Source organism: Benincasa hispida, chromosome 3 (genome assembly GCF_027475165.1).
Source record: "Benincasa hispida cultivar pf3 chromosome 3, pf3_genome.v1.1, whole genome shotgun sequence".
NCBI classification, from domain to species: Eukaryota; Viridiplantae; Streptophyta; class Magnoliopsida; order Cucurbitales; family Cucurbitaceae; genus Benincasa; species Benincasa hispida.
Window position 1 is genome coordinate 19882923 of NC_143480.1, and position 72089 is coordinate 19955011.

The 72089-nt window shown below is 35.8% G+C and overlaps 3 protein-coding genes, 2 long non-coding RNA genes and 2 pseudogenes across 7 annotated transcripts; 3 read left to right on the forward strand and 4 right to left on the reverse strand.

Moving 5' to 3' along the window:
- Nucleotides 1–8872: 8872 nt before the first annotated feature.
- LOC150037110 (uncharacterized) lies at nucleotides 8873–10232 on the forward strand. The gene is made up of 3 exons (XR_016528075.1): nucleotides 8873–9118; nucleotides 9191–9289; nucleotides 9975–10232. It is a non-coding gene; the product is annotated as an uncharacterized LOC150037110 (long non-coding RNA).
- A 13559-nt stretch (nucleotides 10233–23791) lies between these two features.
- LOC120073917 (toMV resistance protein Tm-1(GCR237)) lies at nucleotides 23792–29110 on the forward strand. Of its 3 annotated transcripts, none has more exons than XM_039026833.2 (9): nucleotides 23792–24050; nucleotides 24389–25036; nucleotides 25499–25705; nucleotides 25966–26181; nucleotides 26272–26491; nucleotides 26668–26843; nucleotides 27317–27495; nucleotides 27596–27849; nucleotides 28723–29110. In XM_039026833.2, the coding sequence occupies exons 1-9, from the start codon at nucleotides 23913–23915 to the stop codon at nucleotides 28872–28874; spliced, it is 2190 nt and encodes a 729-aa protein (XP_038882761.1). In that variant the 5' UTR covers nucleotides 23792–23912; the 3' UTR covers nucleotides 28875–29110. The 3 variants fall into 3 exon arrangements, with proteins under 3 accessions (XP_038882761.1, XP_038882760.1, XP_038882762.1); XM_039026832.2 differs by having other exon boundaries at nucleotides 23793–24050; nucleotides 26596–26843; XM_039026834.2 differs by lacking the exon at nucleotides 23792–24050 and adding an exon at nucleotides 24084–24309 and having other exon boundaries at nucleotides 26596–26843.
- A 136-nt stretch (nucleotides 29111–29246) lies between these two features.
- Nucleotides 29247–30986, reverse strand: LOC120073470 (protein pleiotropic regulator PRL2 pseudogene; annotated as a pseudogene).
- A 3-nt stretch (nucleotides 30987–30989) lies between these two features.
- Nucleotides 30990–32948, reverse strand: LOC150037111 (uncharacterized). Its single transcript, XR_016528316.1, has 2 exons — nucleotides 32576–32948; nucleotides 30990–31572 (listed from the first exon to the last, which is right to left on the reverse strand). It is a non-coding gene; the product is annotated as an uncharacterized LOC150037111 (long non-coding RNA).
- A 2909-nt stretch (nucleotides 32949–35857) lies between these two features.
- Nucleotides 35858–36337, reverse strand: LOC150037112 (uncharacterized). The gene has a single exon (XM_090311880.1). The coding sequence runs from the start codon at nucleotides 36335–36337 to the stop codon at nucleotides 35858–35860; it is 480 nt and encodes a 159-aa protein (XP_090168006.1).
- Nucleotides 36338–53731: 17394 nt separating this feature from the next.
- LOC120074362 (protein pleiotropic regulatory locus 1 pseudogene) lies at nucleotides 53732–55385 on the forward strand (annotated as a pseudogene).
- A 102-nt stretch (nucleotides 55386–55487) lies between these two features.
- Nucleotides 55488–57258, reverse strand: LOC150037113 (abscisic acid 8'-hydroxylase 1-like). Its single transcript, XM_090311633.1, has 7 exons — nucleotides 57125–57258; nucleotides 56900–56986; nucleotides 56726–56804; nucleotides 56365–56471; nucleotides 56144–56262; nucleotides 55895–56026; nucleotides 55488–55760 (listed from the first exon to the last, which is right to left on the reverse strand). The coding sequence occupies exons 1-6, from the start codon at nucleotides 57233–57235 to the stop codon at nucleotides 55933–55935; spliced, it is 597 nt and encodes a 198-aa protein (XP_090167759.1). The 5' UTR covers nucleotides 57236–57258; the 3' UTR covers nucleotides 55488–55760; nucleotides 55895–55932.
- Between the last annotated feature and the right edge of the window lie 14831 nt (nucleotides 57259–72089).

A 72089-nucleotide genomic window follows, 5' to 3' on the forward strand; every position in this document is an offset into this window, starting at 1 on the left:
GAATTTCTTTGTACCTTGACAGGGGACAGACATTAAAATTTTGCGCTTCCGGGAGGCAGCCAGGTTTTAAAAAATTTTCCTTTCTTTTAGGTTATATTTTTATCTATTCATTTTATTTCTTTTTTCAGGGGTAGAGTTTTTCTTTAACTTTTATTTTTGAAAAAAAAAATCGGAACTTAAGGCACAGCGTCGCAACGCTGCAAGGCGGAACAACATTATAACATTGTTGAGCTTGTGCCGCTCCACCTTCTCCTTCATTTTTCTCTCAACTCCAAGCACCCCCACCCTTCTTTTCTCTCTATTTCTTCATCATTTTGCTCCCTAAACACGTTTCCCCTTCAATCTTGTCTAAACCCCCACGATGTTCTCTAGATCTATAGCCATTTTTGTGGGTTTTTCTCAAAACGTGAAAATCTAGCAAGATCTTGGTATTTTTGGATTTCTCCACTTTGAGGGAAAGTTTTTTTTTTCCCCCATTCTTTGCTTGTTATTGCATATTGTTGATGAATGGTAAGAGATTTCTTGATTTTACATAGATCCTTGCCTGATTTTGTATGTTGGAAGATTTGGATATTGTGGATATTGAATATGTATGTGAATTACTGGGATTTTTCTGCATGCGGGTTCAATTTTATTTGAGTGTTGAGAGTTGGGGTGGTTTATGAGTTGAAAATTGAGAAGGAGCGTTGTGAGAGTGTCTAAGATACCAAATTTTGTGTGTTTACCATTTTTGAAAATCTTTAGAATGGGTCCTAGGAGAGTAGGGAAAAGTGAGGCCGGTTCCAGTGGGGCCGAACAAAACCCCGAGCCAGTTTTTAGGCACCTCAAATCTAGTTCTCAGGAGGTCTTAGATAAGTACCATCATGTAGTGTCTTCTAAGAAGCTTGTCCTAGAGAGAACTTTAACCCTGGTGGCTAATTACTATCCACACATCACTGATGAGATTCAGGAGAGGGGATGGGAGTCTTTGGCATGTCGTCCTAGCAAGGTGGTTGTTCCCCTAGTTAGGGAATTCTATGCCAACATCGACAAGAGTAGAGACTTCTCGTTGGTTAGGGTATTAGGGTCCTCTTTTCATCGTCTCGCAACAACGAAGTCTACGGTTTACGTGACTTCAATGATGAGTACGGCGGATTCTGCACCCGTTAGTTTCTAGAGGAGGAGGTGAATCAGACCATGTGTGGTCCAGGAGTTCAGTGGGACAGGTCCAAGGGAGTAGCAGTGAGATTCAGGAGCACGGATATATCCGTCTCTGGCCAGATCTGGCACGCATTCATGTGTTCTAGATTGATACCAGTGTTGTGCCTCACCGACGTCATGAAAAACTAGGCCAAACTCCTTTACTGTCTTGTCCAGGGGATGTTCATTAATTTCAGATGAGTCATAAGGGCTTTGATCTGCCGTTGTGGATGTTATTCCACCACTGATAGTCTAGGGCACCCGAGCTTGATTATGGAGTTGTGTCAGAGGTCTGGGGTGGAGATTCTAGAGGACGAGGAGAGGATCGGGCATCGTGCTCCCATCTGTAGGTCTTCAGTTGCCGCTTTCCACAGAAAAAGAGTAGACCAGCTGGACGAGGACGACAGAGAGGATGAGCAAGCTCTCGCGACAGAGGAACTTCCCCGTGCTGGTCCCCAGGATCAGACCGATATTCCAATAGTAGGGGAGTCCTACGCGGAACAGACTTTAAGGATGTCCACTGAAGCGCTCAAGGTAGCCATTGAGTCGCTGAGAGTGAGTCAGGAGACTGCTCGTCAAGCGAGGCATATGGAAAGGACGGTGAACTTCATCACTAAGGAGAACCATCTCTACTACGCTAGCATCGGTTTCCAGAGTGGTCTTCAGAGGGATCCAGACTCTCCAGATTCCGACTGAGGCTAGTCTTTTCTTTCTACTATGTGCCCTTCGATTTATCTTTTCTTTTCTTTTTCCTTTGTTATTTTTCTTTCTTTTTAGTGGTCTAACTTTTTTTTTTGTTTTATAGGTTTTATTTTGTAGTTTTACTTTCTTTTGTAGGATTTTTCCTTCTGCCCTAAAGAAGAAGAAGATCGACTTAATGCAGCCCTCTTACCACCATCCCATGTGCAAAAACATCATCAGGGGAGGTTTTCTGCTCCCTTGACTATTTTATTTTATTGAGCTTTATTTGAAAATACATTGGGGATAATGTATTATTTTAAGTTGGGGGTGGGGTATGTGGTGTTTGTTGGGATCCTTGAGCGTTGTGCTCGGACAATGTTTGTATGCTTAATTTGCTTGTTTGCTCTTTTGTTTGGTTTGTTACGATGAAATAGTTGATGATGCACCTTTTTTGTGATTAGGTTTGTATAAAACTATGTTTAAAGAGCATGATCATGATTTTTAGCCCATTTTAAAAAAATTTCTTATCTCTCATGCATCTTTAAGTCCCTTGTCAACGAAATTAGGACTTGCATGCTTAGAATGGTATTATGAGGATTATATTTTTGTTGTCACCCCGAAAGGCCTAGGTGATACATGTTAAGCAACTGAAAGCTCAACCTAGTAATGCATGCTTAAGTTTTTGCCAAATTCTCGTTTTGTATTGTAAAAGCCAAGTATAGAGTATGTAAAAAACAAGTTTGTAAAAGGCAGAGTGTGTTGTAAAGTAAAGGCAAGTGTGTATGTTATTTTTGAAAAGGATTACTCCTCTTCCTTGGGATATGATTAACCTAGGGCGGTTATGACACCCGTAGTTTTCTTCTAAGCTAAAGTACCCCGAGGAATGAGTAAGCTTCGACACCTTGTTAGGAAACATTAATCGTAGTTGGATGACTCGGATAACACCCGTGTGGGCAAGCCAAAACGAAGGTGATGTGTCTAGATAAGGCTTCCTCTTTTGTGTAAAAAAATAAAAAAATAATAAAAAGTATTTTTTAAAAAAAATAAAAAAAAGGGTAAAATAAAAGTTTGGTTTCCTTAAGTGTGTCATTACAAAGTTGAGTGTAGGAAGCTTGAATTTTGAACCTTCGAGCCATTGTAAGGGGAAAACGAATTGAAGGACTTATAAAACCGTTCTGGGTTTTGCGAGCTTAATTAGTAGAGCTTTTAACTCACACATGCATTAAAAGTTTAGAGTCATTTTTAAAACGTACTTCATTGATTGATTGTAATCTGATTATATTTTTTATTGCAAAACTCATCCTTATAGACTGTTGAGACTAGAGTAACGACTTTTGTAATGGAGCAAGAATAATTTTCTGTGTGAATGTGTGATTCTACCTTGCTCGAGGAAAATCAAGGATTAGATATATGTTGCAATCTTTAGTGCCTCACCCCAGAGGGATTATGGTAGAGAAGAATGACTAATTATACTTCTTATTATATCCTTAAGTGTTCTATTTTGCCTTTCTGCTACACCATTTATGTTGGGTTTGCCCGGAATAGTGTATTGCAGGACGATTCCACATCCTAGGTATTTGGAAAAGGGACTTAGACGTTGTTCACCTGATCCATCATAGCTACGTAGTAATCACCACCACGATCAGATTTGACAGCCTTAATTTTCTTTCCAAGTTGAAGTTCAACTTCATCTTTGAAAGACTTGAAAACATCCAAAGATTGAGACTTCTCATGAATTAAATATAGGTACCCATATCTTGAATAGTCATCTATGAATGTAATAAAATATTGTTATCCATTCTAAGAGGTCATAAGGAATGGACCACAAATGTCCGTATGTCTTAGTTCTAAGACATTTGAGCATCTGTTGGTGCCTAGTTTTCTTATGTTTATCTGTTTTCCCTTAATACATTCCACACAAATGTTGAAGTTACTTAAATCAAGGGAATCAAGAATTCCATTTGACACAAGTCTCTGAATTCTTTGTTCTAAACGCTTGTGCCATAACATAGCAAAATTGTCATTTAATTTATGCTTTGTACCACGTGAATTAGATAACATGATTTTATAAATGAAGCAAAAGAATCAAGCATATATAAATTATCAATTAAAGAACGGTACAAATAAGTTTGGAATCTTGAAAAAGACCAACTTTAGTATTTCCAAAAGAACAAGAAAAACTAAATTTGTCCAAACTGGAAATAGAAACTAAATTTCATCTAAATGACAGTACAACAAAAGTCTCATTCAGATCCAAATAACATCCATTTTTTAAAAGTAATCTAAAATTCTCTATAGATTCAACTGGAACTGCTTTGTCATCGCCCACATAGATGAATCTTTCAGCATCATTTGGCGGCCAGCTCCACAAGCAACCCTGCATTGATATACTTATGTGAGTAGCAGCACCAAAATCTACCCACCAAGTATTTATAGGTGCAGAAACTAAATTAACTTAAGAACAAATCAAAGTAAGAAGTTTACCCTTCTTTACATGCTATTTGGCGTACATGGGACAATCTTTCTTGAAGTAACCTTTCATTTTGCAGAAAAAACAAGAATTTTTAGTAGCTTGTTTCTTGTTTTTATTCTGCTGAGATGTCCCTTCTGCAGCATCCACAAATTTTTTTTTCTTCTTATCACGAGAGTCTGTTGCTAAATGAGCACTTCTGTCATTTCTCTTTTAATCTTGTCTTCTTCTTGCACAAATTGTGAGATAAGCTCATTAATACTCCATTTATCCTTCTGAGTATTATAACTTATCTTAAACTTAGTGAATTGTGCAGGAAGAGAGATAAGTACCAGATGCACGAGTAAATTTTCATTTATCTCAATATCAAGTGCCTTTAATTTACCTGGGAGATTGGACATTTCCATAATACTCCCTTACGTTTCCATTGCCCTTATACCTCATAGAAGTTAAAGAAGTGAAAAGACTACTTGCTTCTTCTTTTTCATTTTTAGCAAAATATTTCTCAATTTGAGCAAGGAACTTCTTGGCATTTTCACATTTTGTGATAAAGCCCCCAAAAGACTTCAGAATGGAGTGCCTAATGATCATCAGACACATGTGATTTGACCGTTCCCAATTCTCTATATTAGTCGTATTTGGTTGTTCCTCGGTAGAAGTAGGTTTATCAGTCCTTAATGCAAGGTCCAAATCCATATGATGACATGCAGAAATGCATGTCATCTTAGGCCTTTTATTTAGAATTATAAGGGCTGTTAAGCATAATATGCGGCAATTATGTTAGGAATTCATAAGAAAATGAGTTTGCGTCGTTCAGCATTCAGAATCTCGGCTAACCTACTATTATGTGTTATTATGCGTTCAATTATTTATTTTTGTAGCTAATGTAGGAAGTGGACGCAGATGTGGAAGCCGAGCTATCGCATAGACGATCGCATGCACTCGATGCATGAATATTGTGCCTATTAATCGCATGTGGTGATCGCATACAACAGTCATATGGGTGTTGCGGTCGTTGGGTGAATGCGTCCATCGCATGGGAATTGCAGTCGTCGAGCAGATACAGTCATCGTGTAAAAGTTGCGGTAACCAAGCGATTGCGGTCATTTCAAGATTGTGGCTACACGATAAACCATAATAGTGGAATGAACGCAAGGTTGGTGGAATGGACGCATCAACGCATCTCTCGGGAAAATCAAAAGATGATGTTGACATTTCACCTACCACGCCGTTAGTAGCCGAAATTCAGAAAAGGACCAACGCGTCGTTAATGTCAAAATCAAAGCAGGTCCATAAATGTTGTCGGCGATTCAAGCTCTATAAATAGAAGCCACTGAGTAGAATTTCAATTCGTCCAAGTTTTGGCCTTCGGACAGATCCTTGTGATCCAGACGAACGCGTTAGAAGAAAGCTTGAGAGTTCTTCACCTCCTTCATCCATTCCAAGTGACGACTAGAGCCTTCGTCGAAGTTAGATCTTAAGAGAGTCAGCTCCACCGCCCATCCATGGCACCACCGACAGCCTTGACACACATTTGCTAGAAGCAAGACATTGCTTCCAGCTGGTCATTTCATTTTCTCTTCTTTTCTTATATTGTATTGTATTTCATTTTGGATTAAGAAATTAATACATTATGTGTTCAATGCATTTCTATGTTTCCTTCGATTTCATCTCCATCTTTCTTTATTTAACATCCTTAACTTTCATTGCATCACTTATTGAGATTGCTAGAGTATCACATACTTAGTCATGCAGATTAGAGATATGAAGCATGTAACAAACCACCGAAAGGTGTGCGTTGCGGGAGTGTATGAGAAAACCTTATTTGCTTGGTGTGAAGTTGTAGCAACGCTTATCTATAAGCGGACGCAATGCTTTTCTATGAGTTAAATCAGCAACAACTAACTGCCTGGGAGGGTAAGTGATTGGTCGCATTATGCAATGTAAGCAAGTGCTCACTAGAGATAGGAATAATCTTATGTCACCTAGGTTTTTGCAGTTACCTTGTCTTATGTATGCGTCCATCACACCTTTAGAGCTACTCGAGAGAGAGTTTAAAGAAAGTACCTAAGACTTGAGAGAGTTGGGTTAGAATCTAGACTCGAGAGAGCAAGATTAGATTTGTATAAGCAAGAATGGAGACTTAGGAATAAGCTCTGTTTTCTATTACACAGCGTATGCACCCTACGGAGAGGACATTGCATGCGTCCAAGAAGTAGGATACAATGGCGGTATGCGGTCATTTCGACCCTTTTGCATACACATCGCATACGTCCTAGAATTAGGCTCTAGTGTGTGTAGCATGATCGCATAACTTGCGTTGGCTGAGGTTGCCCTTGCAGTCACTCTTAAGGGTTGCGATGAAGACATCTCCACATTTTATCTATTTTTTCATCCATTTACTTCACATCAACAGTTTTCGTATCTCTACCTCTCACTCATACTTCTTATTGCATTGTCTATTAGTTAGAAGTATGAGTAGTTATAGCATAAAACCCCCCGTCATTCTTTTATTCAACTGCCACATACGTCTAACTACAAGTCTCTGAGTTCGACCTCGGATCACCCGAGAAACTTGTGTTCGCATTATACTTGGCATGAGCGCAAGAAAACTTGTGACAGGAACGCATGGTCATCGCATACATTCGTTAATGTATAGTTTCATTCCAACGCATGACCACCGACGCATGATAATCAACGCATAACCTAAGACATGCTTCGCATATTGCGTTCAACTAATTTTAGTCATCAAGTCTTTGACCGCTAATTAATTTTTCTTCATCACATACACCCAAGAAGTATCTCTAGGCTTTCCTTTCAAATCTTGAAGTTCGATCCATTCAACTTAGGGATTAAACTCAAATTTCTAGATATTTGAGTAAGACCAACTGAAATAATAAACGACAAAACATATGCTCACAATTAAAATATAACAAAATAATTTCACATATGTGGTGAGCCCCTCTAACAAAATACCTAACACAACACTGATGTCCAGCCTTTGGACAAAAACACCAGCTATAAATGGTACTCTCAACGTAGTATGAAAGTACTGACAATAAATTCTGTCAAAAAATACCCTTTCTTTGGACTGACTATTTTTCATATGAGCAATATTTATAATTGCCACATACTCATTACCACATGCATACCCACTATTTGCCCAAATAATTATCTTCCTTTGGGCAATAATTATCCGTATAAATTCATGAATATGCACATCTTATATTTCATAATTAAAGCGATCTAGATAATAGAGGCTGCTTTGGTAACATAATTATTTTTCACCAATTCAATCTAAAATATAAGATACAATAATATTATTGTACAAAGATAAAGGAGGAAGAACACCAAATAGTCTTTACCAATATTCTTAATAATTGCATACACATAATACAATTAAAGCAACATAAACATGTGAATATCACTAAATATCATCAATCAAATTTAAATTTAAAGTCACAAGATGATCAATAAACTTAAAACCACAAAGTGATTAATCAAATTTAAATTTAATTTTACCACATTATCAATCAAATTTGAGATTTAAATTCACAATTTAGACCAATTAAATAGGTGATTAACAACCAATTCGTAATTAAATAGGAATTACCAACGGTTTTGATTTATTCCAACAGAAGTTCAGATTGAATTAAAATTGATTAATTCTTGATAAATATTGTTTTTTCTAACAATTTGTTGTAACTTAAATAAAATCCACCAATTTCATCAAATAAACAAAGCCGGGAAAAATCAATTGGCCAAGGACCAACAAAATCATGATCCGCAATGATATTGCCGCTAGCCAGAACACACGCCGGTGATGTCCCTCTGCCGGCGAGACCTGCTGCACACTTTCCCTTCCTTTTTTTTTAAAAAAAAAAAAATCTTTAAATCAAATCAAATTTGCTAAAAGAACAAAAAAAAAAAAAAACAGTATGAATAAAATCTGAACAATTGGTAACAATTTTTTTTCTTTCTTTTTGGACTTCGCTTTTAGGCTGTGTTCATGCAGCAACAAAAACAATCTTTAAATTCTTTAACCAAAAACTAAAATTGAATCACAATATCAATGGAAAACAAATATAAACCAACAATCCAATATGAATTTCATGGTTCTGATACCACTTGATAACATAAATACTTTATATCCATATTGAAACATTAATGATGGCTCTAAAGTGGCGACTACTATTGTCTTAAGTAAAACTCCAAATGCCCTAAGTGAGATGAGTGCTTATTATTTTAGTATATTAGGTACCATAATCTAAGTTCTCTTTATATATTAGTTCAATTATGATTCCTATTAAACCCTAATTAATTAAGAATGAACTTCTACCATTTAAGTCTATACTCGAATCAAGAGCCTTAATTAATTAGATCACATAATAGAGTCCAATCTAATAAAATAACGGGTAAATTATTAATTACATACATAACTCATATTTTAATTAAACATATTATTATTTAAATATGTCTATCACCAAGGTAAACGAGGAACCTGAGGTAAAAAAGGCCTTCCTGACATCTCTTCAGGTTCCTTTCATTTTTTTAATTTTTCTATCTCTTTTCTTTTTTTTCTTCTTTACAGAATATGAATTTCATTTTCCAATTATAACAACAGTAGAAAGAGTGTTGAATTCCACAAAAACCCGACCCGATTAAATAGAGCATTCTAAGCTTCCATTTTCCAATTTCCCATTTTATGAGAGCTTTTTTCCTGGATTAGATATGGTAGTTTCGACCTCTTGCTTGAGTTGGGCTCCCACCACGGCATCCAATTGGAAGGTTAGTATATTCATTTACATTTACCAATCTTGCAGGACCCAACTCTTGCTTCTCATTGTGCTTTAATTCTAGTTGAGGTTGCTTCCTTTCAATGAGCCATCAACACCTACTTCTTCATTCTCTTCCTGTAGTACCATCAATTGCTCAACTGGGAAAACTTCTATGAGAAAGGTAAGATCTGCAGTCTTAAGTCTAATGCTCAATTCCAGGGTAAGAATGTGGTTTTTCCTTTTCGTTTCATTGCTTGTGGGGTGGAAATACTTAATCGGTACTTATTTGGATTGCTTATTCTTGGAATTTGTTCAATTTAGAGGTTTTTGCGGAATTTCATGAACTTTGTAGCTCGCATACAAGGTGTTTGTAGAAATGTGTAAACCAAAATCACTTGGAAGAAATAGGTTTAAACCATTTTCACCTCATGAGGATTTTGATTCAGTTTTACTTAGATTCAAGATTTTAGAATCCAAACATGATTTTGATGGATGTGTCCATTGCTTAAGTTCTAACGTTAAATTATTGTTTTATTATCTCAAGAGCCTTTCAAATAATTTAGAACCACTTTAAAATGCTTAGGTAAGTGGATTTCTATTTGAAGAGTATGTTTATTGTTTGATAGCATGTTGCGTGCTTTTTGTGTGTTACATTTATTAATTATGATATAAATGCCTTATGTTCTTTAGTTATATGTGTTTTGGATGTTTAAGTTGAAAGAATGAAATATCATGCAACGAAAGACTTCAAAATCAATAAGCACTTAAACTACATTTAATTTGAGTTTTAAGCATGTTGTTCATAAGATATTTAGAAGAGTGTTTGAAACACATATTACCTTTAAAGATTTTCTTCTTATATTCAGCTGAAATCCACCAAGATAGAGCTTGAAACTTCAAGAGGACTACCATCGAGATCTTCTCTACTATGCTCAAGCTGGAACGTGTGGTGGAAACACTTAAATCAATTTTAATTGATGAAAAACAAGTGAGGGATGTGTAGGGTTTTCAATTTTTCACTTCAGTAAGTAGAACTCAGAATGCCTCGATGATCATCATGCATGGCGCTTCTATATATAAGTAGAATTCATGCAAATATACAGGGTACCAGCTTGAAGATCATTGCAAGAAGGCATTGGATTTTGATGATAATCCATCAACATCTGTTAGTGGGTTTTTCCCAAAAAATGGAAGAACCCCATTAACTTAAAATGATTTCAAAAAATATTTCATTTTTTTTTATTTAAATTAGTTTACAAAATTAATTCAAAAAATAATTAATTTAAATAAAAGTAATTTTAATTAATTTTTAATTAAACTTTTAATTGAAATAATATTAATTTAATATCTAAATATTAAATTAATAAAATATCAATTTCACCAATAAATCAATTTTATATTTAAGTCATAATTTAAATATTAATTGATTTTCCAATTTCGTTTAATTTCGATTAAACTAAACATTTTTAATTGTATCATATACAATCAATCGAAAATCCTAAAATTGAATTTGAACATTTCAAATTCATAACCATAATTTCATACATCAATACTCAATTTGTTATTCTAATTTAATGAACTAGTAGAGGGACTTAATGGACCTAAAGATCATGAGCTCCAACGATCTGTAATTAATTCATTAAACTTTTTAATCGAATTATTACTATTCGTTAACTATCAAGACAAACCACTATAGCTCAATAGTTACACTCTCCTCACTATAGATATATTTATGTTCATATAAACCATAATCAGTAAGTCGATCCTTCACAGGTCGTTCATAATTACAGCTGGGTCAAAATTACCGTTTTACCCCTATAAATACATCTTGTTCCTTAAGTTTCCATTGACCCTCCAGTGAACAATTTAATTCATAATACTACTTATGAATCATATCCCTCTCTATTATGAGAAGGCGGGGCTCAATTATTCAAGACCTGGAATCAGCACTTAAACAACCTATATGTTAACCCTAACATGGGTAGGAATGAATTCCATCTTGCAGGGTTATGTCCCCACTATCCATCCGATCTTATCCCAAAATGGAAGGCTTATTGAGCAGTGCTGTTGAACTACTGTCACCCATGCAGATCAAAGGATAATCCTAAATAAACAGGAGTTCATAGCTAGCTCAGAATTAAGATCGAGTTATCCTAAGTTATTTCAGTATAAAATAGTCAGTTTTAACAGTACACGGTCGTTATAAAGAAAAGTGACTATTTCGTGATTTAGTCTATATGCAAACTCATTGCAAAGAATGCCCCCACTCACATGTCTCTACATTTGTGGATCACGTCATCTGTATTACATATACAAAATGGGCCGCATCCAAGAGTGAACCCAAGACGAGATACCCAATTTTATCCATATACTTATAGACCATTTAAGCTATATACTATTAACTTGATCCTATTTATGTTACCACATAAAGTTAAAGTGTGCATACTATAGTCATGGATATGTTTATTGGATTTTCATAATAGAATGCAAAATCATCAATTTTATTGAATAAGATACTCAATAATATTTTATTAATAAATTGAATGTTTAATACAAAATTTACGAATTGCAAGTTTTAAGGCATTTCCAACATAAGCATGTTGTAATATTGTGTTAACATTATAACAACTAGCATGTTGATGTGTTATTACATGACTCTATTTATGAATATGTCAATTTCTATGTAAAAAAATCATGATAAGAGTATGTTATCATTATTCTATATGATTTTAGCATATAATATTGTTTAGAAAATCTAAATCCCATTGGCTTTGACTTCTCTCTCCTCTTTAATTTCTTATTAATTGATCGCACTACTTCGTATTTTAGTCTCACTACAGCTTCAATTTTAGAGTCAATGCAACCTTTTCTCAATGCAATTATCAAGCTATAATTGCTACAACACCAAGATAGAGATACGAAACTTCTAGTTGCAATGAATGTTCAACACATTTCTTGTCAGGTATGTTTAATTGAATAGTTTTGATACTGTCAATTTAAATTGGCTTTGACGGACATCCTGTAATGATGGTGATAGTAATCACGGCATGCACCCAGAGAACATATTTTATTGTTAACCGAAGTGGTTTAGATGAAAAAAATTTATGTTTCCGTCAATCTATTTTAAACAAAGAGTTTTAAGTAATCGCATTATCTAAATATTTAGATCTTTTGTCCAATGTCAAGTAAGAGAGATATCATCTACTTTATGTAAAATCTCAAGTATCCTACTTTTGTACAATGTCAAGTAAGAGAGATTTCTTAAATGGCTTCCTTTCGGATTATTTTGACCATTTCATATTAATTTGGTCTTAAGTCCTAGCTTCTATGATTGCAAACACACATTTTCATCGTCTTTTATGGTAATATAGTTATATTTTGATTAATGCCTATCACGTATGATTGATTAGAATATACTATATTTGAAAAGTTTTCTGATATTGATCCTCATGAACATTAGTCATTCAATACATTTGGTTACACGATTTATTATCGTTTGAGTATTGAAGAAAAAATAAGAGAAAAACTATTGATCGAGTTTGGAAAACCTTTAAGAATTATTAGGTGTCTTCATAACCGTTTTTTTTTCATGTTTGCAGATCTGATCTTTATTTTTTGTTTTTTTTTTTTAATTGTTGTGTTAGAATTTCATTGAAGGGTTAGATTCGAAGGATTGGGTGAAGATCTGTGAGTCGCTTCATAATGCTAGGCGTCTTGCGATTTTTCATTCGGAGCTTTTGAAAATACTTCTCAAATGTAGAACAACAAAACAAAGAAAACAATAAAATGCCAAATAGTAATTAAATGGGACTTAAGGTCTTATTTTCTCCCTTCACTATTCAGAATATTTTACATTGCTTAATATTGGATATCAGTCTAACTGCTACTGTGATAAGATATGCCTAGCTTTGCATGCTACCTAAATTACAACCTTTTCCTTCTTTTTCAAATTTTGGATGACATTATGGCCGGGACTTAAACTAGTAAGATCACACTTGACAAATGCCGTTTGCCAGTAGGAATCAGGTTGATGGCGATTGTTGGCCATTCTGAATCTGATTTGTTGAAGGCCACAGAATCATTTAGAAGTGTTGCAGCTGTGGTGCTCAAGGATCACAAATAGGTGTGTATGTTCACAATGGCCAGCAACGTTGAATAGCATGGCGCAGGGCTGACTAAGATGTTGCTGTTGTTATTTAATAGTTGTTTCAAGGGTAGATTTGTAGTTTCATTTGGAATTTTAGTTTATCTTTGAGTTGAGCATTTTTTTAAAAAAATGGTTCCATATAGGATTGATAGTCTTCTATAACTTATAGATTGTTTATATCGACTTTGTTATGAACTTTGTTAACATGATCAGTAGGGATGGCAACGGAGCCGGAGCAGGGTGGGGATGCACTCCTCATCCCCGTTTTCATGGGCATTTTGGTTTCTAAAACTATTTAGAATAATATTGTAATTTTTAAAACTATTTAGAAAAATATTGTTGTTTCAAAAAAATTTAGAAAAATATTGTAGTTTTTTTTTTAAAAAAAAAAATTAGTATTTCAAGTTTTCAAAACTTGACAAAGGAGGTCAGTCTTCAAAACTCAACAAAGCTAAGTCGAGTTTTGAAGACTCAACTTCTATCCCCTTTTTTTATTTTCCATTTTATTATTTTAATATTCCACCTCCCTTTTTTATTTTATTATTTATTATATTCTACCTCATTCACTTAGTTATTATTTTTTATCACCATCTTCTTAACTTAACTCTAAGAAATATCATTGAAAATAATATCTCATTCACATTTTCTTCCATAATTTAAAAATAATAAAGTGTAAATTAAAGTATTCATGTTAATACAACTATTATCTCATTTATATAAAAATAATTAAAAAAATCAATGTGCCACAGGGCAGACGTTGTCGATTTCGAGCTGGTTGTCGTCATCGACTTCGAACTTGAGGTTGCTTTGGTTCCTCGCTCCGGTACCTCTACAGGCATTCATAATATAAATATTCATTATATTGTCCATGACCGCGACCATGTCCATGCACGTATGAAGACGATGGACCAGCCTCTGAATCATAATATTTGAACCAAATGTTAGCATCATCATCATCGAACTAATATAATCAGTTCGGCTCTGCGTCTGCATCATAGGGGCAATTCTTCCACATTGTGGTCAACCTCATCCAACCCATTTTCTTCTTCTCGAATAAGTCCTCTACGTCTAGGAGCTGGTGGAGGAACAATAGGTATATCGTACATATAATGTATCTCCTCCATATAGCTCTGGTTGTCACTACATATAGCAAGATCCTGGTTTGTATCATTCGCAATATCACGGAGTCTACTATTGTTCGATCTCTGTGAATTATAAAACAATTAGACGATATTTAAAATAAATTTACATTAAAAAATAATTAGATAATATTCATTTATTTACCAGATGACTCACAGTTGCTCTTATACGAGTAACATAACGCTTTGTGATATTATTATACAGTTGATGTAGTTTTGAGTGACATCCCTATCAAACTACTCAATAGAAACCTCCATTACAATAAACTGCACGATATTGCCATCGCACTACCAAATGTGAAACTTTTTCAGACTAATCTTCAGTTCTTAAGTCAATGTCATGCAGTAGGGGTTCAGTATTACAAGGCGATGGAACATTCTGCTGAAAACCAAATTATCTCATCACCCTGTCAGGAAGATGCCACCCACCAATGTGCAAAACATATGAGAGGATTTATCGTCTGCCATATGTTTTGACCATTTGTACAGAAATTGGGCAAAGTGTGCATAACAAGTTTGTAAGGCTCCCAAATAATCTAAAACACAAAATATTATATTGAAAAATATTAAAGACGAATACAATGAAAATATGTATAAAATAATCAATTTGGTTCAATATTAATGTACCTGATCAGGTTGAAGCATATCAAATATGTATCTATATTGGCTGCCTACATATGTGGCTGTTCTAGTGACACAAAATTTGTCTCTCCACCTAAATTTTTAAATTGATAATTTAGATTATGAATTAACTAGATCAGTCATATAAAAATTAAATTGAATTCAAATAACATACCGAGAACCATAGGCTCGTCCAGCTAACTGAGCGACATTTACATGTTATAGCCGTGGAGCCATTGTTGGAAATCGCTCCCAAGCCCATAGTTGCAAAAGTATCATAGGCCTAGCTATCTTGCAAACTTCAAGTTTTGTTACTTTGCACATTGTCTATACAACCATGTCAAGCATGCTCCACCCCAAGAATAGTGTCCTGCATAATAGAGGTTAGCTAACAGTGGCGGGAACATCAAGTGAACAAAATGACTTGATTTATCGAAAAATAGACTTTCACCCAATATACTCGCGCATATCTCATGATGGTTTCTTTGTCTGCATCATCAGCGAGCTCATAGAATTGTGTCCCTAACCATATCAAACTTAACCTCGATCCTTTAATTTTATCGGCAGGTGAGGTCACACCAAGGTATAATTGACAAATTTGTAACCAGTCATCATTTATCACTCCGGAGACCGGCTCACCGTCAACAAGTAACTTGAATAACACTTCTATATCTTTTAGAGTGATAATATGCACTCTTCAATAGACATATGAAATGTATGTGTCTCAAGTCTCCATCTCTCGACCAATGTTGTGATGAGATGCCAATCTAACTGAATAAATCCCAATCTGGCAATTTCATAAAATACAGATGTACGAAGTAGCAGTAGTATTCGAGGGTAGAGTGGGATAGTGCCTTGAACAACTGCCTCTCGACATCTACAAGATATTTCGCCAGTGGTGCGATCTTTCCATACAACGGATGATCGATGAATTGATTGGTCATACAAAACATCGGGAACAATAGGTCCTAAATTTAAAGCCATGATCTAAAAGGAAAAATATATATATTTCTCAATTAAATAATGTACAACTTAATTAAAAGAATAATGTACAACTTTATAAATTATAATTAAAAAATTAAATAAACAATAAAAGTATCATCTACACAATTGAAATAGTTTTACAAGATAAAAAGTATTAATAATAAAAATCCCTAACTCTAGAGCCTGTCTTAGTAACGAAAGACATTTCCTTCGATTATGACCTACCTAATTACAAAATCCACATCGTAGTCGAGTGTTTGGTTCTGTCCAATCCATCTCATTATAGTAATGCGAACTCTTTGGTCTACCAGGTTTTCTCAACAACGATGGGTCAAGCATATAAGACGGGCATATTAGGGTGTGTGATCTAGTAATCTTCATGCGGTACAGGTTGAAATTGAGGAGAGTAACATCCAATATACGTTGACAATTTATAGTAGTCCTCAATAAAATTTTTGTAGTTCATATTAAAATGTGAGCAAAGTGCCATAAAATGCGAGCATGAAATGTCAAACGCTTGACACTTGTTACATGAACAGTACCGCTCAGATCCGTTTAGCCTCAATATTTGAACATTTACTCCTTTAGCATTGAGGTTGTGACGTCCAGTCTTCACATGAAACACACCTTCATATTGATCGTATGATTGTACTTTATGTTTACTAGATCTTGCAGCCCATTTATTAATTTTTTCATGTATGTACCTGAATTTTTACTCCATTTAGTATTATAAATATGCTTGAAACAAATTGTTAATAACATATATATAAAAAAAATAATATTATCGGGTGTACTTATCTTGATGCTTCAAAGCAATTCTTATTTCTTCTCCTCCTTTTTCGAAATAATTTACGCACTTGAAGAACATTATTTGAGCAATAGTATATATCAGCAACATTTAAGCTCCTTAGTTGAATATTGTCAACATCCACAGGGCTACAATTAGGTCGTGCTCTCGAGTTCTTGAATGCTATCTAGTACATTCATATCCAAATCATTGAATGTATCTAAAGGTAACTCATGTTCACGACCATCAAAATCCAACTCTTCAAATTCATCGTCCGTTTCTATTATAAAATATTTGTACTGATTGTTCGCCACCATATCTTCATCATCACATAACGATGCAAACGATTATGGATCAGGATCAATACATTGAGTTGGATCTTCAAATTGACTAAATGGTGCATTCAAGTTTATATCCAACTCTATCATACTTACATTTACATACAAATGTACTAAATTCGGGAGTGGCATCGTGATTGAGAACATCAAATTCATAGCTTGTTCATTCAGAATAGAGAATGACATAAACTTTACTGATCCTGATGGTTCTAGATTAGGATGTCTATTTATTATTCTAACTGATTTATTTTCATATCTACATTAAATGACATCCAACCATTTCAATGGATTGTTCAAATACAATTCCACTGTTTACATTTATGCTAAAACCTCGTGGTTGGTCATAATCAACTTCATCAATACTATCAATCATATTACCATTTGTAAACAATATAAATCCGAAACATTTGTTCGCCATTTTTTTGGGAAAAAAAAGACAAACAATACATTACTAATTATTTTACTAATTATCAAACTTAAACAAAAACAAAAACAAAAATATTAAAAAAATATATTAAAAAATCAAAAACTTTTTATACTAAAAAAAACTTGATCATACTAAACTTTAAACTTCAAATTAATACTAAACTTTTTTAAAAAAAAATTCAAAGTTAATACTCAAAAAATCAAATATCATAAGAAATATATTTAAAAAATCACAATAATTTTGAATTAAACTAAAAATACTAAAGTTTTTAAGCTATAAACATTAACTTTTTAAAACTATTTTTTCAAAGTTAATAAAAAAATATATATATATCATAAGAAATATATTAAAAGAATCACAACAATTTTATATTAAACTAAAAATATTAAAGTTTTTAAACTATAAACATCAACTTTTTAAACATAAAAATAAACTAAACTTAAATACAAAAAATAAAAAATAAAAAAAAATCTAAACAAAATATTAAAAATATTAAAAGCTAATAAAAAGCTTTAAACATCAAACTTAAATACTAAAAAAATCGAATATTATAAAAATATATATTAAATAACAAAAAAACTTTTTGTATTAAATAACAAAAACAACTACTAAACTTTTTAAAATGCACTAATACTAAAAGAATAACACTAATACTAACAAAATCTTATATTATTCAAAATGCAGAAAAAAAATTAACATGGTAGATCTAACCTAATATAATAAGATTAGTAAAATATATAAAGAAAAAACTATTAACATCAATATGTAAATATTCTTGAATTCAATAACTACTAAAAAATTAAAGGATACATCTACTAAAAAAAATAGTAATAAATAAAAAGTAAATTCACAAATTCAATAGTGGTTTTACTTTTTTTTCCTCGAAGTGACAACAGTCCCTCTTTTCTTTGTTATTTGTTATCCGACAACAAAAACTACGAAAAAAATAAAATAGTATGAGAATATGGATCTATAACTTATTTCAATTTTTTTTAAAAAAAAAAAAACTAGGAATTGTTCCTATTACAATTATTTTGAAAAAAATTGAAATTTTGTATAGTAAATATATAAACCTCACAATTTGATGAACGAATGTAGGAAGAAGAAGATTTGGAAACAGAAAGGGAGAATGATTTTTTATAAGTTTTCGAAAGAGAACTTTTGAGAATTTTTGGAAGGAGAAGAAGATGGACCGAGACTAGCGGAAGGCAAAGAGCAATGGAAGATAGAGAAAAATTGTGATTTGAAAAGCTGAAGATGGGGTTTAAAAGGTTGTAGGTCGAGTTTTCAAAACTCAACCCACGGATTAATGTGCATGAGTGCAGGTGAAAAGTTGGACTTAGTGCTTTAATTTTTTCTAGGTCAAGGGTTCAACCCTCAATTTGGGCTTTAATTTTTTTTAGGTCGAGAGTTCACCCCTCGACATCATTTCTTAATTTTTTTCCCACCTCAAAATCCTAAACTACCACAAATCTCTAAATAGTCTAAAAACTACTATATTTCATTAATTAGTTTTTCAAACCACAATATTTAAATAAAACATGTTGCTATTGTTATTTAATAGTTGTTTCAAGGCTAGATTTGTAATTTCGTTTGGAATTTTAGTTTATATTTGAGTTGATCATTTTTTTAAATCGTTCCCTATAGGGTTGATAGTTTTCCCTAACATATAAATTGTTCATATAGACTTTGTTATGAACTTTGTTAATATAATCAGGTTGTAAGTATATATGATAATATATATATGTTCAAGGATATATTATGCACTTCGTTAGGTTGGTGGAAAATTTTGGATTGAATGAAACTTAAATTGTTCATATATATGTTGTTTGTTTGGCTAATAAATTATCATCTTCTTTAATTAAATAATATCATTATTGAACCTCAAAATAGGAACAATTATAGGTATATTTTAATAACACAACTTAAAAGAAAAAAACACATACAAACTTGACAAGTAAAGTGTATCGAGTATTAATTAAATTGTCATTTTTTGGGTGTCAAGAAGAAGTTATATTTGACAAGTAAAAATTGTCAAGTTATAAGAACTTTGATCTATATTAAATGTCAAAATTTTGATACTTGTTTCTTAATTTTTTTTCTTAGCTTTTTTTTTATTATTTTTTTTTACTAACTTGTCCCCCTACTATTTTTTTTTTGTAGGAGTTACGGTGCAACCAAAGGAGTACAACAAGACACTTAAAATAAGTCAACAAGTCAACAGATCTCATATATAGTTATAATAAATTACAATTTGACGCTTTTATCCGATCGTTTTTAAAAATGTCAAGTACATTGATATTTGATTAAAAAAAAATGTCGAAGTAATACAGTTTTTGTAGTATAGCGAGCTACATAGATGAATGGTGGTCGATCCATGGCAAGTGCGTGATGGCCGATGGGGACGACGGCGATCGAGCTACTGCAGGACGAGGAAGAGAAATCGGCGATTGAAACCTTGCGCGGACGAGGGTCAGAGGCGAGACAGATAGAGAGAGGCAGCTGGGGTGTTCACGCATGAAGAAGAGAATTGATTTTTTTCCTTCTTCTCTTTTGTTTATAATATATAAAATCCAAACCCTAATTCCAATTTAAATTGATTATATATATTGACCAATTTTTTTCTCCAAAGTCCCAAAATCTTTTCTCAAGTCCCAATTATCTGTCTAAAAATAACTTAATTTGTCTCCAAATCTCAAAATTTAACATAAAAATCCACAGTTAACTTCTAAATCTCATAACTAACATTTTTTAGTTAATCAATCCAAATTAATCCAAAATTTTGGCTCCAATCAAAATAAAATCCCAATATTTTAAGATAAATAAATTAAAATTATCTGAAATTTTTCTTCATTCCATAAACAAGTCCTACCTTTCTAAATTCGAAATATTTCAATATCCAAATCTTTTATCAACCTAAATCAATAAATTTCTATTGTAAAAAAATCAATAAATTTCATATACGTTAACAAATTAAATTTAGATTAAATTCACATCTTTAATCAATTGAATTAAACTAACTTATAAATCTTTTCAATCATCTCAATCTGATTCCTAGTTCCAAACTAAAATCCAATAACTTGAAAAAATTAGCTTAATTTTACTAAAAACTTTAGATATTATAGAAAAACTGTGTGGGTCACAATTTCTTGAGAAATGGAAGGAGAAGACCTAAACCAAATTGGTTTTGAAAAGGACAAGGGCCAAAACGACGCCGTTTTAGTTCTTTTCTTGATGGTTAAAAGCAAGTTACAAAGCATTCATTTTTCTTGAGGGACAATGCCCATGAAGAAAAATCAATCAAAATGGCATCAATTTGATCCTTTTTTTATGGTCAACGTCAATCAACTTAAGCCCTTTTCTTGACGGGAATCCCACATTTTCGTGTCAAAATTTTAAATTGCAAATAGCTTCGTTGATGTTCATTGTCCGTCAAGTTATGCATCTTCCTTGATGGCCATAACCCATCAAGAGAGGATTTTTTTATGGTTTTTTACCATCAACAAATTCATAGAAATTTACCATTGTGACGAAATTTACGTATTTTTATGTTAAGAAAAGTATTTTTTACGTGATGTAAGTTCAGTTAAATATAAAAATTAATTATATCAAAAAATATATTTATTTTCTACCATAAGAAAGACCAAATTTGTAATTGTGGTGACACTATAGTTGAAACACTATTTGGATGTATGGTGACTACCCAATTGACTTTGTGCACCAAAGTTTTTTGGCTTCAATTCCTAGGTGCCACGTTTTCCTTTCCTTTTTCTCTCTCTTTTCATATTTTCTCTCGGATTAATGGTTTCCCCTTCCTTTCTTTTTCCCTCTTGATATTTCCACTCTCTCCACCTACCATCATAAATTCATTTGGGAAAATATTTGATATGATTGAATCATGAAAAATATCTATTCACCCTTTTAAATATAGAGTGAAATCCACTAATATCAATATAAAATCTATGATCAAAGAGGATACACTTTCTATAATATCAAAAAAAAAAAATGATACATTAGAGAGACATTAAAAAAAAAATACACGTTAGTTGGAAGAAAAGATAAAAGAAAGTTTTGAGTGAAACTTAAAATTAAAATTGAAATCAAATTTGTTATTATTGAAAATTTTGTCAAAATAAAATAGTTAGTATAGCACATAAGAAAAAAGCTACCTATAAATTTCTTCGGAATCTTAGTTAAATAACTGTATCCTCTAAATACCAACTTTTTAAAATCAGACTAAACAATTGTGCCTTCCAAACAACAATATATGATGAGATACTTGAACTTCTAAACTATATGCCTTGAACCTCGATTTTTCTTTTTCTTTTTTCTTTTTAATATTGCAAGTTAAAATTGGAGTTCTTTTTAATAAGCTTTTTTTCTCTAAAAAACATTGGAGTTCTTTTATTTTAGTGATTATTGTTGTTCGCACGAGGTTTCCAAGAAACTTAATTCGTGGAATTTGAACTTTTATATTTGTATTAATTTTAGTGTAACAAATACAATCTCTAATATAATAATTCTTTGAAGCTTTCAAAATAAACTTTAATCTGTAAGCTGGTTGATCTTCTTAGATGATCGGCCTTCGGACTTGTTGATCTTCTTAGATGATTGGCTTTCGGACTTGTTGATTTTCTTGGATGATCGGTCTTTGGGCTTTGAAAGATCGACCTTTGGGGTTATTGATCTTCTTCGATGATCGATTTTTGGGCTTGTTGATCTTCTTAGATAATCAGTCTTTGGGCTTATCGATCTTCTTGGATGATCGTCCTTTGGGCTTGATGATCGACCTTTGGACTTGTTGATCTTCTTGAATGATCGACTTTTGGGCTTGATGATCTACCTTTGGACTTGTTGATCTTCTTGAATGATCGACTTTTGGGCTTGATGATCTTCTTGGAGGATTAGTGTTCGCACGAGACTTTCGGAGAAACTTGTTTCGTAGAGTTGAACTTGAGTTGATGTTGATTTGATGTACTTCAATCTCTAGTACTTGATCCTCTGACTCTCTCTCAGTCGAATGTGTATGCTTGATTTAAGGAAGCGAAGCGCGTGATGATCTTGGAGTTGAAGTCTTGAAAGAATGTTTGTCTCTGAAGGACTTCAGCCTTCAGGTGTGGTCAGCTTCAGGAGTCAGGGAGTCCTTTATTTGTTGGGAGAATTCTCTCTAGGCTCTTTGGAATGTAAAATTTTGACACTCCAAATGAGGAGAGCTTCTCTATTTATAGAGTTTGGGCTTGGGCTTGGCCCTTGTGTTTGGGGAGTTTGAATCTTCAGCTTGTATGCTATGAAGATACAGTTTGTTGAAATTTTCTAATCTTCAAAGTTTCAAATAGTTCAGATCTTCAGTTCTTCAGAATTCGAGAACCTCAGTCTTCGAAGCTTGAGAAGCTTCGATCTTCAGCACTTGAGAGCTTAAGTCTTGGATGAGAGCTTAAATCTTCAGAGCTTTAATATATCTTTTGATCTTCAGAGCTTTAGTGTCTTCTGATCTTCAGAGTTTTGATATGTCTTCTAATCTTCAGAGCTTTAGTGTATTATGATCTTCAAAGCTTTGATATGTCTTCGGATCTTCAAAACTTTGGAGAAGTTATGTTCTTCGGATCCTTGGAGCTTCAGACTTTAGATCTTTAGAGGTTTTTTGCCTTTAATTCCTCCAACCTCCCAAGAGATAAGGCCTCTATTTATAGAAGATGAGCTTTACATGCGCTTGGACCTAATTACTTTATTGGGTCCAAATTGGGTTTGGGCTAAAGTTGGGCTTGGGCCCATTTGTTGTTGGACCGAAATACTGACTTTGAACTTAATCTTTAATTTAGTCCAAAATTTCACTACGAGTTTGAATTGGCACGTGACAGCTCGTGATTCGCCAAAATTTCTTATTCAACTGTCGTTTTTTTAACCTTTTTAAAAACAATAGTATTTTTTAATAAATTTTGAACTTATATATATTTATAATTAGTTTCAAAACTCGCAATTTTTTTTTTTTTTTTTTTTTAAACAAAAGCTCCCTTCAAATTATTTAAACGTTAAACCGTGTTTTGATTTTGAAGGATTAATTTCTTACAGTAAACAGAGGGGAAAATAGAAATTTTCTGATGTGATGCGACACCCAAACAAAAATCCTCTTTTCACGTTTGTTTTCTTCATTTCTTGTATGGCAACATCCTTTGAAAAATCCTATAAATAGAAAAATCTAAAAATATTTATAAATAGTTCCACCAAAAACCCGTTTGGAAAGGAGAAAAAAAGAACCTTTTCAGAAAAAAAAAAAAAAAGTTTGCTTTTAGCTTTTCAGAACACAGTAACATACCTACCTGAGTCGGAAGTTGGGAGCTCGCAGAAAGAAGAAACCATAAAAATGGCGACGCGAGGTGAAACCAAAACTCCCCGAGTTTTCTGTATCGCGACGGCTGATACAAAGCTCGAGGAGCTCCGATTCATTTCCGATTCCGTTCGAGCCAACCTCAATTGCTTCTCTAGAGCTTCTTCTTTCAAGGTTACAGTTCTTGAACTTGTCTTTTCAACGTCTGTTCTGTACATCTTTTAGTGAAATTTTTTCATATGCATTGTCTTCTTTTTTGTGAATTTTATGGAGATTATGATTTCAACTTTGATCGACCAAACTATCGGAGGTAAACCACGTTTACCCGATCTCCAAATTTGCGTTTATCTGAATTTCTTTAAACAGGAAAAAGAAGGTAACAAAATGAACAAAAAGAGAGAAGAAGGAAGTAATTCTCACTCTGTCTAAGGCTGTAAGCAGAATCGCCGTTGTTGATTAACGATTCTTTTCGCCGTGCTTGTATTGACTGTGTGTGGTTACGGAAATGACAGGTTGAAGTGACGGTTGTTGATGTTTCTACCAGCCGTCAGAATGGGATCGAGAGTTTGGATGATTTCGTCTTCGTGTCGAGGGAGGATGTTCTCTCTTGCAATGATCTCACTGGAAATCATCTTCCCGACGACCGGGGTAAAGCAATCTCGATAATGAGTAAAGCACTTGAATCTTATCTTAGTAAAGCCAAGGAAGATGGGATTATTGCTGGAGTTATAGGACTTGGAGGCAGTGGAGGGACTTCTCTCATATCCTCTGCGTTACAATCTCTTCAAATTGGAATACCTAAGCTTATCGTCTCAACGGTTGCGAGTGGTCAGACAGAATCTTATATCGGGACATCGGATCTGATACTTTTCCCGTCTATAGTGGATGTGTGTGGGATTAATAGTGTCAGTAGGGTTATTTTATCCAATGCTGGTGCTGCATTTGCTGGAATGGTGGTCGGAAGACTTGAGAAGTTGAAAGATTCGTGTGATTCCAATGAAAAACCAACAGTGGGTCTAACGATGTTCGGGGTCACGACTCCTTGTGTCAATGCTGTCAAAGAAAGATTGCTTAAAGAAGGCTACGAGAGCCTTGTTTTTCATGCTACTGGGGTAGGGGGGAAGGCAATGGAATCTTTGGTCAGAGAAGGATTTATACAGGTGATTTTATGAAGAGAATTATTTTATTTGAAGTAGCTTGCATGATATGATCTGTGAGTGCCACCGCCAACTAGGAAAACATAATGCATGTTTAGAATGCCAAACGAGAGGCTTGTCTTTGACTGTGTCGGCTGCTGCCTAAGTTGTCTTGAAAGTTGAAACTTACATGCATTATAAAATTAGAAAACCCGTTGGAATTGTTTTGACTTATATAAAAAACAATGTTTTCTAAAAGAAATAAATAATTATTCTTTTATATCATTTCAACCTGATAATGTTTACTTGTACTCTCTCTGTCTATCAAGGCGTGGATTTCAATAATATTATTGGTGAATGTAAAAAAACCACGAGGGTCTGTAGTCCCATCGCACTCCCCCCAATTAGAGATATTTTTATCACAAATAGGTTCCTTTTTTTTCTTAATTTTTTATTGTTGCAACATTTTTTTTCAATATCACATAGGGAGTTTTGGACATCACAACAACAGAGGTAGCGGACTATTTAATGGGAGGTGTCATGGCTTGTGACAGTTCCCGCTTTGATGCCATCATAGAGAAGAGAATCCCATTGGTTCTAAGTATAGGAGCACTGGATATGGTGAACTTTGGATCCAAAGATACAATACTCTCCAATTATCACGAAAGGAATATATATGAACATAATAAACAGGTGATTCTTCTATGCGGCTCTGTTTTGTTTATTTGTTCTTTGGCTATTTCTTTAATTGACTTTTGACATTATAATACCTCAAATTAACTATTTGTCTCATTCTTGTTCAATTTAGGACAGTAAATTAGCATCCACTACTCCTATGATCAGATTTGTTAAAGTTTTTCATACCTGTCTCCATGCTAGTTAGAACTAGTTTTCTTCATTTTCTTTATGTTTCTCTTCATCCATACTGAACAAGGAAACTGCTTACTTTTCAGGTTTCCCTGATGCGAACTACGGCAGAGGAGAGCAGAAAAATTGCTCATTTTATAGCTGATAAGATTAACAATTCATCGGCAAAGGTTCGTGTGTGCCTGCCACAGAATGGCGTATCTGCTCTGGATGCACCAGGGAAGCCATTTTATGATCCTGAGGCTACTGCTACTCTTATAGATGAACTACAGAGGGTTATTCAGTTAAATAACGATAGGCAGGTACTCATAAAGTTATTATAATCAAGCTTCTGGCTTTGTTGACTTATCCCCAACGGTACATTGTAAAATTTAAAACTCTTTACGATACAGGTGAAGGTATATCCTTATCATATTAACGATCCTGAGTTCGCTGAGGTATTGGTTAACTCATTCTTGGAAATTACTTCAAAAGATACGGACTCATGTGGCCCAAAACTTGTTTTAGCTGAAACTAGTCAAGACCTTCTTAAGGACTCCATTTCTGTGTCCAACTTGTCTGCCAATGTAAACATTTCATATAGTCCTAGTGACTTCCCAGAGGCAAAACCAGGTTATTAACGATGACATTTGCTTGGCTTTCTAATGTATGAAAGCACCTTCAATTTCAGTATTTAGCATTTTGGTGCTGCTTACTTTAATTATGTCGATAAACAGAAACTTTGCAAAGAACACGAATGATATTGGAGAACTTGAAAGCTCAAATACTTAAAGGTGTGCCCATAATAGGGGCTGGTGCAGGCACTGGGATATCTGCCAAGTTTGAAGAAGTTGGTGGTGTTGATCTGATAGTAGTGTACAATTCAGGGCGCTTTCGCATGGCTGGGAGGGGTTCCTTAGCAGGCTTGCTACCTTTTGCTGATGCTAATGCCATAGTGCTTGAAATGGCCAATGAAGTATTGCCTGTAAGTTCTATCTTCTATGTACCTGCTGATTCACAATGTTAATTCTAGGAATTGTTATCTACAAACTTCGGATTGACCCTTTGCAAGCATTACTTCAATTTTAAAGAATAAATTGTATAAATATAATTCTGTATATATGAACCAAAGTAATGTGGTGGTTCCTAGAAGTGAAAACGGTTTATTGATACAGTTGGAATAGACTTGAAGTTGAAAATGACTTGATATAATCTTTTTAGTCGAGCATTGTGATTTATCGAAGTTGAAAATGACTTGATATGATCTTTTTAGTCAAGCATTGGGATATATCCAGTTGAACTGGAGATCTTGGATGTGGAGCATTAGGTATATCAGTAGATTATTTGGGAACTCTCCCGATAACCTGAGCGAGAGATGTTATACCTCTTTGATTTGACAATAATGTTGGAGTTTGTACCTTTGAAGTGTACCCGTCTTAATCATATAAATATGTATAGGTGGTGAAGACAGTTCCCGTACTTGCTGGAGTATGTGCTTCTGATCCATTTCGTCGAATGGACTTCTTTCTAAAGCAGGTGGAGTCGATTGGATTCTCTGGAGTGCAAAATTTTCCTACTGTTGGGTTGTTTGATGGTAACTTCAGACAAAACCTTGAAGAAACAGGAATGGGATATGGGTAGGCTGTAGCTTATGGAACCTAATATTAGTACCAAATCTTTCTTCAATATTTTATCTTACAATCTTACCATTACATATTTGAATTTTTTTAAAATCAGATTGGAGGTCAAGATGATTGAGAGGGCCCACAAAATGGGTCTCTTGACAACCCCATACGCTTTTAACGAAGATGAAGCCTTAGAAATGGCAAAAGCCGGTGCAGACATTATAGTTGCCCACATGGGACTCACTACCTCTGGATCTATTGGAGCCAAAACTGCCCTATCAATGGAGGAAAGTGCAATCCATGTACAGGCTATAGCAGATGCTGCTCATAGGATCAATCCTAATGTTTTAGTGCTCTGTCACGGAGGTACTATCTATGAACTACAATGCTGATTGATTTTCTTTGACAACTTGGCTAACTACTTTACTGCACTAAAATGTTTGAACCTTCCATAATCCTGTTCCTCGCTCCAAAACTCAACACAGAGAACATATTATAAGCCGGGATTATGTGGTAAAACATACAAATATAACCACACTTAGGTAATAAATGCAGTCAGCTCTCTCCTCTGTGTGAGTTTGAGGACCACATCTTCGGGGAGGATTGCAGTGCTTAAATGATACATAGACTAAATATATATAGCTTAGGCGAGAGAGATTGTGGACATCGTCATCTAACAATTGAAGGATACACTGATGATATATCGGGCAGATCAATCGTGTAGATAGAAGTCTTGGCATAGCCACTAGGCAGGCTCTTGCCCAAGGTACAATCATAAAACAGAGTTGCAAGTACTAATTGGACTGCCTATAAACTCATAATTCAATTCAACAATGGACAAATTATGTTGAGATCGATCTTAATTTAGAGGAAGAAGATTGAGTAGGTTTTTCATCTGCACTCCTTTCCCTGTCGAAAGGGCAACAAAATTGGACAAAAAGTGTCAGTCTCATCCAAATGTAAGCAACCAACAATAGAGCAGTGTATAATTGAAGAAATCAGGGGTACAGTGAAGCCAATAGTTGGGTAATTTTTCTACTGTTAATTCGTGTATTTATATTGATCGTAGTATTCATTTTGGGATAATACCTCTCGATCGTCCTAGGACTGTAAATGTTTAATGGTTGCCTTTAATGCTAACTGCTTGCATAAGAATCTAATCCTAATTTGTGAAATGCATGACAATGAAAAGATGTACAATTACTTGAATAAATTAAAATAATGTAATGGTACTCTCAGGTCCTATATCGGGCCCTACTGAAGCAGCATTCATTCTGAAGAGAACCAAGGGAGTACATGGATTTTATGGTGCATCGAGCATGGAGAGGCTACCAGTCGAACAAGCTATAACTAACACTATCCAGGAGTACAAATCAATTTCAATGAGATAAATTTTTGAAGTCTGGCCCTTGAGCTTCATACTTGGCATTTATATTGTATCTTATTACTAACTTCTCACACGCTAAAAACTGACCAACCCAATTACTCGACTTGAAAAATCCAAAAAACAACTCTTAAATGTTGTTTGATATTCAATGCTGGTTGTTAATGTCTGATGCACGGCTATCCTGTTGGCATACTATTCATGTTCTTAAACGTAATCTAATATATACTAATATATTGTATATATACTTTGATAGACTTGAAAGTTTATTTATTAGTGTACTGGTATACTAATGACATTCTTGAAAGTTGTTTGATATGTATTGATAATTGTATACGATTAATATACTATCGATAGTCTTAAAAGTTGTTTCAGAGGACACTGCATAAGAATGAAAATTGTATATACAATTTCTATAGAAAACATCTTGTGTAAATAACTATAAGACTAGAAAATATTCTCTATGAAACATGGCAGTTACAACTTTCTAAGGAAAACTCACTAATTTCGAAAGAATTCACAATTGTTATTGATTATATTTACAGAAAAAAAAAATGAAAAACTAAGAGGTTCTTGTTTCTATTCGCGAGGCCTATAATCCTCAGATATCTTTGGATGGCTTGATGTTGAGGGGATGAGTTCTAGCAGTAGCATTTTCATCCTCTTTCCACAATTTAATAGTTATGTCGGGTTCACAAGTTACAAGCCTCTACCCAATTATTTCGTAAGATAGAGCACAAATTGCAGCTTCACTATCCAACAAGTCAGGCTGAGCAATTGTTTGTGATTGTTGAAAGTTATAACCAGTTTTCCAATCCCAAAACCATAAACTACCATTGTCACCCCCAGTTACCGTAACACCCTTCTCATTGACATCCATCACATTAATTATATTATAGTCTTCTGTTGAGAAAGCATATTGTGCACAAACTCCCCTTTAGAGAGGTTAAATTTTTTGATATTGTCCGCTGAAGCAGATGCAAAGAAACTGTGCTCTTTAGGATGTTGTGCCATTGCCCGAACAGATTTCATATGACGTGTTAGAGTTGTCATGGTCTTTCCATATCTAAGGTCCCAAAACTTAATAGTTGAGTCGTGGGAGCCAGTCACAACTTGTGGATCGGTGGGTCGAGAAAAAACAGGGCAAACTGTGTTATCATGGCCAGAGAGGGCATGAACTTGCACCTTACTTCGAATGCTCCACACACGGTAGACAGAATCACGTCCCCAGTAAGCAAAATATCAATGGCTAGATGACCGGGGTAAGAACGAATTACCCTGTTCTGTTCCAGGTCCTAGTATTTGACTTGTTTGTCATCACCAGCCAAAAACATGTATGCATGATTGGTGCTAACATCAAGACCTCGTATTTGATCAGTATGGCCTAAACGTAAGTTTTAACTTTGTAGTTGCAACATCCCAAATCTTCGTAGTACGATCTGCTGAACTAGTATACAGCCACATATTACTGGGATCAAATGCAATAATTATAAAACAAAACTTTAGATAACTCAAACCAATTATTGATCAATCTCAAATGATATACTAATTGAAAATGAACTATTGTTTTTTAACTACTAATCTCATTAAAGTAAGTAAATTTTGTACTATACCCAAATATAATAGCTTTGTTTAACAATTTCAAATTAAGTATAATATAGACACATTATTGATATTTCATATCATGAATATACTTTATATTTATCATTGATATACTTTATTTAAGTATATCACTTATCAATCTATGTTACTGATCATATACCTTATATGAAGTGTATCAATGAAAGAAGTATATCAATAAAGAATGTATATTACTGAAGAAAACGATAAATACTCATATGTTTACTACTTGAAATGACTGTCAATATACTTCTGAAATACTAAAAAAATACTACTAAAACGACGCACCTTTATTTTTGTCCACTCAACCCAACCTACCTCAAGAACCAAACTTCTCCTATCTATATTAGCATCAAACCTGAAATATATCTACTTCAGAGTAAGGCACGAGACGAAAGGAAGGTAAACAGGAGTTAACGGCAAGCGCAATAGAAAGTTGAGGGTAGGCAAGCGATAGACTTAGATCAGATGCAAGCAAGTTCAGTCTCAATACGCGCATTAGAAAAGGGGGAGTGAATTATACAACTGATATACTTACTATATCTCGTATATCATACGCACAACTAGTTTACCCTAAATTTGGTACATTAGTTAAATTAATATACAATACGTATGTCATAGATCATTTAAATAATTGAAATACAAAATTAGTTTAAACTTTCTTGATACATTGAAAATTTATTCTATTGGATTGATTGGGCTTTATGGGCTCTGATACTATGTTAGAGAGTATAGAACTCTATCTCAAACCAATTAGCAATGAGAGGAGTAACCCATCTATCCTATAAAGAGTGTGAGTCCCCTTGGTTTTTCCAATGTGGGATTCTCAATAAGTTGGACCATTTAACAAAATTACAACTCAAAATTTTATAATGTTTTAATTCGGGGTATCTTTAAAACATAAAATTTAAAATAAGAAAAATTAACTAAAAAATCTCAAACACCTACGTTTTATCAAAATCTAAATCATGAAACGAAAACAGAAAAACATGAAAACGATACGAGAACTCGTATGCAAAAGCATTTGTCCGGTCGAATTGTCACTGTCATGGATTCCTCTTGTCAGTTGCCCGTGTATCCTTGCCCTTACATAAAAAAACATGTAAACATGAATGATGAGTGTAAAATACTCAGTAGGTCACACCATTACTAGGATCAGGCTAAGAAATCACATGTAGTGAATGCTTGGGGATAACCATTAAGGGGCAAGCATTTGTTGGTAGAACATGCATACTGTCACTATTCCTGAATGGCCTCTAAGGGGATAATCTATCTCGCCCTAACTTACATGTCTAGTGGCCTGATGGCACACCATCAAGAAAAACAAAACATGAACGTGAACCTGTCGGTGCAAATGAACCCGTCGGTTCATGCATGTCTAGTAGCCTGGTAGCATACCAACAAAACATGGAACTGAACTCACCGGTCCACTGTATCAAAACATACAACGAGACAAGACAGTAGATTGTCCCTATTAGTCTAACATGCATCACATACATAAATCTCATAAGTGGTCCTACAACACAAATCATAACATAACATATAATTTCAACATGCTCATAATCGTCATAACTTTCATGCACAAAAAAGAGTAACATATATTCTAAATCATGCTTCTAAAATCCACTAAGTCAATGATAATTCAAGCTTATAGCCCAATTCCATCCATCAATTCAAAATAAGTCAACGACTCCAAACAATTTACCCAAAGTACGGCTTGACTCGAGTCTCCCTCCAAACCCAATTGAATTTCCACCCTAAACATTAACCAAGCTAAGTGTGTTAAACCCAAAATCAATTCCAACCTTCCAAATCCAACATCAACATCGTATGGGTAAAACAAGTTTAGTCCAAAAACTTAATTGGTAATTAACTACAGCTCAAAAACTTCATAGAAAACCCAAAACAAAACTCATCAATCCTTTGCCAAACAAAACATAACTCTGTTCGACAGTATGCTTTCGCCCCCAAAAACTCTAAATCACCCTTCAAATGTCATGAGAACAATGTAATTAGATCCAACATATAATGGGTGTTCAAGAACCAATCAAGAATATTTAAAAATAAATAAATAAATAAATAACTTACTCAAACCTCAAGATTTCGGCGAGCCACGACGACATTGTGGATTGGGCAGGGAGGTGCGGTTGATTGGTGGCGCGCGACAGACTGGCGACGTGAATGACGCGAGCCCAGACGCGACTGGACGCGAGCACGTGGTTGGCTGACGTCTATGACTGACGCAACAAACAACGTGCGACTCGATGGCGGAGATCACGACTGGCATCGACTAGGTTGAGCGGCGGATGGTGGACTGAGCAGATCGCCAGCATGAGGACTAAGGCGGTGACTGGTGCTTCATGAAGAAGAAGATGAAAACTCCTTTTTTTTTCCTTTTTCCTTTTTTTTTTTTTTAAGAGGTATTGTAGTTGGCCTGCCTTTTTACTTTTCACAATAACCGAGGAGCCCCTAATATATATATATATATATTCATAAATACCCGTTTTTTTCCTTCTTAGATCACGAAAATAAATCCTAACTCCCAACCTTCCAAATTAAATCCAATTTCCACTAATGGAATTAAATCCAAACCTTTTATCAAGTTCAATTTAAATTGAATTATCTTTCAAAATAATTCAATTGAGTCTTAAAATTCAAAATACATCCCAGGTAACTATAGATGATTAAATTAAAAATTACCTAAACAATTTGGGATATCACATTCTTTCTTCTTTAAGAAACTTTCATCCTCGAAAGTTCTAATCTTAGAAAAGTTTAGGGTATTGTGATCTCAACTCATCCTCCCATTCTTATATTGCTTTCTCGAACTGGTGATTCTATCATAGAACATTTACTAATGCTATCTCCCTGTTGCACAAAATTTTCATCTCCCTTGCAAGAATTTAGGTAGGTTGACGAAATTTCTTAACAAGGTAAGAATCACCTTGTTGTGCTTCAATAATCTTCCATCTCAAGGTTGGTTGTACTGTTAACTGTGCCAACTATGCAATGAATTCCGCTACTGCTACTGCAATTTCAGCTCGTTCAAAATCATTTTATAGATGAGTCTGTTTGATAATGAAAGGTGCTGAATAAGTTGTCTTTCTACTAAGAGCATCAACCCACTACATTTTCCTTGCCTAGATGATACAGAATCTCGTAATCATAATTTTTCACTAACTCTAGCCATGTACGATATCTCATGCTTAACTCTTTCTGAGTGAAGAAGTTTTTCAAGCTCTTGTGATCTGTGTAAATTTGTATCTTCTCTCCATATAAATATTGTCTTTAGATCTTTAAAGCAAAAAATACTGTTGCCAACTCCAAATCATGTGTAGGATAGTTTCGTTCATGATTCTTTAATTGATGAGAAGCATAAGCAACCACTTTATCCTGTTGCATCAGCATGCACCCCAATCCCTTCTTGGAGGCATCACTATAAATAATGAAACTTCTTGATCGACCAGTATTGTAGAATCAGTGGAGAAACCGATTTCTTCTTAAGACCTTGGAAGTTGTCCTCACAAGCCTTACTCTATACAAAGGAAGCTTCCTTCCTGGTCAGCTGAGTCAAAGGGGAGTGGCTATGCGAGAAAAATCCTTAACAAATTGTCGGTAATAACCTGCTAACCCTAAAAAACTACGCACTTCACTGGCTGTCATAAAATGAAGCCATCTTGTAACTGTCTCATTCTTCGTTTGATCTACAGATACCCCCTCATTTAACACCACGTGTCCTAGAAAGGACATCTGGCGTAGCCCAAATTCACAATTGCATAACTTAGCATAAAACTTATTTGACCTCAAAGTGTCCAAAACCTTTCGTAAATGCTCCTTATGCTTTGCCTCTATCTTGGAGTAAACCAAGATGTCATAAAAAAAACTATCACAAAAAGTGTCAAGAAATTCCTTAAACACCCTGTTCATCAGGCCCATAAATACTGTAGGAGCATTAGTCACGTAAAACGATATCACGATGAATTCATAATGTCCATATCTAGAACGAAATGTATCTTAGGAATATCGTTGTCCTTAATCCTCAACTGGTGGCAACCTGATCGAAGGTCAATCTTGGAAAACATAGTGGCTTCTTGTAATTGGTCAAACAAGTAGTCGATCCTAGGAAAAGGATATTTGTTCTTGATGGTTACTTTTTTCAACTCTCTATAGTCAATGCAAAGGCGTAAGAAACCATCCTTCTTCACAAACAACACTGGTGCACCCCAAGATGACATACTCGGGCATATAAAACCCTTATCCAACAACTTTTATAATTGAAATTTGAGCTCCTTTAACTATGTTGGGGCCATTCTATAACGAGCTTTCGAGATGGGAGTTGTGTCTGACTCCAACTCAATAGCGAAATCAATCTTCCGATATGGTGGCAAACCTGGAGGTCCTCTAGAAAAATATTTACATAATCCCTTACAACAGGCTCTGAAGTCAAGGTGACCTCAACTTCTCTTGTGCCAACCACACTGGCCAAGATACTCCAGGTACTTAGTTAAACAACTAAATGGCTTTCATAGCTGAAATTATTTTGGTCAAGACAACGATCCCAACCTCTTTAAACCTAAAGCTAGCTTCCGCAGGAGAATTAAAAATCACTTCCTTATGGAAAAAATCTATATTGGCATGGTTGGCAGCCAACCAATCCATGCCTAATATAACATCAAAAGTATGCATGTCCAAAATTAACGTACAATTCGTTATTATAATCTGACATGCTTTTATTTTTTCTTTTGCCAACATAATTTTACTAGACGGAGTAGAAACTGATAAAACATAATGCAAAGGTTCTAATTCTAACATAGTATGTTTCATGAATACATATGATTAATAAATGGGATGATCTAGAATCAAACAACACCAACACATAATGCCCCAAGATTGGGAGAGTATCTTTCACCACAGTATCTAACTTCTTGGCCTCCTGTCGAATGGTTGAATAAACATGACCTTGCTGTTACTTTTGCCTGCTTGAATCCCTCTGACCATGAACTGCAGACTAGCTTCTATAACCTAGTGTGTTTTTGTTATGGCATTTATCAACTATGTGCCATTGTTGTTTGCAATGAAAACAGACCCTAGAGCCAACCAAACATCATCCACAATGACGTCTACCACAAGAGTTACACACTGGTCAGCTTCTCTCTACCATTCCTGACTCAAAAGCCTGCTGCTTGAAGTGCCGAAATGGTTATTCTGAATGTTGTCCCTTCTGCTGAGGCTCGGAAGCCTTCTGCTCTGCCTTCCTTTTATGTCCCAAGGAAATCCTAATTCCTTCGATCTCATGTACTCCTTCTTCGTCTTGGAATCTATCCCTATTGCTATACGAAATGTTGCTGCATAACTATTAGGCTTATGAGACTATACGTTGCCCCTCAGTTCGCCGTTCAAATCATGGACAAAAATTTCCGTCTTGTCCACTTCTGTGGCCACCATTTTGGGAGCAAAACAAGACAACTTAGTAAATTCTTGTCCATATTCCACCACCGATATGGTCCCTTGCTTCAAATTCATGAATTCTGCCTGTTTATTGTACATCATGTCGATGGAGAAATACTGCTCATAGAAGCGCTCTTTGAACTGGTTCCAAGTAATCAGCCCTCCGCTAGTGTCCATTGATCTTTCTGTCGACTGCCACCAAATTTCTGTATAGTCCATCAACACAAATGTTGCACACTGAAGCTTCTGGTCTTTTGAACGTTTCATATAATGGAAAATAGTATCGATGGAGGACATCCCCATCTCGGCCTTCGTAGGGTTCTTCAGTGACCCATCAAAGGTACGAGGGCTGTATTTCCTAAAATCCTGTAGGTGTTTAGCCTCAACCGAAAGCTCTAACATATTTTGGTGTTGTGTCTGGTTCTGAATTTGAACTTATGGCATATGTACTGGTAAGACCAATACTTGCTGAGACTGGACGAAGTGGGCCTTTGCTCGTCCATCATTTCCTTCATCCTATCCAATACCACTGACATGACTGTTTCCCCTATCATTGTTGCCAAATCAACAAACTCAGCTAAGACTGTTGGGGGAACCGGTGTTTGGGAAGGTACAATTTATTCCAGGTTTGACTCCTTGTTTGAACCCTTTGCCACCTTGACCCAGAAAAGTCACTAGATGGTAGGGATTCCCTAATGCAGGAGGGTCCTGAAATTGAGGGTCTTGGATTTGGGGATCTTGAACTTGTGAATCTTGAATCTGTGGATCCTGTACTGTTGGATTTTGGGCCCCTCTGGAAATCCTATGACTATCTCTTCCTCTAACTCGTACCAATTTTTAGCAATCATATGTAACCAGTCTTTATCAAATTATTCATCAAGAAAACATGTCAATTACAATCATAAATCCAACATAATCTTGTGCATATTATCCTAGAGAATTTTCTTAAGGGACATACCTGACGATGACGAAGAATCCGTTAGTGGCATAAAAACTTGGTCTCTAATACCAACTGTAATGATCTGACTTTCTAAGACACCTGATAAGGTCATTACTTCATGCATGCATGAACTTGTACATAAACATTTGCATTTAAAATAAGAAAATTTGAGTGTTTTATTTAATAAAGAATTCAAACAAAATTTCAGCTCAAAATTTCATAATGTTTTGATTCGAGGTACCCCTAAAACATAAATTTTAAAATAAGAAAAATTAATTGAAAAAACTCAAACACCTAAGTTCTATCAAAATCTAAATCATGAAAAGAAAATAGGAAAACATGAAAACAACATAAGAACTTGTATGCAGAAGCATTTGTCTAGTCCTATTGGTACTGTCATGGATTCCTTTTGTCAATCGTTCATGTATCCTTGCCCTTACCTAAAAAATATGTAAACATAAAGGATGAGTACAAAATACTTAGTAAGTGACCCCATTACTGGGATCAGACTAAGAAATATATGCAATAAATGCTTGGGGTTGGTGGGACATGCATACTGTCACTATTCCTGGATGGCCATCTAAGGGAATAACCTATCTCGCCCTAACTCACATGCCTAGTGGCATGATGACACACCGTTAGAAAAAAAACATGAAGGTGAACCTGTCGATTCATGGTATCATAACATGCAAATGAACCCGTTGGTTTATGCATGTCTGGTGCCATGATGGCGCACCATCAAAATATATAACTGAACCCATCGGTCCACTATATCAAAACACACGACAAGACGAGATGGTAGATTGTCCCTACTGGTGTAACATGCATTACATACATAAATCTCATAAGTGGTCCCACAACACAAGTCATAACATAACATATAGTTTCAACATGCTCATAAGCCTTATAAATTTCATGCATCAAAACAGTAATACACATTCCAAGTCATGCTTCTAAAATCCACTAAATAACTCAATAATTCTAAACTAGGGACCTTGATAATAGCATCACTTATCTCAATATCAAGCCCAAATAATACCAAGCGAAACGATCCCCAACGAAAAATCCAAATTAGGACCTACAAAATAAATCAAATTCTAATTCAAGCTTATAGCCCAATTTCATCCATCAATTCAAAATAAGTCAACAACTCTAAATAATTTATCCGAAGTGCGACTTGACTCGAGTCTCCTTCCAAACCTCAATTGAATCTTCATCCTAAACATAAACCAAGTTAAGTGTGTTAAACCCAAAATCAATTCCAACCCTCCAAATCTAACATCAACATCATATGGGTAAAACAAGTTTAGTAAAAAACTTAAATGATAATCAACCACAACCCCAAAACTTCATATAAAAACCAAAATAAAAAAACTCATCAATCTTTTGCCAAACAAAATGTAATTCCACTGGGCAGTGCACTTTCGCCCCCAAAAACTCAAAATCACCCTTCAAATGCTATGAGAACAATGAAATTAGACCCAATACATAATGGGGTGTTTAAGAATCGATTAACATGCCCCAAAAAACACCCAAAACTTATCCAAACCTTAAGATTCTGGCGAGCAACACAGTGGATTAGGTAGGGAAGCGTAGTTGACTGGTGACATGCGACAGGACGACACAAGCCCAGACACTACTGGATGCGAGTGTGTGGCTAGTTGACATATGTGACTAGCACGACGAATAACGCGTGACTAGACAGTGGAGACCACGCCTGGCGTAGACTGGGTTGAGCGATATATGGTGGATCGAGCAGATCGGCAACCTGGGGGCTGAGGCGGCAGCTGGTAGAGATGTCCATAGGGCGGGGCAGGGCTGGGGATGCCATTCCCCATCTCTGTCCCTGTTTCCTATTTCATTCCCCATCCTCGTGAAATTTCCCATGGGGATCGGGGCGGGAATTCCCCGTGGAAAATTTTTTCCCGTTACTTTTTTTTTTTGTAAAAAGCCAATTAGTTTAAATCACTGATATGAGCAAATTTTAATTAAATAATTAACTTTATCATTAAGTTGTTTATTATGGTTAGTTTTATATAACAATTTGAATTTAAAGATAAATTACTCAAATTTTGGCCTAAAAAAGTCAATTAATTTTTTTAGTAAAAAAAATAAATATAAATCAAAATATTTACATATATAATCTAAATTTAAATATTCAATTTAAACATACTCAATATGTTTCCTAATAAATAATCAAATTTTAAATTTAAATGTATATTTATATTATTATAATAATAATAACATAACATTAGATAACTATACTAAATAAATATGTAGAAGCTAATCGAGGCGAGGAATAGAGCGGTGGCGGTGGGGGGATGGGGAATGCATTCCCCGTCCCCACGGGGAATATTTCCCCCATTCCCTCCCCTATTCTCCGCTTAATTAGGGAATCCCCGCCCATTCTCTTGGAGAAATTGGACATCTCTAGCGGTTGGTGCTTAACAAAGAAGAAGATAAAAATTCCTTTTTTTTTTTCCTTTTTACTTTCCTAAACAAACAAACAAACAAACATACATACATACATACATATATATATTCATAAATACCCTATTTTGTGTACCTTTGGATACACACCCATGACTAATATGTGTTTCTTCGGGATCACTTTTATGACTAATTTGTGACCCTTTAGGCTCACTATGACTAATATGTGTACCTTCGGGATACACACCTATGACTGTTGTGTGTTCCTTTGGGAACACTCTTACGATTGATTTATGACATTTTGGGTTTACCACGATCGATATACTATGAGTTGTACACCGATACCTAGATAGGAAGGTTAACATGTTACCTAGAAGACCCAGTAGTAGGTCACATACTAAGTATTTTTATACTTATCATTTTTTCCTTTATGTTTTTCAGGTAATGATAGGAACAGACCGACAAGCGATAAATGGGACCCATGATAGAGCCATAAGAGGACAAACGAAAACTCTTTCGCTTAGTTTATATTTTTAGTCATTCGGTTGTTTTGAAATTTGAATTTATTGTTAGACAGAATATTTTATTGTTTTAGAAATTTTCTTCGAAAATGTTTTTAGTTGGTCATGATTAAATGTTTTGTTTATTTGACTTATTTAATAATTTAATAATTTGGTTTGAAATAGTCCTCACTGGTTCATTGATTTTATGCTTTATTGGTCTAAATATTTGAATGAAAATGTGCTTTTGGTAGTAATGGTCTTTGTCAGAGTACTTGAATGGTCAGGTTGTTACTGTTGGGCATGATGCCCTAAATTCTCATGTCCTATAGTTTGTAAATACAGTTTTGAACAATGTGATGTATAATATATGATTTTTTTTTCACTTTTGTCTATGAACATTGGATGTTTTATTTGCTTTACCACAAACCAATAAACTAAATTCCCTGGTTTTCGTTTGTAACTTAAGCATGTATGTGGAGACATACAGGTGGATCATGTCTTAAATGATAACCAAAATGATTTGTAGTATATGGATATAGGAGGAAAACCTTATCCTGGTAATGCTACAGATGCGGCACGTTTTGTAGAATAGTTAGAAGTGTTGTGACTTGCTACAGATGGTCTGATCCTGATCATTCATGTGGAGACATGCGAGCGGGGGCGTCCTATACAAATAGTTTGTATAAGATCGGACCACGAAGTGTTATAGTCTCGTTATATAACATCGTTCATGATAGAGACTTCACTTCACTAGGATGACCATAGGTAACTTGACCTCAATCCTGAGTGAGTTGGGAACTCCTACCTTTGAGGGCGGTCCTTTGATTTGCATGGGTGTGAATGGCTAGATCACTGACTCAAACCTACCACTTTATGGATTCGTCTGATTTGGGAGTTGAGAACTTAGCTAGACAAGATGAAATTTACTCATTCCTCAAAGTAGGGCTAAGTAGATAGATTTCTCCCTTAAGGACTAATTTCGAGGCTTGAACGATGTGGCGTCACACACCTTCTCATGGCCCAAGAGGTGTCCACACATAGTAGAACTATGTTGTATTGTTCATTAGAGGGATCAGTGGTACTTAAGAAGTTAGATGTAACTATAGGGGCAAAACGGTAAATTGGCCCAACTGTACTTATGAGTGTGAAGGGTTATCGTACCGTTGATTGGTTATATCCAACACAAAAATATATCTGTTGTGAGAAGAGTGTAGTTTTCGGTCTTTAGTGAAATGTCTGGCAGTTAACGGATGGTGGATCTCGTGGTTAAAAAGTTTAGTCAGCTATTCACGTACTATTGGAGCTTTGAGCCATAGGTTCATAAGGTCCCCTTGGTAGTGTTGGGAATGTTCTAGAACTCGCAGTTCTTGTTAAACATTCAATTTTATCAATAACAATGACTTGTTAATTATGCATCTTATTATGAAAATCCAATAAGCGCATCCCTGGCTATAGTCTGAATATTGTAACTTTATGTAGTGACATAAACAGGATCAAGTTGACAGTATATAGCCTAAATGGTCTAATAAGTATATGGATGAAATTAGGTATCTCATCCTGGTAACACTATGTTGGGGTTGATGCCCTAAAGTCTCGTGTTCTGTAGTTTGTAAACAGTTTGTACGAACGCTTGTGTTGTTAATGTATAATATTTACTTCACTTCTTGTATTTTTGCTTAGTTACTTGTTTAATTTGCTTTACCACAAACCAATAAATATAAAATCCCTAGTTATCTGTATGTGACTCAAGCATGCATGTGGTGACATAAAAGTGGATCATGTCTTGAGTGATAACTAAAATGGTATGTAGTATATGGATATAGAAGGGAAACCTTATCCTGGTAACGCTATGGACGCGGCCCGCTTTGTGGAATGGTCACAAGTATTGTGATTTATCACAGATGGTCTGATCCTAATCATTCGTGTTGGGGATATACGAGCGGGGGCGTCCTATACACAGAGTTTAGTCATTTGTTGGTCTTTAGTGGAATACCTGACAGTTAACGGATGGTGGATCTCGTGGCTAAAGAGTTTAGTCAGCTATTCACAAACCGTTAGAGCTTCGAGCCACAGGTCCATTAGGTCCCCTGGGTAGCTTAGATAAAGTCGAGAACCAGTGTTTGGTTTAATTTGAAATGTTCAAATTGACAAAGGAAGTTCGATTATATATGATATAATTGGCTAAATGTATGAGATACATTTTTGGAGGAAATTAGATATAAATATGATTTATATCAAGTAAATGAGAAGATACTATAGTAGATATGTAATATCAAACTATAGGTTAAAAATATAATATGATTATATTTATTAATATTTTAGTTCGTTAATTATATGATAATTAACTCAAAAATCACATTTGGACGTGGGTTAATGAGGCAGCGTCGGTTATTGTAACCGATGAATTAAAATGAAAATAGTTTTCATTTTGATCCCCCATCCGAAGTGAAATTAGAGAGATCGCGCTGGTGAATAAAAAACGATCGCTTAAGCATTTCGAAAGCCTATACGATAGTCACTTTCCGCCTAAACGATCATCCACCTCGTGCCTAAACGAGCGAACACTAGTTCCTACACGATCGCATAGCTTTTCTAAAGGATCGTAGTATGTGCTGAGTTTGCTAAACGATCGTATACCATTTCCTAAACGATCGTTCAGTAAAATCTACACAATCATGTAGTGTCTCCTAAACGATAAGCATTGTGCTATGCGATAATGTCTTTTTCCCTCCCACTTGCTTATCGCCTACACGATTCGTGCTTCCTCTTTCCTCTACCAAATTCACCAAAGACCATGCTTTGGGTTCTCACTCCGAGAATACTCGGGGCTCTTTTCTGGTGGTGTCATCCCCATGACGTTCGTGGTCGTGGTTGTTCATGTTGCTGCAGTCGACGCTTCTGCTGGGCGTTGGTAGATCGCGTGGAGGTTTTTCGCTACTTTGAGTTTTGAAGTTTGAAGATTGTCTTCAACTGGTATGGCACTCTCTCCCTTGTTATATCTTGTTCATAGCATGCTGTTAATTAAGATTTATTTGCATAACTGTGCGTTTGAATGTATATTGTTGTATTTCAATCATTGTGAGATCGAAGCGATCCGAACGTGCTCATGGAACTCTTCGGTAAGAGATCTTTCACACTATTGGATGCGACCCACTCTATAGTTGTTACAAGAAGTTGTAAGGTGCTACAAACGATGTGATCCACAAATCGTTCATGTTGAGACATGAGAGTGGGGGTATCCTATGTAATGAGTTTTCATATAGACTAGACCACGAAAATAGTCACTTTTCTTTATAACGACCGTTTACTGTTAAAATTGACTATTTCATTCATTATATTATATAACCTAGGTTAATTCGATCTTAATCCTAAGCTAGCTATGAACTTCTGTTTGTTCGAGATTATCCTTTGATCTGCAAATGGTGAGAGTAGTCCAACAACACTGCTCAATAAGCTTGCCATTTTGGGGATAAGACCGGATGAATAGCTGGAGACATAGCTTTGCAAGATGGAATTCACTCCTACCCTATTTAAGGTTAGCAGATAGGTTGTTCTCGTAAGTACTGACTCCAGGTCTTGAACAAACGAGGCCCCGCCTTCTCATGATAGAGAAAGAATTTGATTCATAGAGATTATGAATCAGAATTGTTCATTAGAGAATCAGTAGGAACTTAAGAAACAATATGTAATCACAGGGGTAAAACAGTATTTTTGACCTAGCTGTGATTACAAACAACCTGTGAAAGATCAACTTACTAATTATGGTTATTAAGTGGACATAATATATCTATAATGAGGGGAGTTCAACTATGGGCTATAGTGGAGTGTCCCATTAGTTAACAAATAGGGGTTAGATCGGACTAATGAATTTAGCCGATTAATCTCGAATCATTGGAGCCCATGATCTGTAGGTCCACGAGGTCCCCCTACTAGCTCGTAAATGGATAAGTTTTAGGGTAGTTTGAGAAATTAATTTGAAACGTTCAAATTAAACGGAACAAGGGAATAAATATTTAAATATGATTTAAATATATGAAGATAATTATTGTGCAAAAATTAATTTAATATTTGATATTAAATTAATTAATATTTTAAATTAACTTATGAAATTAATTTATGAAAATCAATTAAAATGGTTTAAAATCAGTTTATGTTTTAAAAAGGAAAAATGAAAAATCGTTTGCATGGTTGCACAAAATGAAAAATGAGTTTTCTCCATTACCATCATCTTTATGCTCACACAAAAGCCATTATCTTATCTACTTTGATTCTCCAAGCATGAGCTGCAAGCCATGCACTCCATCTCTTTGCATGTCCATCATATTATATATAAAAAAGATTAGAGTTGTTGGAAAAGGATGAATACATAATTTTAAGAGAAAATTTTCTGAAGAAGAAACTGTTTTCTTCAGTCGGACTGCTTTGAGCTTTTCTTGTTTCTTCACATCTTCAAGCTGTTCTTGAGTCCCACAACTCTCCTAAAGCTCCAAGAGCATAGTAAGGAAGGCTTTGAGGTGGTTCACAGTGATATCAAGTAAAGACAGCAGCTGTACAAACGTTTTCTTGGAGAGTTCATCAAAGGTATGTTCTGAAAACCCATTTTTTAGAAGAGCATGCTTTAGTTTTTGCAAAAATTAGTGAATTAGAATGCTTATGAATCCTTGATACTTCCGCTACATGTTGTTTAGCTCTTTCAGGTAGCTCAATGGATTCAAGTTGAGAATCAGTTTTTGGGTCAGTTTGAAGTGTTCAAATTGACAAGAGGAAGTTTGATTAAATATGATATGATTGAACTGGTTAATTACATATGATATGATTGACATTATGTATAAGATACATTATTTGGAGAAAAATGATATAAATATGATTTATATATAATGGATGAGAAAATACTATGGTTCATATGTTGCATTTAATGTGATATTAAACCATAGATTAATGAATATAATATGATTATATTTATTATTTATTTTTGGACAATTATAGGATAATTATGCCGGAATTTTCTCCGTAACCGTGTGATAATGGGAGGTTGCATTCAATTTTCGTAACTAAAGAATAAAATGAAAATCGTTTTCATTTTGCGATAGATCATTCATTCGCTCACGTTTGGTGTATACTGCCTATCGCATAGCAAACCGAGAGCCTACACAATATCTCAACGTTTCTAAATGATCATATACATGCGTGTAGTTTACTAAATGATCGGATAGGATTTGCTAAACGATCATCTAACTTTTTCCTAAACTATCGCGCACTCGAGCGTTTACTAAACAATCGTCTATACGATTGTGACCTTTTTACTAAACGATCGTGTACCTTTTCCTAAACGATCAAGCAGCGTCTATAAGATAAACACATGCCTTCTCCCATTTGCTTGGTCGTGGTATACGATTTTCCTTTTTCCTTCCCTCTACTAAATCCACCAAGGCCCACACCTCTTGGATTCTCACACCGAGAATATCGAGGGTTCTAAGTGGTGGTGTTCTCCCTGCTGCTGTATTCATGAGGAGTCCATTCGTTGGTAGACGATTTGGTGGACGTTTGCTTGGACGTTCTCAGCGAAAAGCGAGAGGAGTAGTTTGTTAGATGAAAACAAGTTTTCTGTAAAGAATGGTTCTTCAACGTATTTCTTCTCTTTGTCATTTAAGTTTCAGAGCATGCCAGTAATTTGTTGTATAATGCATATCTGTTCTGTTTTGATTGTGAATGCATTAATTCTATCACAATGAGTTTGGAACAATCTCGCTCCCACTCGGAGGTACTCTTTGATAAGAGTTCATTCAATTGGTATCAGAGCCAGGTTCTGATATTCCAAATTCATTGTTGCAAAGAATAACATTTACTTTCTCGGTGGGTAAAAGCATGTCTGCTCTCTGTTTAAGCGTTAAATAGTTTGTGGATGTGGATTAATGGGGTTTCTGAGATGAAGCCTCTGATTGTTTAAATTCTTTTACATTTGAAATTAATTGTAAAGGCCCCTGCATTTTTTGGCATTATTAACTTGCTATCAAGTATGTAATTTCAAAGTTTTTGAGTCTGTGAGTCGTTCGTGAAGAAGCTTTGTAGCAAGGAGTTGCCATTCTTCGAGGTTGAAGATGACCAAGAGTTGGTCGAGTCATGTAGATGATGGGGTAAACGATCGTTGAGTATCAGATACTCGAGAGCAGGTTGTCGCGCGCGCACTAGACGATCGTGTAGCTCAGCAAGCTTCATCGCTTAGTTGGTGACTACACGATCACGGAGTAAATAGTTTACATATCGCTTGTTAAGTGATCGTCCAGACGATCGTGCTTCACAGCTACGTTGTCGTCTAAACGATCATATAGAACTTGCGTGTTTTTGTCTTGTGCACTAAACGATCGGGTACCTCATGCTTCATCGCATAGTTATTGGTACTTGATTGTAGCTAAACGATCGTATACCCGGCCGCGTTTACTAAATGATGGAGAGCTTCGCCCGGGCGGTTCAAGACCCGTTTCACTTGTGAACCAGTTTGCTCGATGGAAAATGTAATAGATAGAATTTTTTTTCCGTTTTTGAGGCGGTTCATCTAGGTCCATTAATCTTTGTGAATGTACATAGGATGTATGTTTGCTTATATGTCATATGGTATGCCATATAGAAGAAATCCTACCTTAGGTTATGCATTGGTCATGCATCATCTCTTTATTATAAGTGTTATGATTTAGAGAAGCATGATTTAAATTACGTAAGAGCATGCTCGTACATTATATAATATAAGAGTTATATTTACGTATGCATAAAGCATATGCATCATCTTTATATTATAAGTGTTATAGTATAAGGGTGTATGGAGCATGTGTGCTTGGTTTGTTACTTGTATATAAAAGTTATGTATAGTAATGAATGGATATTGTATGAAGCATGACACATAGGTTAAATTTATAAGTGTTATAAATACCTAGTTGTGTGGCAAGTTTTAGTTGGTTCTTTTATAAAGGTTATAAGGAAATTAGAACTAAAATCAATAAGGAAGACATGCATGCCAACTTAGGTTTAAATCATGATTTTAAAAGTGTTTTAAAACTTGGTGGAGATAGACCTAAGATTTCAATTCTAATGAGATTAGCAACCTAGGCTTTAATCTTTTAATCGGTTTAATAGGATTAAATTGACTAATAAAAGATTAAAGTGTAGCAAATCTATCTATAAGAGACCTTTTGTCTAAGGCAGGTTCTGTCTAGGCTGGAATTTTTAAGGTGACGGAAACGAAACACCCCTACCTGGAAAGGTGAATTAGATAGATTTGATGCATGCATGCAAATTTAAGGACAGTCCATTAAAGAGTTTAATGTGACTACTTGAACTTATTTGATTTCAAAGACAAGAGTTGTTTTTTAGCGGATTAAACTGACAGATTAAAATCATTAGCCGGATGGTCTAAGCTAATGAACCCCTAGGTAGAACATTCAGTGGGAGGTACTTGGGGTATCTAATTTAAACCTCTCGTGTTTCTCCCTTTATTGTCCACATCGTGAGATCCATCCTCGGCCATATGGGACCCCTAGGAGTGTCCCCCCTAAAGGATGGTGTTTGGGTAGGTCAATATCAAGGTGGATAGAGAGAATGTTCATAGTAAGTGGGAACGGGACGTACGACAGCATATCCCACTATCTCTCTCGTTAGGTTGGATAAAGTTTCTGTGCATCACCTCGAGGCACCCTGGGAGTGTCCCCTTATAGGATGAAAGTTTTGCACGTTTCTTTATCTGATCTCCTATATAGGATAAGGTTACTTAGTCTCTTGTCCTAATCTTCTTTTTCTCTACGGTGGGTGCATTAGGGCAGGACTCTAGGGTCGAAAACGAGGGGTTACACTTACGCAAAATTGTTAAGGGTTAAAAGTTCTGGATCGAACGAATGGTGACTGTTAGGTGCAGTTCCAAGAGTTGGTTCTACCTAATGGTTGGGAGTGTCTCATCCCAGTGAAGGGGCATCTGATCACCCCACGGGTGACATTTGTCCTGCCTCGCTGGGGCATCATTGCGAAATAGAAGTCTTATCACTTAGGGTACTTGGTAACTATTTTGCTAAAACTAAAATTGGTGTTAAAACGTGGTTTAAGCATAGACTTATAAAAGTTTGTTCTATTTTTAACAAAGTTCTAAAATGGCTATGGCCATAATTGCTCTACTTAGCGCCAACAAACTAACTGGCGACAATTACGCTAGTTGGAAACATATGATCACGACTATTATTGTCGAGGATCTCATGTTTGTCCTTACAAAAGAGTGTGTCCTCCTATTACACCTCTTAATGCCGCTCAAAATGTTCGAGATGCTTATGAGCATTGGACACGAGCGAATGAGAAGGCCCGAGCCTATATCTTGGTCAGTCTTAACGACGTTTTGGTCAAGAAGCATGAGCCCATGGTCTCAGCACGTGAGATCATGGAGTCCATGCGGAGGATGTTCGGACAACCATCAGGATAGCTCAAGCATAAGGCTCTAAAATGCATCTTCAACTCCAAAATGGAGGAAAGCACCTCTGTTCGAGAACTCGTGCTTAACATGATGGTCTACTTTAATGTGGCGGAGATGAATGGGTCTAGGATCGATGAGGGCAACTAGGTTAGCATTATCCTTCATTCGTTGCCGGAAAGCTTCCTGCACTTTATCAGCAATGCGATTCTAAACAAAGTGGATTATACCCTTACAACTTTTCTCAACGAGTTGCAGACATATCAATCCTTACTGAAAAGTAAGGAGAAGCGGGGAGGTGAGGCAAATATTGCCTTGTCTTCAAAGTAGTTCCATCGAGGTTCGACCTCAGGAACGAAGTCTGCACATTCTACTCCTTACACTGGAAAATGGAAAAAGAAAAAGGGTAGTAAGGGGAAGGGAAAGGCGCTGCTAACCCACTACCTGTTGCCCAGTGGAATAAGGGTCTGACACCGGTTGATAAGGGAAAGTGTTTCTACTACAACCAAGACGAACATTGAAAGAGGAATTGTCCTTGCTGGCTTAAGGAGAAGAAGACGACCAAGGTTAAGTCAAAACAAGGTAAATGCGATTTACTAGTTTTGGAAACTTGCTTAGTGGAGAATGATGATTCTGACTGGATTATTGATTCAGGTGTCACTAATCATGTCTGTTCTTCTTTTCAGGGGATTAGATCCTGGCAGCAGCTGGAGGCTGGTGAGATAACGATGCGAGTAGGCACCGGGCATGTCATCTCAGCTATGGCAGTGGGAGGAGTTCAATTGACTTTACAAAAGAAATTTCTTATTTTACAAGACGTATTTATGGTTCTTAAGTTGAAGAGGAACTTAATTTCTGTAAAGTGATCGTTGCAGTGTAAATATACTCTTGAATTTAATGGGAATAAAGTGTTTATTCATAAAGATGGAGTTGAGATCTATATAGCAAAACTGGAAAATAACTTGTATGTTCTAAGGTTGTTAGCATTAAGTTCCCTCCATAACATAAGGATGTTTAAAATTCTCGTAACTTAAAATAAACGTCAACGGGTTTCTCCAAAAGAAAATTCCCAACTTTGGCACCTTTGATTAGGGCACATTAATCTCAATAGGAATGAGAGGTTGGTGAAGAATGATCTTCTAAGCGAGTTAGATGTCTTTACCGGTGTGCAAATCTTGCCTTGAGGGTAAGATAACTAAAAGTCCTTTTATTGGAAAAGGTTATCGAGCCAAAGAGCCTCTAAAGTTAGTACATTTTGACCTCTGTGGTCCTATGAATGTGCAAGCCAGGGGAGGCTATAAGTATTTCATCACCTTTACTGATGATTACTCGAGGTATGAGTATGTTTATTTGATGCAACGGAAGTTTGAATCCTTTGAAAATTTTAGAGAGTTCAAAGCTGAAGTTGAAAATACCTAGGTGGAGGGAGTCGACTATGAGGAAGCTTTCTCACCTACTACCATGTTGAAGTCGATCCACATCCCCCTATCCATTTCCACTTATTATGATTATGAGATTTGGCAAATGGACGTCAAGACTGCCTTTCTGAATGACAATCTTGAGGAGACCATTTATATGGTACAGTCTGAGGGATTCATTGCCCAAAGTCAAGAGCAAAAAGTTTACAAACTGAATCGGTCCATTTATGGGGTAAAACAAGCATCTTGATCTTGGAACATTCAGTTTGATACTGTGATCAAATCGTACGGCTTTGACCAAAATGTTGATGAGCCTTGTGTCTACAAGAAGATCGTCAACGATTCAGTAATTTTTCTAGTGTTGTATGTAGACGATATCCTACTCATTGGGAATGATGTAGGAATACTGACTACAGTTAAGAACTGACTAGCAACCCAATTTCAAATGAAAGATTTGCGAGAGGCTCAGTTTGTTTTGGGTATACATATCTTTCGGGATTGTAAGAACAAAGTGCTAGCGTTGTCTCAGGCATCGTACATTAACAAGATGTTGCTCAAGTACTTGATGCAGAACTCCAAAAGGGGCATACTGTCGTTCAGGCATGGAGTTACTTTATCTAATAAAATGTGTCCTAAGACGCCTCAAGAGATTAAGGAGATGAGACGGGTTCCATATGCGTTTGTCATTGGCAGTTTGATGTATGCGATGCTCTGTACTAGACCAGACATCTGCTATGCTGTGGGAATAGTCAGCAGGTATCAGTCTAACCTAGGCCAGGTTCATTAGACCGTAGTTAAGGACATCCTTAAGTACCTTCAGAGAAAGAGGGACTACATGCTCGTGTATGGAACTAGGGATTTGATCTTTACTGGATACACGGATTCTAACTTTCAGACTGATAAGGACTCTTGGAAGTCCACTTTAGGGTCAATTTTTACTCTTAACGGAGGAGCAGTAGTGTGATGAAACACTAAGCAGGGATGCATCAACGACTCCGCGATGGAAGTCGAGTACATAGTGGCTTGTGAAGCTGCTAAGGAGGCCATTTGGCTCCAGAAGTTCCTGACAGATCTAGAAGTGGTTCCTAGGCCTATCACCGTCTATTATGACAATAGTTGTGCTGTGGTGAACTCCAAGGAACCCAATAGTCACATGCGTGACAAACACATATAGCGGAAGTATCATCTCATCCGCGAGATAATGCATCGAGGGAACGTGATAGTCACGAAGATGCTTCAGAGCACAACGTTGTTGACTCATTTACGAAGGCTATCTCAACTACAGTGTTTGAGGGTCACCTTCCGAGCATGGGTCTACGGGATCGGTCGCAGTTGGACTAGGGAAAATGGGAGATATTTTTGTACTGGGCCTTAGTGCCCTAGTTTATTGTTTTGTACTAGATATTTGTACATCCCACTCACTTTAGAACAAGTGGAAGATTGTTGGGGATGATGCCATAAACTCTCGTGTCTTGTAGTTTGTAAACATAGTTTTGAACAAATGGTTGTGATGTATAATATATGATATTTTCTTCACTTTTGTCTATGAACATTGGATGTTTTATTTTCTTTACCACAAACCAATAAACTAAGATCCCTAGTTGTCGTTTGTAACTTAAGCATGTATGTGGAGATATACAGGTGGATCATGTCTTAAGTGATAACCAAAATGGTCTGTAGTATATGGATATATGAAGGAAACCTTATCCTAGTCACGCTACGGATGCGGCCCGCTTTGTAGAATAGTTATAAGTGGTGTGACATGCTACAGATGGTCTAATCTTGATCATTCATGTGGAGACATGCAAGCGGGGGCGTTCTATACAAAGAGTTTGTATAAGATCGAACTACTAAGTGTTATAGTCTTCTTATATAACATCGTTCATGACAGAGACTTCACTTCACTAAGATGACCATAGGTAACATGACCTCAATCTTGAGTGAGTTGGGAACTCCTGCCTTTGAGAGTGGTCCTTTGATTTGCATGAGTGCCAGTGTCCAGATTGTTAACTCAACTTACCATTTTGGGGATTCGTTTAATTTGGGAGCTGGAAACGCAGCTACACAAGATGAAATTCACTCCTTACCCGAAGCAGGGGTAAGTAGATAGATTGCTTCCATAAAAGTTGATTCCGGAACTTGAACGATGTGGCACCACACACCTTCTCATAGCTCGAGAGGTGTCCACATATAGTAGGACTATGTTGTATTGTTCATTAAAGGGATCAGTGGTACTTAAGGAGTTAGATGTAACTATAGAGATAAAACGGTAAATTAGCCCAGCTGTACTTACGAGCATCTATGAAGGGTTATCATACTGTTGATTGTTTATATCCGATGGACAAATAAATATATATGTGGTGAGAAAAGTGTAGCTGTCGGTCTTTAGTGGAATGCCTGGCAGTTAACGGATAGTGGATTTCGTGGCTAAAGAGTTTAGTCAGCTATTCACGTATCGTTGGAGCTTGAGTCATAGGTCCATAAGGTCCCCTTGGTAGCTCAATGGATTCAAGTTGAGAATAAGTTTTTGGGTCAGTTTGAAGTGTTTACATTGACAATAGAGAGTTCGATTATATATGATATGATTGAATTATTATATGATATGATTGACATTATGTATGAGATACATTATTTGGAGGAAAATGATATAAATATGATTTATATCGAATGGAGGAGAAAAGACTATGGTTCATATGTTGCATTTGATGTGATATTAAACCATAGGTTAATGAATATAATATGATTATATTTATTATTTATTTTTGGATAATTATAGGATAATTGTGCTGACATTTTCTCTGTAATTGTGTGATATTGGGAGGTTGCATTCAATTTTCGTAACTGAAGAATAAAATGAAAATAGTTTTCATTTTGCGATAGGTCATTCATTCGCTCACGTTTGTGTATACTGCTTATCGCATAGCAAACCGAGAGCCTACACGATAGCTCAACGTTTCTAAATGATCATATACAATAATGAAATGGAATTCTATATTAAAAACGGTGTTATATATGAGACTACTCATTTTGTGGTCCAGTCTTATACAAACTCCTTTGTATAGGATATCCCCGCTCACATGTCTCCACATGAATGATCAGGATCAGATCATTTATAGCACTTTACAAAAATTGTAACATCTACAAAGCGGACCATACTCGTAGTATCACCAGGATAAGGTATCCAACCTTATCCATCCATCACTTAAAACATGATCCATCCGTATGTCTCTATATACATGTTTAAGTTACGAGATAAACATGGAACTTTGTTTATTGGTTTGTGATTAATGCAACAAAAATTGGAATAAAATATCATATATTTTATTAAATAAATAATGAGTTTGTACGTAACATTCATAAACTATAAGATCCTACGAGATTTAGGGCATCAAACTCAACAGAACTTTGGCAACCAACTCTAATACCACCTTCATGTGACCAATTTCAGACTCTGACCACTACCTCCAATTACAAACTTCAACAAAAATCCTCTTTGATAATCAACTTTGACAAACACTTTAGATTATTATAAGATCGATGACGGTTAAAGTATATAGTAAGGTTATTGATTATATAAATAATAGTATTTTGTCTATATTAAGTGCAATATTTATACGTAACATTTTGTAAATTATATTTCTATTTAGTTGAATTCACATATCTAATGAATGTTAATAATATTTGGAAAAGTATATATGGAGATTTTTTTCCTGCAATATTTTTTTGTAAGAAATAGTGAAAATGGAGATTTATTCTTGATGATCCTCCAAATTCGAAGGAATTGAAAGTGAAATGGTTGAAGAAATGTGGTGACATTTTGTTAAGATGATGAATGATTCAATTAAAAATATTTATGATAAAGTAAAAATGCAGAACATTAATAATAGGAAGAAGAAAGAAAAAGAAAATAATGATGAAATTCATTGAGATAAATATGAACTCAAATGGGCATCCACAAATAGCCCTGACAAATATTTATACGTATAAAATCTATTTCATGTTTAATTTAGTGAGTAAAAATAGGGATGTTCATGTTTAATTTATATTAAGACGGTGTTGTGGTAAAAATCGTAAGCCCTAATCCTTTTCCACTATCCCCTTCATGTTATATTTTGACCTTTGACCTTCAATAATCAAATTCTATTCCTATTTATTGGAGGAATCCACGATTTCCTATGTAACTTCTATTACTACTCAACTTCTTTCTTCCCTTCTCCTTCTTCTCCGGCGATTCGGCACCTCGTGACGCTCTTTCTTACGCGGTGGTGCAGCGACAACGTTATCCACGAACGAGCGACGTTATTCTTCTCCGGCGAAGGCAGCGGCGGTGCAGACTGAATACGCACAGTAATCCCTCTGTTTCAGTGGCATTCTAAGGCGGTTTCCGGCGGTTTCGAGGTCGTTTGGTGAGGTTCGCGTGTGGAATAGATTAGACTGCTTTAGAACATCTTATTGTTAACATCTGCAATTATGGAAAGAATTGGAAGGAAGCGGCCACATCCGGATTATCATGCTCCATGGAAAAATTATAGGGTCATAAGTGGTCATCTAGGATGTGTAAGATCAATTGCATTTGATCCCAGTAATATGTGGTTTTGTACTGGTTCAGCAGATCGTACCATCAAGATGTGGGATGTTGCAACTGCAAAGTTAGAACTCACATTGACAGGCCATACTGATCAAATACGAGGTCTTGCTGTTAGCGCCAACCATACATACATGTTTTCGGCTTGTGATGAAAAACAAGTCAATTGCTGGGACTTGGAACAGAACAAGGTAGTCCGTTTTTGCCCTGGTCATCTCAGCGGTGTTTATTGTCTGGCTCTTCATCCAACCATTGATATTTTGCTTACTGGGGGACGTGATTCTGTCTGCCGAGTGTGGCACATTTGAAGTAAGGTGCAAGTTCATGCCCTCTCTGGCCATGATAACTCAGTTTGCTCGGTTTTTTCTCGACCCACTGATCCACAAGTTGTGACTGGTTCCATGACTCAACTATTAAGTTTTGGGACCTTAGATATGGAAAGACTATAACAACTCAACACATCATAAGAAATCTGGTCGAACAATGGCACAGCATCCTAAAGAGCACAGTCTCTTTGCTTCTGCTTCATCGGATAATATCAAGAAATTTAACCTCCCCAGAGGGGAGTTTTTGCACAATATGCTTTCTCAGCAGAAGACTATAATCAATGCGATGGATGTCAATGAGAAGGGTGTTATGGGAACTGGGGGTGATAATGGTAGTTTATGGTTTTGGGACTGGAAGACTGGTTATAACTTTCAACAATCACATACAATTGCTCAGCCTGGCTCGTTGGATAGTGAAGCTGGTATTTGTGCTCTCTCTTACGACATAACTGGGTCTAGGCTTGTAACTTGTGAAGCCGACACAACTATTAACATGTGGAAAGAGGATGAAAATGCTACCCTTCAAACTCATCCCCTCAACTTCAAGCCATCCAAAGATATTCCAAGATTTTTTTAGGCTTAGAATTGTCAAGCTCTCGTACTTCCTATGCCTCAGGAATAGAAACAACGACCTCCTAGTTTTCAATTATTTTTCTGTAAATACAATCAATAAGACTTGTGATTCTTTGGAAATTAGTCAATTTTCTTTAGAAATGTATATAAAGTACAAAATATTTTATAGTTTATGGTTATTTACACGAGAAGATTTCTATATAAATATTTATAAAATTTCCTTTCTTATGCAGTGTCCTCTTCTTGTACAAGTTTAAAGTGACGTGTATATTATATAATATTGAAAATTAAACGTTATCAAGCACTACACACATATTAACCATAGAGATTGGAATATTTAAAAAGAAATATACTTCAATGTTCTGTAGAAAATAAACCACGAAGTCAGACTGATGGAGAATCCAGGGAGAGAAGTCTTTATAGGTGTGCAAAATCAAACCAAACAGGTAACCGGATCTTATGGAGTGCATGACAAGTAGGAACTCTTGCTTCAATTTTTTTTTCCCTCAAATTATATTGAATTTCGTATAGACTCCAGTAATAATTCTTCGTTCCCTTCCCACTGCAGTGTTGCAAAGTTCCCTTTTGTCTTTTCTCTTCTGATTTGCTTTTATGTGAAGCATAGAAAAGAGTAGGTAATTAGAAGCCATGGCAATGCATATAATCCGCCTGCTTCCTCACATTTTAAGGTATTTAACCTATCTCATTACCACATTAGAATCTCGCCACTCGTATCTATACCTGAGATGAAGTTCTCACATCTATGCTTATGTCCCATCTTACAAGGTCTTCAAAGTAATGGGGCAGCCGCTTCTCAACCTAGGGATGTGTGCCTTCTTTTCAAGGCAAGGATCTGGATCATCAACCGTCCACCTAAACAATACAAAGGTAACAGAATTATGATAAGGATAAGAAGGAGAAACAGTAAATTCTGAATTATATCTTGGAACATGATGAAATGCCTGCTGCTTATGTAATGTACAAACTCACTTGTACCCTCCAGTCATTCTGTGCAAGAAGACCAACATTGTTAATTTGGCCATGTTAATGCCTAGACAGGTCCTGGGTCCAGATCCAAAAGGTATGAAACTGTATGGCTTTTGAATTTCCTGGAGTTGTGCCCCATAGTTACATGAACAATAGTATATGTTTAGTAGCCAAATAAGGAAAAAAGAACAAGAAGAAACAGTGATAGGTTGTGGTGTAGATACATCAAATCTGGAAGGGGTGAATTGCATGGGGTCCTTGTACAAATCTGGGTCATAATGAATGCATGTTGCATCGATGTTCACATGCCATCCTTCCTTTATTTCAAAACCTGCATATCACGTGCAAAATGAGTTGGATGGGATTTTCGGTTCCCTCTGTTGAATCAGTTTGTTCGAAATCTTCACATCAAGTCCACATGGCATCCTTTTCTATCTATTTACCTATAAACAGAATGCCTTTCTTCATACCTATCTACATGTTATTATTCTAGCAGCAGAAATAGTTCAACAGGAATCTTGTAAATTTCCTTCAACGAGTGAAATATCAAAAGGAGAGAGAATGACAGTAACAGGAGAAACATGCCTTCTAATCTGCAATCCCCTAGTGCCACACGAGGAAACCACAGCAAAACATTGGACATTCTCAACGTTTCTTTGACAACCTGCAATGTACATGACTTAAGTTGTCAATGGCCACTTCGTCCATTGTGCATGGAATTCCTTAAAAAATAAGGAATAGACTTAGGCTACTTATAACCTTTGAACCGTAGGACATTTTGTTAAGATCTTCAAGGGTAAGCAATTCTCCATCTTCCTTATTTCGTAGAATTGACAATTGTTCTTCCTGGAGATTTGAAATGGGTATTACTTATTAGTATTCACTTCACAGGAGTCTTTGGAATGAAAAGAATGAAGAGCCGTGGATTATGGTTAACGTTTGTTAGTTTTCTTTCAAAGTAACTTCACAGGTTCTGGATCTTACCCGTAGCCTTTCTTGGGCCTCTCTGTTCTCGTCCAGGAACTTGATACTCCACATCATAGCAGCGGCTGTGGTGGTTTGGCCTGCAATTATCAGTGTCAATAGGTTATCCATTATCTCTGAGTCATCCAGCTTTTCATTTGAAGGATATGAATCTCTCTGCAACATTGACTGCAGGAAGTCTTTGGGTGACTCCTCTCCCCTCCTCCGTCGGAACTTAATTTTTTATTAAAAATAATATTTTTATTATATATTTTTAATTAAAAAATTCATCTTTCATTCAATTCTTTTTACGTAGTCTTTGGATGTGGGAACGATTTAAAGATGGTCGTCCGTTTTTTGCGCAGTCTTTCGATCGTTTCCTTACTGTGCATGCATTCACACTTTACCCTTCTAAAGCGCACCCTCGAGGCCTATAAGTTCCTTCAATACTTTAGAAGGATGACACAACAAAATTAGAAATTCATCTACTCTTCTTTTCCACTTTCCTTTTGCGTTTTTTCGAGCATTATCAGTCTGTAGTAGTGTTAGAATTCTGATCGATTCCGACCGAGATAGAACTTTCTGGGTTGTTTTATCCTGGGACAATGTGACCTTATTTCAAACTAAAGGAAATCAAACAAGAGGATTTCCATGAGCAGCGGAAGGATCGTTCCAAATTCCATTCGAAATTGAACATAAACAATTATAGTCTAAACGGAAACGTACAGGTCATGCATAACATGAAATTACAGCAAGCTAATAAGAGTATCAAGGGATAGAGTATGCGTACCTTTGAAGAAACATTCTTCAAGAATCCCTCAAATTTTCTCCTATGCGTCTAAGAACATCAACGCTCGAACGCAACGATCGGTACACAATAAGAACACAACGAACGACCTCCACGAAACCAATCGAATCACACTTGATTCACGAAGTGAGTGAAGACACCACCACAATGATTATCTTGGTATTCTTGGTGTGAGAATCCAGGAGTTGTGGACTCTGTATGATCTTGGTTTGAGAAAGAGACTGGAGGACAATGATCGTGTAGACAATCGAGCAAGTGGGAGATAACATAATCTATCGTATAGATAACATGCTCGATCATATAGTAAATGGTAGCCTATCATATAAACAAAGCCACTCAATCGTTTAGCTACGATCAACTAATGAACTATCGTATAGTCAAAGCTCCACCATCGTTTAGTCTCTGCATAACTATCGCTTAGTGAAACCCTTTCACTTGATAGCTGTTGAATGAAATTGCGGTGGACGGAACGTAACGCAATGTAATGCCACTGCAAAAATTGGATGATGATGTTATGTGTGATGGATGATGATGTGTATGCGTTGCTAAATCACGCTTCTCAATAATAAATGCGATACTATGTTCTAAAATAATGTATGCAATGCTGCTGATATGCGCTCATAGTATACGTTCATGTAGTACGTGCGTGTCATAAGTTTTCTTGCGCTGGAACCAAGCATAATTCCACAGCAAGTTTCTCAGAGTGATCTGAGATCAAACACGGGGATTACGATGATCGATGCAATATTAATGTGATATATGCGACCAAAAACAAAATAATAATGAATTGTATTGGAAAAGTAAAATGCGGTGACAAATAAATAAATAAATAACTAAATAAACAAACAAACAACTGTGAAGATGTGTAAGTATATGATGGAATGCGATGGCAAGTCTTGTGAAATGTAGCAGAAAAAGAATGGGTTGGGGGAAAAGACATTGCAAGTTCGTCAATCTTGTTGAGGACCCAACTAAAGTTCCGCTTTCCCTTGGCTTACACCTCTCAGTGATCAGTTGCATTCCCATATCTCTATGGTGAATCAAAGATGAACGTTGTGAACGCAAGGTTATTTTCATATTTGGAAATACTTCTTGCTTTAGTTAACGCATTCTATCAACCTTCTTTCGAGAGGTGGATTAACATCTTCACTTATGCTCTCACAGGTGAAGATGCCGTTGAACATGCGTTAGCTAAACTTAGCTGATTTCTTCAACAAAGATTAACTTACTCACTTAATCCTTTCCCCTTACCCTGGGGGATTAGTTACACATAGTGAAAGAAATGGAAGATGAATGTATGGTGGAGAACAGAGAGATGAAGATGAATGTGATAATGATATTAAAAGATAAAGCGTTTGTTACAGATCAATGAATGAAAGATTAGAAATGAACAACAGTTGATGAATAGAAAGTGAGAACAAATAAGGAAAGCATGTCAATGTCTTGACATGGATCCCGATCGGAGATGCTTTTCTTGTTGGCGTGTAGGAGGAGTGTAGTGGAAAACTTCCTTCTCAGGATAGTTTCCCAGGTCGGAATGATCTTTGCACAGAGCTTCGCTTCGAGATTGTGAATGAATTTTTGGCTCTCGAGACTTCCCTTTCGGACTTGTCTCATGTTTCTCCTGGATTTTCTCTAAAATGTCGCTTCAGACTAGTCTCCTCTCTTTGGAATTGATGTAGCTATTTATAAACCTTGGCACCTCCTTCGTCAGTGGTCCCGCTCTGAAAAGTTACTTTTTCTGCCACGACTTGGTGAAAACGTCCGCTTTGCTCCACATTCAATTTGTTAGATCGTACAACAAAAAAGCTGTACAATTTCAGAAATCCCTGCGAATGCGTCGCTCTTTTCATCTACGATCGATCGCTGCATGTGGTGCAAATGCGTTGATCTTTTTGTCCACGTCGATCACCGCATGCGGTGCAAATGTGTTGCTCTTTTTGTTCACGATCAACCGTCGCATTCGGTGTGAATGCATTGCTCTTTTTGTCCTCGAGTGATCGTCGTATGCGGTGACCTGTTTCTTGCAAAACAAAGACTTGGACATCCCTTTTCGCCATCGTAATGGGGTTAGTGGATACAACTTTTGCGTTTCTAAGCCAATTTCTATATGTTTGACACAACTTTTTCCTTCTTTTTGCCTCATATTTTAAATAAGATGGTATAAATAACTTGTATTTCTACAAGTTATCAATAACTTATCTGTGTGTTCTTTCCAAATAAAGTAACTTCTAATTTTAGGAAAACCATTTTCCTTTTATCTCACGATTACCATAAAATCCACTAGTAACCTCCTACTCAATTGGTTATTAGAGAAAAAGAATTAATTATCACATAATTAATTTATTATAAATAAATATGATAACCAACTTACTTTATTATATTTATAATCTATAGTTTTAATATTTCATCTCATGAAACATATAAATCATAGTTCTTTTTCTATTTTATGATACTTAATGTAAATCATATTTACATTAATCCTCCATTTGATGTATCTCATACATCACACCAATTATATCATATATAATTAAATTTCCTCTTGTTAATTTGAACACTTCAAACTAACCCCAATAACTGATTCTCAACTTGAATCCACTGAGTTACCAAGGGGATCTTATAGACCTGTAGCTTGAAGCTCCAATGGTATGTGAATAACTAACAAAATTCTTTAGTAACGGGATCCACCATCCATTAACTGTCTGGCACTCCACTAAAGGCTGACAGCTGCACTCTTCTCATTATATATTTCTGTGTCCATATTAACCAATCAACAATGCAATAATCCTTCTCAGATTGCTCATAAGTACAGCTGGGCCAATTTACCGTTTTGCCCTTGTAGTTACGTCTAACTCCTTAAGTACCACTAATTTCTTTAATGAACATAAGTGATAGTCCTACTATGACGGGTCATCTCTTCCAAAAGAGAGGACATGGCCACTATGGTCAAGACCCGGAATCCTTAAAGGATCAATCTATCTACTTACCCTTGTTTTGGGGAAGAAGTGAATTCTGTCTTGTGTAATTGAGTTCCCAGTTTCCCAATCAGACAAATCCCAAAAAGGTAGGCATATTAAGTTGGCAATCTGGCCACTCTCACCCATACTAATCAAAGGACCACTCTCATAGACGGAGTTCCCAAAACACTCAGGATTAAGGTCATGTCACTTATGGTCGTTTAAGTAAGATGTAAGTCTCAAGTATCAACGATGTTATATAAAGGGACTAATCATCTCGTGGTCCGGTCTTTCACAAACTCTTTGTATAGGACACTCCCGCTCACATGTCTCCACATGAATGGTCAGGATTAGACCATCTGTAGTAGTTCACAACACTTGTAAACCTCTACAAAGTGGGCCATATCCGTAGTGTCATTAGGATAAGGTATCCCTTCTTTCTCCTTATACTACAGACATTTTAGGTTATTACTTAAGGCATGATTCATTTGTATATCTCATTTACATGCTTAAGTTTATATAAAATAACTACAGATATTTGTTTTCTAGATATGGGTAAATGCAAATAAAATAACTCTTATTTTATTAATAACAATGTGTACAATGTTTACAAATTACGAGACTCTGGGAGAATTAGGACACTAACCCCAACAATCTCCCACTTATTCTAATGCCTCGGGAAACTAATGTACAATACATGAAGAAAAAACATGTACAATATACAATAAACTAGGGTATATTCTATACCCCAGTATCATCTCTACTTGCCCTAAACAAGATGCCACATGTCTTGTAGACCCAAACTCTCCAGATGACCTTCGAACATTTTAGCCATGAGGGCCTTTGTAAACGAATCAACAACGTTGTGCTCCAATGCGATCTTCATGAATATCATATCACTGTGATGCACAATCTCCCTGATCAAATGATATTTTCGTTCTATATGCTTGCCTCTACGATGACTCCGAGGTTCCTTTGAATTTGCCACAACCCCGCGGTTATCACAATAGAGAGTGATCGACAAAGACATATTTGGAATAACTTCCAAATCTATAAGTAACTTCCTAAGCCAAACATCCTATTTAGCAATGTCACAAGCGGCTACGTATTCGGCTTCCGTAGTGGAGTCCGTGATGCATCCATGCTTGATGCTTGGCCAAACTGCAGTCCCTTCATTCAGAGTGAACACTGACCCAGATGTCGATTTCCGAGAATCTCTATCAGTCTGAAAGTCAAAGTCTGTGTATCCTGTAAGGATCAAATCCTTATCTCCATACACGAGCATGTAGTTCCTTGTTCTCCGAAGATACTTGAGGATTGTTTTGAACGCTGTTCGGTGATCTAATCCTTGATTGGACTGATAATGACTGACAATCCCTACTGCATAGCAAATGTCAGGTCTGGTACATAACATTGAATACATTAAGCATTCAACAGCCGAAGCATATGGAATCTGTCTCATCTCCTCAACCTCTTGAGGTGTCTTAGGACACTGATCCTTAGACAAAACAATTCCATGCCTAAAGGATAATAAACCTTTCTTGGAATCCTGCATCCCGTACCCGATCAACATTTGATCAATGTACGATGCCCGAGACAAGGCCAACCTCTTATTCTTTTTGGGGTTGATGTCCTAAAGTTTCGTGTCTTGTAGTTTGTAAACAGTTTGTACGAACGCTTATGTTGTATAATATATGATATTTTACTCCACATCTTGATTTTTCTCAGTTATTTGTTTTAATTTCTTTACCACAAACCAATAAACATAAAATCTCCGGTTATTAGTATGTATCTTAAGTATGTATGTGGGAACATACAAGTGGACCATGTCTTAAGTGATAACCAAAATGGTCTGTAGTATATGAATATAGGAGGGAAACCTTACCCTGGTAACGCTACGGATGCGACCCGCTTTGTGGAATGGTCACAGTGTTGTGATTTGTCACAGATGGTCTGATTCTGACCATTCAGGTTGGGGATATGTAAGTGAAGGTGTCCTATACAAAGAGTTTTTATAAGACCTGACCACGAAGTGTTAACGTCTCATTGTATAACACCGTTCATGACAGAGACTTCATTTCACTAGGATGACCATATATAACATGACCTCAAACTTGAGTGAGTTGGGAACTCCTGCCATTGAGGGCAGTCCTTTGATTTGTATGGGTGTGAGTGGCCAGGTTGTCGATTCAAACCTACCATTTTAGGGATTTATCTGATTTAGGAGCTGAGAACTCAACTATACAAAATGGAATTCACTCCTTCCCTGAAGCAAGGGCAAGTAGATAGATAGCTCCCTTAAGGGCTGATTCCAAGACTTGAACGATGTGGCGCCACACACCTTCTCTTAGCCCGAGAGATGTTCACACATAGTTGGACTATGTTGTATTGTTCATTAGAGGAATCAATGGTACTTAAGGAACGAGATGTAACTATAGGGGTAAAATGATAAATTGGCCCAACTGTACTTAAGAGCATCTGTGAAGGGTCATCGTACTCATGATTGGTTATATCCGATGGACACAGAAATATATATGTGGTAAGAAGAGTTCAGCTGTTGCTCTTTAGTGGAATACCTGACAGTTAACGGATGGTGGATCTCATGGCTCAAGAGTTTAGTCAATTATTTACGTACCGTTAGAGCTTCGAGCCACAGGTCCATAAGGTCCCCTAGGTAGCTTGGATAAAGTCGAGAATAAGTTTTTGGGTCAGTTTGAAATGTTCAAATTAACAAGAGGGAGTTCGATTATATATGATATTATTGAACTGGTTAATTATATGTGATATAATTGACTAAATGTATGAGATACATTATTTTGGAGGAAATTAGATATAAATATGATTTATATCAAGTGGAGGAGAAATTACTATAGTATATATATGATATCAAACTATAGGGTAAGAATATAATATGATTATATTCATTAATTAATTAAATTGGTTAATTATGCGATAGTTGGCCGAAATCTTCTCCTCAATCGTGCGTTAGTGGGAAATTCAGTATTCGGTTATTGTAACTGAATAATAAAATGAAAATCTGTTTCATTTTGTAAAGGGTTCGGAAAATTTGCAAAAGGTGTAAAAACTTTTTGATCGTTTAGCTGAGAGCCTATACAATAGAGCCTTATTGCTAAAACGATTGCATACCTCGCGTTTAAAAAATTGCACTCTTTTCTCTAAACGATGACTTAGCTTTTCTAAATGATCTCCTAGCATGCTGTGTTTTCTAAATGATCGTTTACCTATTACTAGACGATTACTTAGTAAAACCTACACGATCGCGTGGCTTTCTCTAAACGATAAGCATCCGTGCTATACGATAGCCTTCTCCCACTTGCTTATTATTCTACACAATTAGTTGATTCCTTCTTCCTCTACCAAATTCAATAAATACTACTCTTTGGATTCTTACTCAAGGGCCTTAAGTGGTAGTGTCGTCCCCGCTTGTGCTTGTTCGTGTTGCTGCCATTTGTGTAGACAAACGTGCTGCCGAAGCTGACTGTTTTGTTGGGCGATAAAGTTCATAGAGGGTTGCTTCCGTTGCGTTGAGTTTGAAGTGAAAAGAGTCTTAAACTTGTATGTGAACTCAATCCCTTGTCTTTTATTTATCAAAAACATGCCGTTAATTAGCGTTAAATTGCATAACTATTTGTTAGAATGTGTGTGTGGTATTTCAGTCACAATGAAAATGAAAAGATCTGAACGCGCTCATGGATACTTTTCGTTAAGAGTTCCTTTAGTTCTTATGATCCCGAATGATCTGGATCCCTAGAACATACTACGCCTCTCCCAAATCTTTCATTTGGAATTGGGCGACTAGCCACTTCTTAATGTCGGTCAGAAAACCTACATCATTCCCAATGAGTAGGATATCATCCACATACAGTACCAAGAAAGCTACTGAGTTGTTGATGATTTTCTTGTAAACATAAGGCTCCTCAACGTTCTAATCAAAGCCAAATGATTTGATCGAACTGTCAAATCTAATGTTGCAAAGACGCTTGTTTTAGCCCATAAATACTTTAACTTGCAAACTCTTTTCTCTTAATCTAAAACAATGAACCCCTTTGGTTGAGCCATGTAGATAGTCTCCTCAAGATTACCATTCAGAAAAGCAGTCTTTATTGGGAATGTCCAAGAACTCGCAGTTCATATTAAACATTTTATTTATCAATAAAATATTATTGAGTAATTTATTCAATAAAGTTGTTGATTTTGCATTTTATTATGAAAATCCAATAAATATATCCATGACTATAGTATGAATACTTTAACTTTATGTGGTGACATAAATAGGATCAAGTTATTAGTATATAGCTTAAATGGTCTAATAAGTATATGGCTGAACTTGGGTATCTCATCTTTGTAACACTATTGGATGCGGCCCATTTTGTAGGTAATTCAAATGATTTGATCCACAGATCATTCATGTAGATACATGTGAATGGAGGCATTCTATACAATGAGTTTACATATACACTGGACCACGAAATAGTCACTTTTTTTTATAATGACCGTTTACTATTAAAAATGACTATTTCATTTTAAGTAACCTAGGATAACTCGATCTTAATCCTAAGCTAGCTATGAACTTCTGTTTGTTCGGGATTATCCTTTTGGGGATAAGACCAGATGAATAGCTGGGGACATAGCCCTGGAAGATGGAATTCACTCCTACCCGATTTAGGGTTAGCAGATAGGTTGTTCTCTTAAGTACTGATTCATGGTCTTGAACAATCAATGCCCCACCTTCTCATGATAGAGAAAGGACTTGATTCATAAGTATTATAAATCAAATTGTTCATTAGAGGGTCAGTGGAAACTTAAGGAACGAGATGTATTCACAAGGGTAAAATGGTAATCTTGACCAAGCTGTGATTACGAACGATCTGTGAAGGATCGACTTACTGATCATGGTTATATCGAGTGGACTTAATATATCTACAGTGAGGGAAGTTCAACTATGGACTTTAGTAGAGTGACCCATTAGTTAACGAATGGGGGTTAAGTTGGTGTAATGAGTTTAGCCAATTAATCTCAGATCGTTAGAGCCCATGATCTATAGGTCAGCGAGATCCTCGTACTAGCTCGTAAATGGATTAGCTTTAAAGTAGCGTGATGAGTTAATTTGAAACGTTCAAATTAGAATTAAAAGAATTAGTAATTATATGAGATATAATTACACGTTTAATTTTAAGAATTAAATGGAATAGGAGAATTAATATTTAAATATGATTTAAATATATGAAGGTGGATTTGTGTAAAATTAATTTAATATTTGATATTAAATTAATTAGAATTAATTGAATTATTTAAATAATTATTTATTAATTTTATTAGAAAATTAATTTATGAAATTAATTTTACAAAATTAATAATATTTTCAATTTTTGAAATCATTTTGTGAAAATTGAAAAGTTTGAAAAACAACATAAAATGGAATTATGGATTGTTCCATTAACACCTTCAGTTAGCTCACACCAAACCCACTTAAATTTGGCTTCAATAACTCCAAGTATGAGCTTCATCTCATGCAACCATCTTCCTTGCATGAAAGGCCTGCAATAAATAGAGAAGATTGGAGTGGAATTGAGGCATGCATCTATCGAGTTTTTGTTGAAAATTTCGAGTTGAAGAAGTTGTTCTTCAAGTGGGTTGTTGCAATGAGTTCTTATCCAGGTTCCCTTCATTCAAGCTTATTTTGAGTCCCACAACTCAATCTAAAGCTCCAAGAGAATAGGCAAGATTTGGAGAAGTTTACAATTGAGAATCAAGATTTTAAGAAGCTCTACAAAGGTATGGCTTAAAACCCTTTTGTTATTGTATGAGCAAGCTTTAGTTACTGCCAAAATTAATGAATTAGAATGCTTATTTATCCTTGTTTCTTCCATTGATTGCTGAATACTCCAACAGTCTTGACGTCCATTTTCTATATCTCATAATCATAAAATGTGGTTATGGACAGGAGTATCCGAATAGACTTCAATATGACAACAGGTAAAAAAGTTTCCTCATAGTTCACTCCCTCGACTCTGGTATAACTCTTTCCTACGAGTCTAGCCTTAAAGGTCTGCACCTTTCCATCTACACCTCATTTTCGCTTTTAGATCCATTTATACCCTATAGGTTTTACCCCATCAGGTTGATCCATAATTTCTCAGACAGAATTGAAGTACATAGACTCCATTTCCTGGTTCATGGCTTTAATCCACTAATCTTTATCAACATCCTCCATCTCTTGCTTATAAGACAATGGATCCTCGACCCCATCATCAGAAATGATGTTTTAGGCTTTCAATCAAACCCATGTAGCATTTCAGTGGTTCATAACCCTCCCATTACGTCGAGGCAGTCTCAACTCTTGATGTGGTTAACTAGATGAACTGACATCAACAAATCTTATTGATCTATCAGTCTGTTCAACAACTTTTGTTGAATCCTCAGTAGTCTCACTAGAAATCTCATGTAAAATAAGCTTATTTCGTGCTTTATGATCCCGGATGTGGTCTTCTTCCAAGAAGATAACATTTGTAGACACAAACACTTTGTTCTCACTCGGATCATAAAAGTATCCACTCCTTATTTCCTTGGGGTAGCCTACAAAGACGCAAACTTTTGAACGTGGTTCCAACTTCTTTGGGTTAGCCACAAGCACGTGGGCTAGACATCCCCAAATCCTAAAGTGGCATAAATTACCTTTACAGCCTCTCTATAGCTCAAAAGGTATTTCAGAAACAATTTTCGAGGTAACGTTGTTCAAAATGTAACATGTAGTCTCCACTATAAATACCCAAAACGAGTCTGGAATATGAGCATAACTCGTCATAAACCGAACCATGTCCAACAAGGTTCTGTTTCTTCTTTCTGATACACCATTCTGCTGAGTTGTATTGAGGTCAAGAGTTGGGACATGATTCAATATTCTATCATATAGTTCTTGAATGCAAGGTCCATATACTCTCTACCACGATCAGATCGTAGTGTTTTTATCTTCTTACCTAACAAGTTTCAACTTTAGCCTTATACTCCTTGAATTTATCAAGATCTTCAGACTTACGTTGCATTAGGTATAGATACCTATACCTTGAATAATCAGCTACGAAAGAGATGAAATATTCATACCCACCTCGAGTTCTATCACCCATCAGACCACAGAGGTCTAAATGTATAAGCTCCAAGGCTTCCTTGGCTCTATAACCTTTTTCAGTAAAAGGTCGTTTGGTCATCTTGCCTTCAAGGAATGATTCACACACCGACAAAGTGTTTTCTTCTAAACTCATTAGAAGTCCACATTTCACCAACTGCTCAATCCTATTGAGGTTAATGTGACCTAACTTTAGATGCCAAAGATGGGCCTTTTTCTTAGGAGAAACCTTTGGTCTTTTTGATGTTGTCGTTGTACTGAATATTTCAGTATTAAGCAAGACTTTTATAACTAACCGTCTTAGTACATACAAGTTATTTTCCATTGAACCAAAATTAATCTCCATAAAATTCTTGAAAATAAACACTTTACTCTCAGAAAAGGAGACGGTATAGCCTTGTTCACTGAGATTAAGTTCCTCTTGATATGAGGAACTACAAAAACATTATCCAGTAACAGATAACGTTTCTTGTCCAAAAATAACTTTAGCTTGCTTATAGCAGCAACTGAAACAACCTCACCAGTACCGACTCGAAGATTCATCTCTCCCTGTGGAAACGTCTGCCAGGAACTAAATCCTTGGTAAGAAGAAATAACATGATTAGTAGCACCTGAATTGAGTATCTAGGAAGAATCATCATTCTCTACCAAATACGTTTCCAAGACAAATAAATCACATTTACTGTCTTTAAACTTCCTCCTCTTTTGGATAGTAGTGGGCTTAATATCAGAACCTAAATAAGCTTCAAGTTCCATTTCAGAGGACATTTCTCATTTATGAACTTCATAAGAGTCAGCAACACTTTCTTTCTTTAACTGGAGGTTATTTTGGGAACTTATACTAGTGGTGTCTTTGTCATCCATCCCTTTGTGCGTGAAAAGTGAGAACTGACGTTCAAACAATTCTTGCAATGAGTCCATAATCTTACATGAAATGACCATGTTCTTAACCGTTTTGGCCAATGCATCAAGTATGCTAGCCAAAATGTGAAGTTGAGCCAACAAATTAGTCTTCATCCACACCACATATGCATTACGAATACTTCGCGGTGCATCAAGGGTCAAGACTTGAGAACACTCCTCAACCATGACAAACTGAAGGTCGTTTACTATGAAATATGTTTTAATAGACTCTTTCCACTGTATGTAATCGGTCAAACTAGAGGCAACTAACGGAAAAACATTCATGCTGCTGAAAAAGAAAACACATTGATCTACATTAGATTTTAAGCAAATACTCGTTGAAAAAATACAACATTCAATACGGTTTAACAAAACTGAAATGAACCCCGTGTGACATCTAGTTTCGCAATGACGCTTTAAAGGTTTAGGACAAAAGTCGCCAAAGGGTGGTCAATTTATCCCTCCTCTGAATTGAGACATTCTTAACCAGCTATTAATACCAGAACAACTCTTATTCCTATAACGGCTAACTAAGTGTCTTTTTAGGTTTGCCCAAGAATAACTTTTACCTTGGAAAGTTGAACAAATTTTGATCATCATTCAGAAAATCTATTGAATTCACCTTTCCAAGTAGGTTCCTAAAGTACCCCGGCCTAGACAGAACCTGCCTTAGACAAAAGGTCCCTTATAAATAGATTTAATACAATTTTAATCTTTTATGCCAATCAATTTAATGCTATTAAACTGATTTAAAAATATTAAACTTAGGTATCTAATCTCATTAGAACATTGAACTTAGGTCTATCTCAATCCAATTATAAAAACCCTTTTAAAACATGAGTTCACCTAAGTCCGCATGCAATTCTTTCTTATTGATTTTAGTTCTAATTTCCATTATAACGCTTATAACCGGAAACAACCAAAATCATCCACAACGTGAAGCAAACACATACAAGCCATTCATAACGCTTATAAATTATCCTAAGTGTCATGCTTCATACATTGTTCATTCATTGCTACTTTTATATAACACTTATACAATCAAAGCAACAAACCAAACATACATACTTCCATACACCCTTATACTATAACGCTTATAATATAAAGACGATGCATGAATATGCTTACTGCATGCATAATATAACTCTTATATTTCATGATGCATGCGCATGCTTTCTTGTAATTTCATCATGCCAAAAGCTATATTATAACACTTATAATATATGATGCATGAATTAATTGCATAATTTAAGGTGAGTTTTAAATCTATATGTCATACATTATGGCATATAAACAACATACATCTCATGTATATTAAAAAAGTTGATGAACCGGGATAATTTGCTTCAAATCCTAAAAAAACTAAGCTAACTATTACAAATAACAATGAATCTCCGGTTCAAATAGGTGAACCAGGTCTTGAACCGTCCAGGCGAAGAAACGTGTCTCCTTAATCGTGTACCAACTCTATATGATCACCTACACGAAAGAGTAAACACTTTACTTAATCGTTTACCAACACTTCCTGAGCTTAAACAATCGTGTACCTTTGACTATACGATGAAGCATGAAGGCACGTGATTGTGCAGTGTGCATCTTGCAACGCAAGCCTTAAGCGATCGACTAAACCACAACGATGCGGTGATGCAAAATCATCTAAATGATCGCTGAGCGAGCGTAAAGGTATCGTATACCGCGTGATCGTGTAGTCAATGACTATGCAATGAAGCATGTTAACTACACGATCGTTTAGTGAGCACGCCTATTATTAAACGATGAGCATCAAATGCTCTACGCGATCGTTTACCTCTAGCATCCACGCAATCGAGCAACCAACGCTACGTGATAGAATAAACGCTTTACCCCATCGTTTAGCATTAACTAAACAATCGTTTAGTAAATACTATACGATCGCGCATGATAACTGGTAGAAATATTAAAAAAATGGGAGAAAGCGATGGTAAAATAGACAATATTATGTTTAAAAGTGTCAAACTAAAAGGAATTGCGACCGCTAATGCTCATCGCATAAAAGCAATTAATTTGCCTATTTCTGTGCAGGTACAATGCGATGGCACATATGAAATTGTAATCCAAGGGCACAATGCGACAGCGTGCTTGAGTTTGCGATCGTAAGAAGTTTCTCAAAAGTGATCGCATAAAGAGCTCACATAAAGGCGACAGTATAATAAATCATGATGGGACGTAAAGCTGATAATGGTCAATTTCGAAATTCAGTTGACAGTCGTTAAAAACCATACTGTTGCAAGTACATTGAACTTCCAATGACTTTCAGACGGCGCAACAGAGTAGGAAAATTAATGTTGCCCATCTTTTCAATCATTAGTAAGAAGAGCTGCTTCACCTTGAAATCTATAAATACCCAATGCTACCAAAGAGAGATGACATAGAGAGAGCAAGGAGGCAAGGCGAAGCCGAGAGAAATCGCTTTTTGAAAAGATCGAGAGACTGCCAGAAAACAATACAAAGGAGAGAAGTCCAACACTTGCGAGAGCAAGAATCCGCAAATCGGAATAGAGTTGAAGTGATAAAAAGAATGTAAAAGGCCACGGAAAGCAAGACATTGTTTACCTGACTTGTTATTTCTCAATCCATTTGTTGTTTTGTACGCAACACTTTATCTGCAAAAATGGAAACTTCATTTCAATTTATGTTCAATCTCTCCACACCATGCATGCGTAACTAAATTTGTGAATGGGTTGAGAAGTACTTAGCTAGCATGACTTAAGCTATGCATTTTATGTGATCATCTTGTCTTATGTATGCGTCATTCATCATTTGGAAGTACTTAAGAGAATAGTCTAAAGATAGAATCTAGGTTTAAGAGAGTTGGATTAGATCGCATAAGCAAGAGTAGAGACTTAGAAATTAGTTCTATCTACTACTTTCCATACACATCGCATGCATCCTAGAAACAGGAAATGTGGCATTATGCATTGAGAAATCTAGTACTAATATTTGTGTATAGCATGATCGCATGACTTGTACACAATCTTGAGAAATGTTAGCTAAATCTCTTCTCAACCCCTTTATTGCATACTTGTTATAACACTAAGTTTTCATCACTCCGCGTTCAACTCCATTGCATAGGAAAGTCTAAATCAAAACACCATCTACTTCTTTATCACCACCGCAATAGAATCAGAGAGTCCA

What these genes read in the sequence shown, in the direction of transcription:
- LOC150037112 (XM_090311880.1), bottom strand. Translation starts at nt 36,337, where the DNA reads ATGTTAGAGCTTTCGGTTGAGGCTAAACACCTACAGGATTTTAGGAAA.
- LOC150037113 (XM_090311633.1), bottom strand. Translation starts at nt 57,235, where the DNA reads ATGGATAACCTATTGACACTGATAATTGCAGGCCAAACCACCACAGCC. An exon ending in AGGCCCAAGAAAGGCTACGG is followed by an intron (nt 56,987 to 57,124) that starts GTAAGATCCAGA and finishes TCAAATCTCCAG; the next exon opens with GAAGAACAATTGTCAATTCT. An exon ending in AAATGTCCTACGGTTCAAAG is followed by an intron (nt 56,805 to 56,899) that starts GTTATAAGTAGC and finishes TGTACATTGCAG; the next exon opens with GTTGTCAAAGAAACGTTGAG.
- LOC120073917 (XM_039026832.2), top strand. Translation starts at nt 23,913, where the DNA reads ATGGCGACGCGAGGTGAAACCAAAACTCCCCGAGTTTTCTGTATCGCG. An exon ending in TCAGAGAAGGATTTATACAG is followed by an intron (nt 25,037 to 25,498) that starts GTGATTTTATGA and finishes AATATCACATAG; the next exon opens with GGAGTTTTGGACATCACAAC. An exon ending in GAAACAGGAATGGGATATGG is followed by an intron (nt 27,496 to 27,595) that starts GTAGGCTGTAGC and finishes TTTTAAAATCAG; the next exon opens with ATTGGAGGTCAAGATGATTG.